Genomic DNA, 72089 nt, shown 5'->3' with positions numbered 1-72089 from the left:
TTCCCTGACAGTTTCCTTCGGCATTTCCCATTTTTCTGCAAGTGGCCATACTCTGAAGGCAATATGTTCTTGGATCAAATCCCTTGTCCCAATAAAAGAACAAACCACACCGAAGGCCCTCTGGCATTCTTCGGCTGCTTTGTCAATTTCCACCTTTGGCTTCCGGAGGCCGAAGCGCTGCCAGATAGGGCGCATAATGATATCTTTAATATCTTCTCGTGTTTTCAAATCATTTTTTACATAAAACCATTTCGTCATCCAGTCGCCGGGCCATCTCTTTCGAAAGGTTGGCACGTGGCAGCTTGACCCAGATCGAGCACCGAAGCTGTAGCAGCCAAAATTGTTGTGGTATTGCTCCTTACCCCAGGGTTTTGTCTCATATAATAGCTCATGCATGCTACAGAAACTTTTGGCATTTGGCTCCAAACCTTGACTCTTCACAGCCCATACGAAGATGCCCATCCTTATGATTGCCTCGGGAGTAATTTGATGAAGACAGATTTCAAATATCTTCAAAACTTCCACGACAAAATTGCTCAAGGGAACCCGAAGTCCAGCCTTTAAGAAGATTCGGAATATCATGACTTCATTCTCCTCGGGAGTCGGACAAGTTTTCTCTCCTTCATCAGCCCTCACAATAGACAAGTCCCGAAAATATCTACCCCTCATGTTGATAAGATGGCTTTGTTTGATGCTTGATTTCCCAAAAACTGCATGGCTTGGTCGCCAAGGTCGATCTTCGGAATCTTCACCACCACTTTCCACATCATAGCTGTCACTGTCACCAGTGTCTTCATAGAGGCCCTCTAGAATCTCTTTAGTAATTTTCTCTGTGTTTGTCTTCGCTATTGATTTAAGGAAGCCGAGATTCAACTCTTCGGAAAGGCTTAGTTTCGCCTCAGCGACAGCTTTCTTGTCTTCAGACATCTTCGAAAATGCCAAGAAAGTGCTCTCAAAGACGAAGCTTAAAACTTTAAAAAAGCCAGGCAAGCGTTGGTGTGCAAAGATCTAAAAATTAGGAAGGCAAGAGCAAATGGCAAGAAAGCATGCTAAGTGTGCTCGCGGTGCGTTCTTATTTATACGCCCAACTCGTTGCAAGTGGCAGGGTCCCGCTTGTCATTGACTGTTGCTATTCTAGCAAAGGAAAGGTGTTTTTTCGGACCTTCGGCTTAAGGCCTTCGTCCATATCGCAATATGAATTTATTATTCTAGCAAATTAATATTGCGAGGGGCTACTGTTGGGGACCTTCGGCTTCCGAAGGTCCTCGAAAACATGATTTGACAATGTTTTCCAAGTGAAGTATGTGAACAGGTATCTTCGGAATCGGGTCATGAATATACAAGAGCATGATCAGGACGAAGCCTGAGCGAGACGAAAGGTGATTATGACGAAGGACAAGGCGATCACGAAGCTGTGCGCAGAAAAGATTCGGCATGACAGCAGAGAAGGGGAACCGACCTAAAGATAAAAAGGCACATTAGACCTCGAAGAATTACTATAGAGTTATTAGCAAATGTAAAGGGCATGAATGTAATTCTACATGGGCTACGTCCCTTGCCTATAAATAGATGAACAGTACTCCTGTACTGTTCACGCTGACTTGGCATTCGTTTTTTGCTTCACGCCTGTACCCTTACTTTCCGTCAAATCGAAGGTACATTTACAATTTGTTATTGTGGATATGGTAATACAAATAAAAATAAGTTGATGATAATGTTTATATTGTTTTTTGTATTTTGTATATGAATCCTTCCTCATCATTTATTGTGCTTACGAAGGTTTTTTCCTTGACAACCATCGTCCGGAATTCATTATATCCGAAGGGAAATAATGTCTTGAAGGACGAAGGACTTTAACATTTAACAATCTTCATGTTGCCTTGTTCTTAACTCTTAGCATTTGAGAATAAGTCCCCAACAGAGGCCTTGAAGCTTTTCCGAGCTTGAACCGAGGACCCCCGCCACCGGAATAGCGCAATCGTGCTCGCCGGAGTTTGGAACCCCACCGGAGCACGTGGACCGGTGAGCCTCTGCACCATTTCTCAATTCGTTGCACGCATGGCCTCTACATCACCCCGTGGAGCTCCTCGTGCAATTTAATTGAACTATACTGCCATGGTTTGGCTGAAGCTGGAGCCGCCGACGACCTCCGCCGCCTACGCTTGTGGCCAGGGCAGCTCCGACCACCTCTGACGCCGACCCACACACCGACGTGACCGCCGTGACCTCCCCTACGTCACTGACCACCCCGCCGGAGCTCTACTGCCGCCGGTAAGCCTCGCCGCCGTAATCTATGCCGCGGGTACTGTTTAAGCTAGACAGGGAGCGCGGGTTAGGTTTCGGCTACATCTAGGGGGTTTTGTGCAATGTCAGTGACCCATGCAAACAGTAGACCGAGGACTGTTTTGTGAGAGAAGAGGGAGAGAAAATATAGGGGCCTCGGTGCAAACCTGTATTTCTTTTCCATTTTCGAATTTATTTTTCTTTAAATATTGGAGAGAACTTAATAAATGCATAACTTGAAGAATAATCATTCAAAAATTATCAAACCAATTTTGCTAGACTTTGTGAAATATGAGCTATCAGGCAAAAATAATAAACCCCATAGTTCCTGTATTATTTTCTGGAGTTTTGAATTAAATAAGCAATCTACCCAAAACTTAATATTAGAAGGAAAAATAGAAATATTGTTAGACCAGGGTTAAGAAAAATAGTGGAGACACTAACCTAGTAGTAACACTATTTAAAATTAATAAACACTCCAGTATACAAGGTTAAGGAGGGTTTGTTCACTAAAGCTTGTTTATGCTCAAACTTAGGAAAATTAAGAAAAGGGATTAAAAATGGAAAGCAGAGGGCAACCATATTTTTCCTAGCATGCCTAAGTCATGTAGTTCACAAGAAAAATCTGTTAAACCATAGTCCAGTGGAAAGAAATTACACTCTCAATTATTCATGAAAAAAGAGAAAACTTTAAAAAGTCCTAAGAAAATAATCCTAAGGAGAAAACACCCCTACCTTAGGAATGACTGTTCTTTTGCTAAGAACCTAGGAAAAATGAAAGTTCTGTTGTTTGACATTTTTCAATTAGTAAGTTAGTTATAAGTATCTTTGCGGCATTAAACTTTGGAAAATCATAACTAATTAACCACTGGGTGACCCTCTGTGATTTTTGACACAACAACATGTTATTACCCATAGATACTGGCAAAAATAACTCTTAGTACAGAACCCACACCTTGATCAGGCATGTTCTGTTTATTTTTGACCTCAAGATTTTAGGACAGACTTCAGAGCCCAATATTCACCCACTGTAATTTTACAAAATTTTTGAAAATTTTGAAATCACTTTTGTAGTTCAAACCACCTTAAAAGCATAAAAAGACAATAAAAAGAGGAATTAGTAGTGGAGATTAATGTTGCCTTAACCAAAACAACCAACCCTTGAATACCTGATAGAACCTTTAAAGGACAATCCAAATCTTAATCCACTATGTTTACCTCTAAGCAAAACCTCAAACCTAAATTGATAAGCATGAACCTCAAGAGCTTCTTATAACAAAGAAACCCTAAGTTATCAACTAACTTAGTTTTTTTTTCTTCACTAAGCATAATGATTACTAAATCCTGCATAATTATAGCATACATATTTCTTATTCGTTGCATTCGATAGATTGCAACCTCGCTGACGGAGAGTACATCCTCGTGCCGTAGCAAGGAGTTGCTCAGGAGGTAGCCTCGGATCCAGCACCAGAGCCTGCCATCGAGGATCTGCCTGCCCCAGCTTTGGAAGGCAAGCCCCGGTTTTATGCATAACCATTTATTATGCTATTTTACTACAGTTAATGTTTGTAGGTTTGTAATGTGCACTAAGTGTAGGAGTTGATTGAAACCCTAGTTGCATGAACTCAGGAATCCTTTTGAGATGGATACTAGTATGCTAGGTCGAGTAGCTGCTTTAATAATTAGGGATCTCGGTAGAAGTCGAGTGATTTTTCTAGCACTCGCGCGAGGTCAAGAATTGATTGTATCCACCTTGATAACAGAATGATGATGGTCTGTGGACACGGATCCATGGGGATGCGTGGTCTACGAGATGAAATTGGAATAAGGATTAACGTGCAGATACATGTGTCAAGCGTTTGAATGTACTAAGCACATGCCGAGAAATATGGTAAATCGGTAAGCCTAGTACCTGAGTGAACCTGCCCGCAGATAGCCCTCCTCACGCGACCTGAGAAATGGTCTCCCATTCCGGCTATGGTGGGTACAAGTACGGTCACTGCACGACGACAGTCTGGGTCAGTGAGGCATTGTACGCCAAGGTGGTGAGCCCCTTTCTGTTGCCAGGGAATCGATGGGGACGGTTGATGTGTGTGGGGATGGAGTGCCTCGCCACGTCGTGTGTTTAGGTTTACCTTGCAAGGATAAAAACTCGATTCGAATCGTCTGCTTCTCGCAGCTAATGATACTGCTTGATCCATTGTACTGCATTGAGTAACAAGTGAAAATGCAATGATTTGGCAAAAGATGTTGATTGCTAAATTGCTTGATACCATGAATGAGTAAATAGTACACATTTAGTCTTAAGAGAGTCACACTAAAACCTGAAAAAGCTAAAACTTGATTTTTAGACCCAACTAGTGCTTTTGGCAACCAAACCCCTCAGCCAAACAGCTGCATGTCTAGAGGTAGAGGAGTAGACTCCTCACACTGGGTAAGTCTAGCTGAGTATTAGTATACTCAGCCTTGCTTGTGGCATAATTTTACAGGTCCTCTAGAGGACATGGTTGCTGGAGTGACTTGGCCGTCCATCTTGCCACCGGGTTGGACAGTCGAGTGGGACCCTACCTCGGCTGAGGAGGAGCATGAGGAGTGATGGGACAGGCTTCCCCATCTCTTCGTTTACTTATCGTTAGTTTTATTTCTGCTGCATTCCGAGCAATGATCTCCACTTTTGCTAAAAACTCCGATGTTGATGTAATAATTTGATACTCCTTAATGTATGGTCTTATGCTTTATTGTATTTGCTCTGTGCCTCACCATCGAGTGAGTACGTGGTACTTGATCCTGTTAGTGGCCTCGTCGGACTAGATCCGAGGGACCGACGTGTTATTCCTATTTAAGTGTGATCTAGCCTCTAAGGCAGGACTTAGGCACTTAAGTTGGAATAATTCGGGCGGTTCCACCACAACTGGTATCGGAGCTCGTACCACCACAGAGGAATCAATAAACTATAGATACCATCCTTTTCAAAGTAAAAATTGATAGAAACAAATGTTGGATAGATCGTAGGACAGTCAGGATAGACCTAGGACGTGAAGCCTTAGGATGATAGAGGGGTAGCTAGGTGGCTATTTGAGTAAGCCCTACAGGCTACTATAAGGGATGGGAGTTCTTTCCTATCCCCCTAAGTTGAAATGAGGTCGTTTAGGATGAGCATGCATGCATCCTTACTTAAACTATTAATAATTAAGTAAGAATTTTAATACATGATGATAGATTAAGTACACTCTGTAACATTGTTGTAGCCAGAGAGAGGCCGAGTTTTGACCATTTTTTATTTTATACTTGTTTTTCTTTTTCACTTATGCTTAACCTTACACAGATGACTTCTCATGGATCCTCGGACGAAGGGAACGCACAGTCCCACACGGACAAACTTGCACGAGAGGGTTTTCCCCGTATCTTGTGGGAGGTGCTTTAGGGAGCCGGTTACGCGACGCCTCCCCAGTATGCGGTGCAGCTATTTGAGAAGCACCGAGTGCCCCGCTGTAGGGTGAGGATGACCCTGGAGCCTCATCCCTTACAGCTAGGCTGGCGTTCGTTGGACTCCGAGTCGTTCGGATACAGGGCTGAGGATACCATCGAGGCAATTGCTCTCCACGGGTTGACCACCTTCTGTGGTTTTCACCCCTTGGAGCTGTCTACTCATCCCATTGGCTTATTCCCTGCTAAAAAGGAGGACGACCCAATATGGAAAGACTGAGTGGAGCATGCCAAGGACATATGGGCTCTTTACCCAGGGCAGACTGCGCACTTGACGGTGCGATGCATGGATGCTCTGTATCGTCTCCAGGTGAGGCGGGGAGAAGCAATGTCTCATTTGATGGCATTATTGGAGGCTACCAAGATTACCTTGGATAATAGAGAGGAACTTGTGGTAGACCTGTCCACTGAGATGGTGGAAAAGGACCTACAAGTGGAACAGATGTCCAATGAGATCTAGGAGCTTGAGGAATTAGTGGGAACCAGGGAGAACACCATTGAGGTTCTCGAAGATCAGCTCATCAACACTCAGCAACAACTCGCAGAAGCTAACCAACATTTGGATATGCACCACCAGGAGATCCAGGATATGGAGGCCAACGAGGATGTCGACATCGAGGGAGGAGAGGAGCCGGAGCCTGCCTCTAGCTTCGACACTGCTGGCTCAGGGAGACCACCCTCCCCCGAGTCGAGCGTCGCCTCGTTCGCTTACTAGGTCGTCGAGATAGAGTTAGAAGTGTGTGGCGATAGAACTCCTCGGAGCTAGCTTAGCTTTTGCACCCTTGGGGTACTAGGCTAGATAGAGTTGAGTCTTTTGGGTCACTGATGTAATCTTAGCAAACTCTTTTGGGAGTATGGATGATGAATGATGTCAGTTTTAATTTATGAAGGAAAGTTTTATGCCATGTGGAATCTTTTATGATTTATGCAAAAGAATAGTGGTTTTACCCTTGCAAATCTTTCACCACGTATGAACCCTGACATCAGAAATGTGTTATTGAGAGCATTCTTGGTTTTTCAGATGGCAGGAAGAGCGCGTCGTGGACAGAATGAGTGCATTCCTCCGCCACCGCCTCCTACCCTGCAAGAATTAATGGCCCAGCAGAATGAGATTCTGCGATAGTTGGTGCAGCGTTAGCCGCCACCTCAGCATTATGGTGGTGGTGATCATCAGCGTCACCCGGCGGCAGCCACTTATCAGGAGTTCCTCAGTACCCAGCCACCGTTGTTCACCAGGGCAGAGGATCCACTTGATGCCGATGTATGGCTGAGGGTAGTGGAATCCAAATTCCCACTACTCAATGGAGTTTGTTCAGAGGTGACTAAGGTCAGGTTCGCCATCCAGCAGCTTCGCGGACCCGCACGAACATGGTGGGACCACTTCCTTGCTATGCAGCCAGTTGACCATGAGGTGGAATGGAGAGAGTTCAAGGTAGCTTTCAGGGGGCATCATATACCAGCCGGCATTATGGACCGCAAGCTAAATGAGTTTCTGGCACTCACTCTGGGGAGTCAGACAATGTTACAGTATGCTCAGGCCTTCAATGACCTGTGTCAGTATGCCAGATACCACGCAGACACGGATGAGAAGAAAAGGGACATGTTCAGGACGGGGCTCAGCACTAAGCTCCGCGACCGTCTCAACACCGTCAGGGCCAACAGTTACAATGAGTTAATCAACATGGCCATATCTCAGGAGGACTGCATCACAGCCCGTTAGGCAGAAAAGAAGAGGAAGACCCCTGTGGCAGGACCTTCAGCTCAACCATATCGCTTCAAGATTGTATCTGACACCCAGAACAGGGGACCTCAGCAACAGCAAGGACGTTGGGTGATCCGACCACAGCAGCAGCAGTAGGCACCCAACTGCTCTCAGCCCCCAGTTCAGAGAAACAACAATCAGCTATAGCATCATCAGTACCGTCAGGCCAATGACAACAGGTGTTTCACTTGTGGTAACACCGGACATTATGCTAAGAATTGCCCCAGAAACCAGCAGAGGCAGGGACAGAATGCCAACCAGAACCAAGGCAAGAGGCAAAAGGTGCAAGTGAGGCAAGGCAGGATGAACTTCACCACCATGGCTGACATTCTGGAGGGAGCACCCATCATGACTGGTATCTTTTCAGTTTTGAATTATCCTACAATTATTCTTTTTGATTCTGGTGCATCACACAGTTTTATCAGTATCAAATTTAGTGCCAAGTGCCAGTTGCCTTTTCACCACACCAATGGGGGAATTACGATTTCAACACCAGGAGGAAGGGTTGCCTCCTATCAAATCAACATGCAGGTGCCTATAAAATTTAGCAGTCTTGTGATAAGAACCACCCTTCTCTTCTTAGGGTTGGATAGTGTGGACATTATATTGGGAACTGATTGGTTATCCAGGCATCAGGCAGTACTTGATATTGCAGCAAGGGCCATTGAGATTCACTCCCCTACTTGTGGCGAGACTACTTTATATTTGCCCGATCAGGGTTGTACCCGCTCTTGTGCATTCACCATGATAGAGTCCCCGGTTGAAAGAATCCCTGTAGTATGTGACTACCCAGATGTTTTTCCTGACGAATTGCCAAGGATGCCACCCGATAGAGACATAGAGTTCGCGATTGAATTACAACCCGGAACTGCACCTATATCTAAGACACCCTATAGGATGCCTCCAGCAGAGTTGGCGGAATTGAAAAAGAAACTACAAGAGTTGTTGGACAAAGGGTTCATTCACCTGAGTACTTCACCATGGGGATGTCCAACCTTATTTGTGAAGAAGAAAGATGAGAGTTTGAGGTTGTGTGTTGACTACCGCCCTCTCAATGCGGTAACCATCAAGAATAAGTATCCATTGCCCCGCATTGATGTATTGTTTGATCAGTTGGTGGGAGCCAAAGTATTCTCCAAGATAGATCTTCGCTCTGGCTATCATCAGATAAAAATCAGGGCCAGTGATATTCCGAAGACGGCTTTCTCCACCAGATATGGGCTTTATGAGTACTTGGTGATGTCCTTCGGGCTAACCAATACCCTAGCTTATTTCATGTACTTGATGAACTCAGTTTTTATGCCAGAACTGGACAAGTTTGTGGTAGTCTTCATCGATGATATATTGGTCTATTCAAAAAATGAAGCCGAGCATACTAAGCATTTGCATACAGTGCTTCAGAGACTACGTGATCATTAGTTGTATGCTAAGATGTCCAAATGTGTGTTCTGGCTGAAGGAGATAAAATTTCTGGGTCATACCATTTCTCAGGATGGGGTATCTGTTGATCTTGAGAAAGTGCAAGAAGTAATGAATTGGAAACCTCCTACCACTGTACGGCAGATTCGGAGTTTTCTGGGATTGGCAGGGTATTATCGGTGATTTATTCCGGATTTCTCCAGGATTGCCAAGCCAATGACTGAATTGTTAAAGAAGGGAGTCAAGTATGAATGGAGCCAGAAATGTGAGGATGCCTTTAATGCACTAAGGCAACATTTGACAACGACACCCATGTTAGCTCAGCCGGACAACACCATACCCTTTGAGGTTTATTGCGATGCTTCAGGTACTGGTTTGGGATGTGTCTTGATGCAAGACAACAGGGTCATTGCTTATGCCTCCCGAGCACTCAGACCCCATGAGCAGAACTACCCCACACATGATCTGGAGTTAGCAGCTGTAGTTCATGCTCTCAAGATTTGGAGACATTACTTGATGGGAGCTCACTGTAATATTTACACTGATCATAAGAGTCTCAAATATATCTTCACCCAGGCTGATCTTAATATGAGGCAGAGAAGATGGTTAGAATTAATGAAGGACTATGAGTTGGAGGCGCATTACCATCCTGGCAAAGCCAATGTTGTGGCAGATGCCTTAAGCAGGAAAGCCCATTGCAATTGTGTGAATATGGATGCAAGAATCACCAACCTATGTGATGAGTTGTGCAAGCTGAACCTAGAAGTCGTTTCCTCTGGTGCTTTAAGTTATATTTCAGTGGAGCCCACCTTACATGAGCAAATAGTCATGGCACAGATTGGTGACAAGGGTGTTCAAGTTATTAAGGAAATGATCGAGCAAAAGGCAGAAACATACAAATGCTTCCGTCAGGACAACAAAGGGATTCTATGGTTTGGAGACCGATTGGTTGTTCCCAAGAACCCCGAGCTCAGAAAGAAAATATTGGATGAAGCTCACCTTTCAAAATTCTCCATGCTCCCCGGCAGTAACAAGATGTATCATGACCTCAGATCTTTGTACTGGTGGACCAGAATGAAGAGGGAAATTGCTAAGTATTTATCTGAATGCGACACTTGCCAGAGAGTCAAGGCCAGCCATCTGAAGGTAGCAGGCACCTTACAGCCCCTTCCCATACCATCTTGGAAATGGGAGGATATTTGCATGGATTTTAGCGTGGGATTGCCCAATACCTCCCGACACCATGATTCTATTTGGGTCATCGTGGATAGGTTGACCAAGACAGCTCATTCCTTGCCATTGCATACCACCCACAAGACAGAGAAGTATGCAGAAATCTATATTGATCAAATAGTGCGTTTGCATGGAATTCCGAAGACCATTGTGTCTGACAGGGGAGCACTGTTTGTGGCACGCTTTTGGGAGCAACTCCAAGAATCACTTGGGACCCGTGCAATGAGAAGCTCAGCATACCATCCACAGACAGATGGTCAGACAGAAAGAGTGAATCAAATCCTCGAAGACATGTTGCGAGCCTGTGTGCTACACTATGGTAAAAATTGGGACAAGTGCCTTTCCTTGGCTGAATTTTCCTATAACAACAGATCCCAAACTCAAAACCTTTTGGACCAATTGACAAAATGGCGCCCAAAGATCCCTAGAACACCCTGGAAAAGTTTGAACCCAACCCTAAGCCATTTGACATGACTTGGCATGGCTTTTGTCTCGGTGTGGACAAAATTGACAGAGCCGACTTCTCACCCCTATATCTCTCTACCCCGACCGTATCCTTGCTTGGAACTCACATCAAAAAGGTAGGATTTGGTGCAGGGAAGAGAACGTACACGGGGGTTTTGCCAAGATCTGCACGCTAAGGTGCTCAAATCGGCCGTTGAACCCTGCAGAAGCAAACCCCCACGTGTTTGACGAGGGCTGACACTCGAGGGCGCACTCAGAGCACGCCCGCACGTGAACCCCGCGCGCCCGCGTCCGCCCCGTGACCACGCCCATGCCGCGGCTATAAAGCCCACCCCAGTGCCCGCCCATCTTCCCCGTTGCCTCCTCTGTACCGCGCCAAACTTCCCCGAGCTCGCCCATAGCTCCGGCGACCTCCCCACAACCTGCCAGAGCCGCGCGAGGGCAACCACCATGGCCAACCCCTTTCCTGCCCTCCTCCGCTCGATCCAAGCCCTTAGATAGCTCCCCTAGGAGGCCGTGAAGCTTCCCCGAGCTTGAACCGAGGCCCCCCGCCACCGGAATAGCGCAATCATGCTCGCCGGAGTTCGGAACCCCGCCGGAGCACATGGACCGGGTGAGCCTCTGCACCATTTTCTCAATTTGTTGCACGCATGGCCTCTACATCACCCCGTGGAGCTCCTCGTGCAATTTAATTGAACTATACCGCCGTGGTTTGGCCGGAGCTGGAGCCGCCGACGACCTCCGCCGCCTGCGCTCTTGGCCAGGGCAGCTCCGACCACCTCTGACGCCGACCCGCACACCGAGGTGACCGCCGTGACCTCCCCTACGTCACTGACCACCCCGCCGGAGCTCTACTGTCGCCGGTAAGCCTCGCCGTCATAATCTATGCCGCGGGTACTGTTTAAGCCAGCCATGGAGCGAGGGTTAGGTTTCGGCTAGGTCCAGGGGGTTTTGTGCAATGTCAGTGACCCATGCAAACAGTAGACCGAGGAATGTTTTTTGAGAGAAGAGGGAGAGAAAATACAGGGGCCACGGCGCAAACCTGTATTTCTTTTCCATTTTCGAATTTATTTTTCTTTAAATATTGCAGAGAACTTAATAAATGCATAACTTGAAGAATAATCATCCAAAAATTGTCAAACCAATTTTTCTAGACTTTGTAAAATATGAACTATCAGGCAAAAATAATAAACCCCATAGTTCTTGTATTATTTTCTGGAGTTTTGAATTAAATAAGCAAACTGCCCAAAACTTAATATTAGAAGGAAAAATAGAAATATTGTTAGACCAGGGTTAAGAAAAATAGTGGAGACACTAACCTAGTAGTAACACTATTTAAAATTAATAAACACTCCAGTATACAAGGTTAAGGAGGGTTTGTTCACTAAAGCTTGTTTATGCTCAAAATTAGGAAAATTAAGAAAAGGATTTAAAAATGGAAACCAGAGGGCAACCATATTTTTCCTAGCATGCCTAAGTCATGTAGTTCACAAGAAAAATCTGTTAAACCATTGTCCAGTGGAAAGAAATTACACTCTCAATTATTCATGAAAAACAGAGAAAACTTTAAAAAGTCCTAAGAAAATAATCCTAAGGAGAAAACACTCCTACCTTAGGAATGACTGTTCTTTTGCTAAGAAAAACCTAGGAAAAATAAAAGTTCTGTTGTTTGACATTTTTCAATTAGTAAGTTAGTTATAAGTATCTTTGTGGCATTAAACTTTGGAAAATCATAACTAATTAACCATTGGGTGACCCTCTGTGATTTTTGACACAGAAGCATGTTATTACCCATAGATACTGCCAAAAATAACTCTTAGTACAGAACCCACACCTAGATCAGGGTTGTAGTGAAAAGTAACCCCTCTGCCCCAACTTTTGTTATTTTTGTCCAGGGCATGTTCTGTTTATTTTTGATCTCAAAATTTTAGGACAGACTTTAGAGCCAATATTCACCCACTGTAATTTTTACAAATTTTTTGAAAATTTTGAAATCGCTGTTATAGTTCAAACCACCTTAAAAGCATAAAAAGACAATAAAAAGAGGAATTAGTAGTGGAGATTAATGTTGCCTTAACCAAAACAACCAACCCTTGAATACCTGATAGAACCTTTAAAGGACAATCCAAATCTTAATCCACTTTGTTTACCTCTAAGCAAAACCTCAAACCTAAATTGATAAGCATGAACCTCAAGAGCTTCTTATAACAAAGAAACCCTAATTTATCAACTAACTTAGTTTTTTTTCTTCACTAAGCATAATGATTACTAAATCCTGCATAATCATAGCATACATATTTCTTATTCGTTGCATTCGATAGATTGCAACCTCGCTGACGGAGAGTACATCCTCGTGCCGGAGCAAGGAGTTGCTCAGAAGGTAGCCCCGGATCCAGCACCAGAGCCTACCATCGAGGATCTGCCTGCCCCAGCTTTGGAAGGCAAGCCCCGGTTTTATGCATAATCGTTTATTATGCTATTTTACTACACTTAATGTTTGTAGGTTTGTAATGTGCACTAAGTGTAGGAGTTGATTGAAACCCTAGTTGCATGAACTCAGGAATCCTTTTGAGATGGATATTAGTATGCTAGGTCGAGTAGCTGCTTTAATAATTAGGGATCTCTGTAGAAGTCGAGTGATTTTTCTAGCACTCGCGCGAGGTCAGGAATTGATTGTATCCACCTTGATAACAGAATGATGATGGTCTGTGGACACGGATCCATGGGGATAAGTGGTATACGAGATGAAATTGGAATAAGGATTAACGTGCGGATACCTGTGTCAAGCGTTTGAATGTACTAAGCACATGCCGAGAAATATGGTAAATCGGTAAGCCTAGTACCTGAGTGAACCTGCCCGCAGATTGCCCTCCTCACGCGACCTGAGACGTGGTCTCCCATTCCAGTTATGGTGGGTACAAGTGCTGTCACTGCACGATGGCAGTCGAGGTCAGTGAGGCATTGTACGCCAAGGCGGTGAGCCCCTTTCTGTTGCCAGGGAATCGATGGGGACGGTTGATGTGTGTGGGGACGGAGTGCCTCGCCATGTCGTGTGTTTAGGTTTACCTTGCAAGGATAAAAACTCGATTCGAATCGTCTGCTTCTCGCAGCTAATGAGTCTGCTTGATCCATTGTACTGCATTGAGTAACAAGTGAAAATGCGATGATTTGGCAAAAGATGTTGATTGTTAAATTTCTTGATACCATGAATGAGTAAATAGTACACATTTAGTCTTAAGAGAGTCACACTAAAACTTGAAAAAAGCTAAAACTTGATTTTTAGACCCAGCTAGTGCTTTTGGCAACCAAACCCCTCAGCCAAACAGCTGCATGTCTAGAGGTAAAGGAGTAGACTCCTCACACCGGGTAAGTCTAGCTGAGTATTAGTATACTCAGCCTTGCTTGTGGCATAATTTTACAGGTTCTCTGGAGGACATGGTTGCTGGAGTGACTTGGCCGTCCATCTTGCCACCGGGTTGGACAGTCGAGTGGGACCCTACCTCGGATGAGGAGGAGCATGAGGAGTGATGGGACAGGCTTCCCCATCTCTCCGTTTACTTATCGTTAGTTTTATTTCCGCTGCATTCCGAGCAATGATCTCCACTTTTGCTAAAAACTCTGATGTTGATGTAATAATTTGATACTCCTTAATGTATGGTTTTATGCTTTATTGTATTTGCTCTGTGCCTCACCATCGAGTGAGTACGTGGTACTTGATACTGTTAGTGGCCTCGTCGGACTAGATCTGAGGGACTGACGTGTTATTCCTATTTAAGTGTGGTCTAGCCTCTAAGGCGGGACTTAGGCACTTAAGTTGGAATAATTCGGGCGGTTCCGCCACACAAACTTGCGTGCCAGTAATAAATTTAGCTCAGATTCACTACATTGATTAACGAATACAAATCCGGGTTTTTCGTCGATTACACGTTAAATACCGTACTAATATTAAAGTACTCGAAACTAATAACCCAAGCAAACCACATACAACGTAATAACTACTATAAAGCAAGAGGTCAGCAACATGTACAACTACCGATCAAATCACCGCAAACGACTCAGGTAGTCTAATAAATATTATATCTAGTCGACTGGAATAACGAATCCACTTACCATCCATTAAATCCGACTTAACCCACGAAATCGATGACTTGTTCGAGCTTTTTGTCGAGCACTTGGTGAATATCATGCTGCCAGCTTCGTCTTCGCCCAATTCTTAGGATTTCTTGATGACACACGAAACGACAATGATCCTCGATTAAATTCTTTGACCGAGCACTTGATAAGCGATGCATACGGACCTCGCTTATTTTTGCCTAACGTCCGGGATTCAGGGTTTGATGAGGTTGAGCAGGGAAGTGATATAGCTGAGGTGCCCGATCTTTCGGCGAGTAGAGGTAATTCCGATTTGGTGGAAGATGACGCTTGCGATCCGACTACGACGAGCAAGCCCAAGGCGCCAATGCAATCGCTGAACCAACTCCCTGTGGTTACCGACCTTGCTGATGCGAGATCGGCCTGATCACGAAGATCGTTTCCTGTGCGCAATCGAAGAACGAACAAGAAAAAGATGCGAGCAACCTAATCTTTTACTCGAGGGTGGAGTTCTGAATACATGAAGACAGCGCAGATTTGCACTGTTCGAGAGTAGCTAAAGATAATGTAAAACAAAACTCCAAAACAAAGGAGGCGCAACTCCTGGATAAATAGAGAGGGGGCGCAACCCCTAGGGGCGGCCAACCCTAGGTCGTCCACTATTGGCCGCAGTTGGGCTGGTTGTCTATTCTTCTGGGCCCTCATTCTTCAGTAGCATGACGAAGTTAAGATCTCTAGCACGGGCCCGAGTGATTGGCTCAGCTAATGAAGGAAGTGGCGCTTGATGTGGAGGTGCTGCTGGTGTAGTCGTACTCATAGTGATGTCCTCATCATCCTCCCCTTCTTGAAGTGAAGTCGTCCTCGACGACAACTCCTCATCCTCGGCCATATATGGTTTCAAATCTGCAACATTAAAACTAGAGGAAACACCAAATTCCGCAGGCAGGTCAAGGATATAAGCATTATCATTAATCTTTGTTAGCACCTTAAAAGGACCAGCAGCACGAGGCATTAATTTAGAACGACGCAAAGTAGGAAACCGATCCTTTCTCAAGTGCAACCAAACCATATCACCTGGCTCAAAAGTAACATGTTTTCTTCCTTTACTACCAGCAACCTGATTTTTTGCATTAGTAGCAGCAATGTTCTGTTGCGTTTGTTCATGTATGGTAATCATTTGTTCAACATGTGCAGCAGCATCTACATGTGGGGTGTTCGCAGCATTAAGTGAAATCAAATCAATAGGTGTCCGAGGGATGTAACCATAAACAATCTGGAAAGGGCACATCTTTGTAGAAGAATGCGTGGCATGATTGTAAGCAAATTCAACATGAGGCAAGCAATTCTCCCAACGTATCAAATTCTTGTCTAAAACAACCCTAAGCATGGTAGATAAAGTTCTATTTACTACCTCAGTTTGTCCATCAGTCTGAGGGTGACAAGTAGTGCTAAACAATAATTTAGTTCCCAATTTATTCCAAAGAGATCTCCAAAAATGGCTTAGAAACTTAGCATCATGATCAGAGACTATTGTTTTTGGAATACCATGCAAACGAATAATTTCTCTAAAGAACAATTCAGCAACAATGCTAGCATCATCAGTTTTATGACAAGGTATAAAGTGAGCCATTTTAGAGAATCTATCAACAACCACAAAAATACTATCCCTCCCCTTCTTAGTTCTAGGCAAGCCCAAAACAAAGTCCATAGAGATATCAAGCCAAGGAGAAGAAGGGACAGGCAAAGGCATATACAAACCATGGTTGTTCAACCGTGACTTAGCTTTCTGACAAGTAGTGCAGCGTGCAACAAGGCGCTCAACATCAGCGCGCATCCGAGGCCAAAAGAAGTGGGCAGCCAACACCTCATGTGTTTTGTAGACGCCAAAATGCCCCATGAGACCACCTCCATGCGCTTCCTGTAACAACAAAAGACGAATCGAGCTAGCTGGAACACACAGCTTGTTAGCGCGAAACAGGAACCCATCCTGTATGTGAAATTTGCCCCATGGTATCCCATTAATACAATGGCCGAAAGCATCTTTAAAATCAACATCGTCAACATATTGATCCTTCATAGTGTCCAAACCAAAGATTTTAAAATCTAATTGTGACAGCATGGTATAGCGACGAGACAAAGCATCAGCAATAACATTGTCCTTCCTGTTCTTGTGTTTAATAATGTAAGGAAAGGACTCAATGAATTTGACCCATTTAGCATGACGACGGTTCAGATTTGTTTGGTTACGAATATGTTTTAAAGCCTCATGATCAGAATGAATTATGAACTCACGATGCCAAAGATAGTGCTGCCATGTATGCAAAGTGCGCACTAAAGCGTAAAGCTCCTTATCATAAGTAGAATATTTCAGACTAGCACCGCTTAATTTTTCACTAAAATAAGCAACTGGTTTCCCTTCTTGTAACAAAACAGCACCTAGCCCAATACCGCTAGCATCGCATTCAAGCTCAAAAACTTTATTAAAATCAGGCAATTGCAAGAGGGGAGCTTGGGTTAACTTATCTTTCAAAGTGCTGAACGCTACCTCCTGCGAATCACTCCAAGCAAACGGCACATCTTTCTTTGTAAGCTCATGTAGAGGCGCTGCAATGGAGCTAAAATCACGAACAAATCTGCGGTAGAAACCGGCAAGTCCAAGAAAGCTCCGAATTTGTGTGACTGTCGTCGGTGTAGGCCACTCCCGAATGGCAGCAATCTTGCTGCTATCCACCTCAATGCCCTGTGGAGTAACCACATAACCAAGAAATGAGACATGTTGCGTGCAAAATGTGCACTTTTCCATGTTACCAAACAAGCGAGCAGCACGCAAAGCATCAAAAACAGCACGCAAATGTTCTAAATGCTCCTCTATAGACTTGCTGTAAATAAGGATATCATCGAAATAAACAACAACAAACAAACCTATGAAGGCCCGTAGAACTTCGTTCATTAAACACATAAAGGTGCTGGGAGCATTAGTCAATCCAAATGGCATAACCAACCATTCATATAAACCAAATTTCGTTTTAAAAGCCGTTTTCCATTCATCACCGAGTTTCATTCTAATCTGATGGTAATCGCTACGCAAATCAACCTTAGAGAAAATAACGGCACCACTAAGCTCATCTAACATATCATCAAGGCGTGGAATAGGATATCGATAACGAACTGTGATGTTATTAATAGCACGACAATCTACGCACATACGCCATGACCCATCTTTCTTTGGAACGAGTAAAACAGGAACCGAGCAAGGGCTAAGAGACTCACGAATGTAACCTTTATCAAGCAGCGTCTGCACCTGGCGCTGGATCTCCTTCGTCTCATCTGGATTTGTACGGTACGGGGCGCGGTTCGGAAGAGAAGCGCCGGGGATGAGATCGATTTGATGCTCAATGCCACGGAGGGGAGGAAGACCCGGTGGTAAGTCCGTAGGATAAACATCAGCATACTCCTGCAAAAGGTTAACAACAGCAGGGGGTATATCCAAAGACAGTGCATCATCAAGCAGAACAAGCATGCGCGAGCATACAAGTGCATCACAGGGCATATGAGCTTCATGGAGATCATCAAAATCAGCACGTGTAGCAAGTAAAACAGGAGAGTGCAACTTGATTTCAGATTTAATAGGTGCGGCTGATGTCGATTTGACTTGTTGTGCAGTTTTAGCAGCCCTAGTAAGATCATCTTTCAAAATTTGGTCAGGGGTCATTGGATGTATAATTATTTTATGGCCTTTAAACATAAAAGTATAATGATTTGAACGACCATGATGTAAACTATCAGTATCATATTGCCAAGGTCGACCCAATAACAAAGAGCATGCTTCCATAGGAATAACATCGCAATCAGCATAATTAGAATAAGAACCCAGCGAAAAGGGGACACGTACCGAACGTGTTACCTTTATTTTACCACCATCATTAAGCCATTGAATGTGATACGGATGTGGGTGTGTGGGAGTGGGCAAGGATAACTTCTCTACCAACGCTGTACTTGCCAAATTGTTGCAGCTGCCACTATCGATGATGATGCGAATCGACCGTTCGTGCACAACGCCCTTGGTATGGAATAGAGTGTGTCGCTGATTTTTTTCGGCCTGGGCAACCTGTGTGCTGAGAACACGCTGCACCACAAGACTCTCATACCTATCGGCGTCGATGGGATCAACGTGGACTTCCTCATTTTCTGCATGGTTAGTGGCAATCATAGCATGACTAGTTTCCTCAGAATCACTGGCTGAAGAGTACTCACCATTGTCACGTATAAGCAATGTACGCTTGTTTGGGCAGTCCCGAATCATGTGCCCAAACCCTCTGCAACGATGGCACTGAATATCCCGTGTACGTCCTGTGGAAGAAGCGGTGCCTTTGGCAGGGGGCGTCACTGGCTTGGTCGTCCCTGTGCGCGATGTAGTGCTAGGCGTAGAAGGTGCAGGGCTGGAAGGAGTTGAGCTGTGTGTCGGACCCCGGCCTGCAAAAGAGTTAGTTTATGTCTTTGATCGTCGTCCCTGCACTTCACGTTCAGCTTTGCAAGCATATTCAAACAATGTGGTTATATCAAAATAATCCTTATAATCAAGTATATCCTGAATTTCCCTGTTCAAACCACCACGAAAACGCGCCATAGCAGCGTCATCCGACTCAACCAAACCACAACGAAGCATACCCTTTTGTAACTCCTGGTAATATTCCTCAACAGATTGTGAACCTTGTTGAAAATGCTGCATTTTGTTAAGCAAATCACGACATAATAGGAAGGAACAAATCTGTGGCGCATGGCAGTTTTTAATTGTGTCCAAGTAGTGACACTGTTAATGGGAAGTTTTTGTTTATACTCACGCCACCAAATTAAAACAAAATCAGTAAATTCACTAATGACAGCCTTCACTTGGCTATTAGCAGGAATATTATGGCATGAAAATTTTTGTTATACCTCCAATTCCCAATCAAGATATGCAGCAGGATCATATTTACCATTAAAAGATGGAATTTTAAATTTAATCTTAGAAAATAAGTCATTAGGGGGATGACGAACCACACGGCGTGCACGACCACGGCGATCTCCATCGTCCTGCTCAGTGTAACCGCCGTATTCCTGCTCCATCTTTGTGGTCAATGCATCAAGGCGTGCCAGGATGGTGTCGAGTGTGGTCCGAGTTGCCGTTTGAGCAAGGTCAAGTTGGTTGAAACGCTAAGTCGTCGAGGTGATCGTTGAATCAAGCCGTTCATGCATCGTCCTAATGTCAGCAGCAAGTCCATCAACTTGTCCCCTTACTTCCTGCAACTGGGCATCCACCATGTCGTGTGCTCCTGCCATAGTTAGCACAAACACCAAAACACCAAAAGGAGAAAAACCAACGACAACAGGGGAATGGTGGTGACAACTTGCTCGCTCAATGGAATGTTGTTATCAAGTTCTTATACGTTCTTACGAAGCCACAGTGGTGAACTACAATCAACAGGTGGAACCGGTGAAAGATTGGATGAGCGATTGCGTGGAGAAATAGAAACCTGCTCGTCGTAGAAATATGTGGAGTTCTGGGTAGGCTGCACTCAAGTCAAGGATTAGCACGATCAAACAATAATGCAAAGTTGAATTATAGTGCAAAACACGAAACTATATTGCTGGCCACAGGTGCAAAGAACGGATTGAACTAGCAGAATGGCAGTACCGTAAATATTGTACTAGCGATGCCAAAAAGGCACTAGTAGGAATCACAGGTGATTTTGTTTTTCTTTTTTGTATGATTTTTTGATATTTTTCTCAGCACAAGGAGCAACAAAATAGGAGCTACACGAAGTTTCACCTAAAACAGAGTTCAGTTATGGTCTACAGAAAATCAGGAAGTTCTCTGAAAAGCGTGCGAGAACTTTGACGAATTTTTTTCTTTATTTTCCTCAGAATGGTGTCAACAAGCTCCTGTAAAAATTTCAGATTTTTTGGACAACCGAGCGAAAAGTTATGCCCGGTTTAAGGAAGGTACCTCAAGTTATGTTTAAAACGACCGATGAGTCAACAAGTTCCTTACTTTTTTTTTGTTTGTTCTCTGGTTCTATCCTTTCTCTTTCGTTTTCTTTTTTTTCTTTTGTTTCTGTTTTTTTTGACGTAACCGAAGGAGAAAAACAAGGAAGCGGCGTTGACTCGATTTGTGGCGTTGACTCGGTTTGATGTAACCGAAGGAGAGAAACAAGGAAGATGGTTGCGGCGCGCTAGGGTTTGATGTAACCGAAGGAGAAAAACAAGGAAGATGGTTGCGGCGCGCTAGGGTTTGATGTAACCGAAGGAGAAAAACAAGGAAGAAAGAAGGATGGTGAGAAAAAAACACAATGCGACCAGCTACAAATGACGCGAAAGCACACAAATTCAACAATGCAGATTATTGAAAGAAGGTGCGAGGCTCAAAAGGGTGCTGGTATACGGTCTAACCTGAATTTTTATGTGGTTTTGTGGACTGTAGGAGAAAAAAACACACGATAAACTCACCGATCAACCTGGAAATCTGATACCAATTGATATAGCTGAGGTGCCCGATCTTTCGGCGAGTAGAGATAATTCCGATTTGGCAGAAGATGACCCTTGCAATCCGACTACGACGAGCAAGCCCGAGGCACCAATGCAATCGCTGAACCAACTCCCTGTGGTTACCGACCTTGCTGATGCGAGATCGGCCTGATCACGAAGATCGTTTCCTGTGCGCAATCGAAGAACGAACAAGAAAAAGATGCGAGCAATCTAATCTATTACTCGAGGGTGGAGTTGTGAATACATGAAGACAGCGCAGATTTGCACTGTTCGAGAGTAGCTAAAGCTAATGTAAAACAAAACTCCAAAACAAAAGAGGCGCAGCTCCTGGATAAATAGAGAGGGGGCGCAGCCCCTAGGGGCGGCCAACCCTAGGTCGTCCACTATAGGCCGCAGTTGGGCTGGTCGTATATTCTTCTGGGCCCTCATTCTTCAGTAGCATGACAAAGTTAAGATCTCTGGCACGGGCCCGAGTGATTGGCCCAGCTAATGAAGGAAGTGGCGCTTGATGTGGAGGTGCTGCTGGTGTAGTCATACTTATAGTGATGTCCTCATCAGGAAGAACGAGGTTCGACAGGCTCGACGGCACGCGAAGCTATCACCAGTGAGTAGCAGACGCAAGCGAGCAGAGCAGGCTGGACGCCAGGCGTCACGGGCGAGCTGAAAAAGGATTCGGCGTGGGAGCTCGACGCGTGAAGGGAAACTTCACGGCGTGAAGTCACAACAAAGGATGACGAAACGCGCGCGACGCAGGGAAAAGCTCCGGCCATGGGCGCGGCGAGCGCGAACCGATGGAGCAGCATTGGTCATCCACGGAGAAGCACCGGGTGTCGAACTAAGGAGCACGCGGCGAAATCCGAGCTGGGCGAGCGCATGGCAGGGAGCTGGGAGATAATCGTGGCGCGAGGAGGAACCGGCCATGGCGAGCATAGGACATGGCTGCGTGCGGCGTGCTGAGGGACACGCGGTTGGGGAATCCAGGGAGAAGAAGCCAAGGGGACTGCGCAGTGGCCAGGCAAGCTGGGGCAAACAGGGAGCGGGGCGCTGGAATCCGAGCCAGGGGCGAGCTCCATGGCCAGGCAGAGGGAACTAGAAGGGCGCAGGACCAGGCGCGGCCATGGGCGGGAGAGCACCGAGCAGAGGGGCTAGGGCGCTGGGGCGAGCTCCACGGAGCTCCACGCGGCATGGATCCGAGCGTGAGGAGCACCGAGCTGAAGAGCGAGCAGGGAGGGCGCGCCATCGGAGCTTGCCAGGAAGCTCAACGCGAACCGGAGAGGGAGGCCGCGACAAGAAGGAGATGGAGGGAGGAGAGAGGAGCACGCATGGGATGGGAGCTCGAACCCAAGCTCGACGTTGGGGGCGAGCAGGGAGATCCGGGCTGGGGCAGAGGACGCGCGCACAACACCAGCGAGCAAGGCGAGGTCGAGGCAGCCGAGGGAGAGCGCGCAGGGGCGAGCTGGAGCGCCGCGATGAGCGCAGGGACGCGGCACAGGCGAGGGCGAGCTGCCGCAGAGGAGAAGGAAGGAGCACGGGGGAGAAGAAGACCGCGCACAAATAAAAAGGAGCAGGGTGTGGCGGTGTGAAGAAATATCAGAGTAGGGGGCGGCTGGGCGGCGTGGGGATAGGCTAGAAGAAGATCTTTTCTCTTTTTTAAAAATTTCTTACTTCTCTTTTTTAGAAATTCGCAGATATTTTTAGAACCCAGAATTTTAGTGATGCAAATGAGTTGAATCAAATGAGATCGATAGAAATAAAGGGACATGATTTTATTTAGTGAATAATTCGGAATTAGATGAATTGGCATCCGTTATTTATATCCAAAGTTTTGGACTCGGGCGAGACGTCGTCGGAACAAATCAGAACGGCGTTAACAACAGTATTTCAAACTGTGTTCTATTTGATTTGAAATCAAATAATTTCATCCGCAGTCGACACCCGATTCCACGACAACAGATAATTTACATGGAGAATCGAATCTCAATTATAATTTCTCAGACGCGATTTTCTCGGTTGACGAGTGGGGACAGAATTATTTGCGCCGAAAACCTTAGTCGACGAGTTCTATTAATTGGCCCAGGATAAAATCGTCCGAGTGGGTCGAGCTTCCGAATTTCGTATTCGCGCGAGCGATGAATTTTAAATAATCACCGGACGCACCGATTTTCGGAACAACGATGTTCCGAACATCACGAAAATTTAGGAAGAGCCCGGATAAATAAAAACAAGGTTGAACTCGCGACAGACGAAACTTATGCGATATTAAAATCGCGATGGGCGAAGATGATTAAAAATTTAGCCTCTGTTTTATCCACTGATATTACGTGCTTAACTTCATACTCGTTGTCGAGCAGAATATAAACACCAGGAGTGTCACACATGAAGGAAAGTAATATTCAAGATATAACTTAATGTGTTCTAGCATAATTGCATAATCATAGCATCACATGGGCATTTATGTATGTATATTGTTATGTTTAGAAAACGAAGAAGAAATAGTCAAAGAAGAAGAAAGTGCACCACCAACTGAGCCTCCACCTACCAGGAATAGTTTTTATTTTGATATATGTGGAATAGTGTAACACCCCAGTAATTCCCAGAAGTTCTTCTCAGTGTTAACTCAAGAACCATTATTCCATGTGAATCAAACTGAGCAAAAGACACCAAAAACTTGAGAGCAAAAGTTCAACTAATTCTTTTGTCCTAAGACTCATGCCTAAATCATATCATGCATTCAAAGTGGGAAAAATGTTTAAACCCTAGAACAACCCTAATTAGGCCATTTGAGTAGAAAGGAAGCAATTGGTAAAAAGACCATGAAAAACATGGAATCATAGCTTAGGCCAATTATAAAAGTTGAAATACACTAATTAAGCTACAACAATTGTTATAAAAGTTTGGCCAAAATAATTGATCCAAATCTCCAAAAAGGCCATCCAAGTGGAAGCTCTCTAGGGAAAATCTGAAATTCAGATTGCTGAATTTCAGCCTTCACCTAGAACTTGAGCACGTTCACCTTGATCCCTAGCTCAAATCCTTAAGTCCCCATTGACAAAATTGTTCTAAACTAACCCCTCTGCAACATGTGTGAAGATGGCATCGAGATTCATGCCCTAGACACATCAAATCTAGGATTTCCTCTCGGAGTTCAATAGTGAGATAAACCAAACTTCATCCCTCCGTATCTTTTGATCCAGTCAGCAAAACCCATAAGCCTCCACACACAAACGATAAAGGAATGTCAAGGGAAGAGATCTCTCAACGGGACCATGGCCATAATCGCGAAGATTTGGAGCCAATCCGCGCTTGAACTTGACCTCACTCTGCGCTGCCTCGTGCTCGACGTCGTGCCCAGGCGCCAGAGCGCGCACTGGCGACCGCCCACGCACACCCCGAGCGTGTGTCAGAGCCACCCCTCGGCCGTGCTCGCCAGCACCTTTAAGACCACCCCTAGACGTGCCTTACCTCACTCCGCACTCACCTTCGCTGGCCAGACACCATCCTTAGCTCCGGCGAGCTCTGCGCCACCCGCCCGAGCCACCCGAGCGCCGGCCACCATGGCCAGCCATTTCCAGAGACCCTCAGCCTCAACCGAGCCCTTGGACAGCTTCCCCGAGGAGCCGTGAAGCTTCTCCAGGCTTGAGCTGAGGCATTGCCTCACCAGAGGAGCGGAATCACCCTCGCCGGACTTCGGCCGCCCGCCACCGCGCGTGGATCGATCTATTCGGTGAGCCATTCTTCCATTCCTCGCGCCTATGTCTTCCCTGACCTCTAGTCAAGCTCACTGACCAGTTCAATTGAACTTTACAGCCCTGGATAGGCCGAAGCCCTCGCCGCCGACGAGCTCCCCTGCCTGCGCACGTGGACCGGCCTACTCCGACTATCACCGGAGATGATCCGCACATCGGCGTGACCGTCACGACCACCCCTACTCCCTCGGCCACCTCACCGGAGCAATCTCGCCGCCGGTAAGCCCCTCCGCCCTTTCCTCTGCCGCGGGTACAGTTTAATTGGGAGAAGGACCTTGGGTTAGGTTTAGCAAAACCGTAGGGGGTTTTCTGAACTGTCAGTGGCACATTTGAATAGTGACCCGAGGACTAGTCTGTAAGGAAACCAAAAAACATTCGCCAGGGACCCTGATGCAAAACCTATTTCTTTTAACCATTTCTATTTATTCTTCTTTTTAATAAGAAGAGAACTTAGGAAATTCATAACTTGAGTATTATTCAACCAAATTTAGTTAAACCAATTTTGTTGGATTCCAAATAATATGAACCATTAAACAAAAATACTGAACCCCATGCTTTCTGTATTAATTTTCAGAGTTTTAAATTAAATAAGGAAACTGCCCAAACCTAAATAATATAAAGAAAAATAGATATGCTTCTGTACTTGGCTTAAGAAAATTTGTAGAGATACATTCCCAACTTAGGTACTGTTTAAAAATACTGAGCACCCCAGTATACAAGATTAACTCAAGTTTTGCTATTAAAAACTACATCTATCCAAAACTTAGGAAATTAAGAAAGGTAGGGGAAAATACTAAACAGAGAAGGAGCATATTTTCCTAGTATACTTAAGTGATGGGGAACCTAGGAAAATTACAGAGAACCCTAGTCCAGAGCTAATCCAAGGTTAAAAAATTATTAGACACTAAGAAATCCAGAAAAGCCATAATTAAAAATATAAGGATCAATGCAAAAATGACAAGAAAAATACAGTAGACTCCTAACTACTAGGAAATGACTACAAAAATAATAGACACCCCAACCCGTCATAATAAGTGGGTTGAACAATTAAAACTTGATATTGACCCATTTTCTAATTAAATCATAATGAAGCCTAAAATTGTGCAACAGTAGCCAAATAAAATTTTTCCCAACTATTGATGAAGTAGACCACGAGAGAAAAATATGAAACCTATCTAAAAATGTAAAGTAACACCCATTACCCCCTACCCCATGAAAAAGGTCATATGATCCAAGAAATTCTACCCCCTCTTCCCTTAAGCAAAAGGTTGCCAAATTGTAGAATGATTGCTCTTGCAAAAAAGAAGAAGATAGGAAACATTAAGAATATGTTGTTTGACATTTTTCAAGTATAGTGGTAGTAGAAAGCACCCCTTTGGCCAAAAACTTTAGAAAATCACAGTAAAAAAACAAATAAGTATTATTGGCTAAAATTTGGTACAAAGTCATGATTTTACACCTAAATGCCAACAAAAATAAGCCTTAGGGAGTAATTCACTGTTAGAGGAGAGTTGTAGTTTAAAGCACCCCCTCTGCCCTAAGATTTGATAATTTTGTGCAGAGAGAATCCTTAACTTTTTAAGCCCCAATTTTTGAGACAGAGAGTTATACAACAATGAGAAGCCACTGTAATTTGTGCAAATTTTTTGGAAATTTATAAAACTAGATTGTAGTTCAAACCCACCTTAAACAATAAGAGAAAAGATACAAAAGAGAAAATTTGGAAGAATAATGAATCTCACCTCAATGAACTCAGCTAGGAATTATAATAAACTTTCACTAAAACATAAAAAAGGAAATCAGTGGAACACTAAAATAATCTGACCATTTAACCTAACCAAACTTGACCCTAAATTGGCTAAGTGTACCACTAGAATCCCCGTAGTAAGATTGAAACTTTACTTCATCGATGTAATCACTCCTATTACTACCACATTACATATCATGCCATACTTGTATCTTACTCATTGCATTCATTAGATTGCAACCTCGCTGACCGAGAGTACGTGCTCATTCCCGAGCAAGGAGCTATCCACGAGGAAGACCAGGAGCCAGCTCCCGAGCCTACCACAGAAGATCTCCCCGCAACCCCAGCATTTGAAGGCAAGCCCCAATTTTATGCATAACCAGATTATATATGCTACTTTACTACACATAATGTTTGTAGGCTTGTAATGTGCACTTAAGTGTAGGAGTTGCTTGAAACCCTTAGCTGCATAAACTCAGGATTCCTTTTTGAGATGGATACTAGTATGCTAGGTCGAGTAACTGCTTTGCTGATTAGGATCTCGGTAGAAGTCGAGTGATTTTTCTAGCACTCGCGCGAGGTTAGGAATTGATTGTATTCATCTTGATAACAGGATCTATGATGGTCTATGTGACGGAACCTCCCAAGTAATTAGGCCCACCTACAGTTGTCCTTGTCCAACGGACCTCAGACAACCCTGCAGGTGCACCTGACCACTTGACAAGATCGGTATCAGAACTTCTTTACCTTTCCCAAGGGCGTTTCACCCGTCACGCAGACATTACAATTCATCGGAGATACGGAAATGCGGAAGCAGTTACAATAATTTACTTTTATTGAAAAGTAAGATAGTGTTAAATATTTATAGACCAGAACATACTATGAGTGCTGAGTATTATTATACATACCATGGGGCGCAAAAACTTCTCCCCAAATAGTCAGTAAAAAGTTTTAATGGAGGGCCTTCCCTCCCGCAGCTCTAGCCTTGGTTCTCCTCTTTGGGTACCACCTTTGAACAGAAGCAACAAAAGTTTGTCGTTTCTTCACCTAAAACAACATGGGACAAAGCCCTGAGTATGAATTGTACTTTCGCAAGACTTACCCAACAAAGTAAAAGACTCTCAAGGATATGCTGGATTTGGGAATCAAGGAGAGGCTTTAGCAAGAATCAACTTAGATACTTTTGCAAAAATAGCTTACTAAAGTGAGTCCTTACTTTCAACATTTTAATGCTAGATTAAGTATTAATAGACCTTGTTTGCATCTAGTCTAATTTCACCATCTCATCAATACAACATCATTTTTATTCATGAGGTTCACATCCTGACTTAGGTTGCAGGTCAGTGACCAAGTCTTCATGTCCGCGAAGTTACGGCGATCCGAATCGATTATACTCAGATGAGGATCTCCAATCACACGACATATGTAGCACTTAACCCTTGCATATGTCAACTCGCCACTGGGGTCCTTAAGACCAGACCAGGTTCACGCCAACCGAGAGCACAGATACACCACTGTCCAGCCTCTTGCCACGGAGGGTACACGCTACTCTCTCCATCTCTCCACTCCCATTGCGTGTTATCTTATTCTGGTATTAGTCTGCCCGAGGCAAACCTTACCCATGATGAGGCATGTGACCAGTTAAACGGTCCTCGGTCAGCAGGCCTACATACGCATCCAATCCTTAATCAACCTGGGTAGAACATCACCTGTTCCTAGCCCAAGTCCTGATTTAAGTACTTCCACCCTTAGGATTGTTTGTATTCCTTAGGATGAAAAGAGCATCAAAGGGAACTTTGCAGTAATATCCCACCACGCTCTCAATGAAAATATTCTTGTAGGTAGAAGCCATCTTTCCTCAGGATAACCCCTGAGCTAGGCCTTAATGCAAAAGACAACCTCTATCCACAAGATCTGAGCAGGGCTAAGCATTTTTGTAAATCATATTTTGATACTTCACCAGAAGTATCTATAAAGGTATGAATATCAAGGAAGGCAATGCATCAAAGGGTTTCCAAGCAACTCCTATAAACCTAATGCACATTTCACTAGACTTAAAGTGTGCAAAAATTATTTAAAAACACAAGGAAGGGGTTGCATGCACCAGGGCTTGCCTTGGTTTACAGGCGAATATATAGCCAAGTATAATAATGAATGCTCATGTAATGCTCATGAGAGTGCAAAGATAATAAAGGTTTATTATCTAAAGTCTTGAATACAATTTTCCTTCACGGATCTCTGAGAACTTAGGGTTTCCGGAGTCAATAGTGAAGTTCAAAAGGCAAGGGGTAGGGTTTTGGGTTCTAAGTATCAAACAAGGTCCAAATCATACCAAACTCTACCCAAAGCTTCTAAATGTATATTAGAGTTCATATAAAAAGTTTGGCGATTTTTGGAATTATTATCTATTTTCTAAAAATCTAGAAACAAGGTTTTAGGCTATTTTAAATGCTCCAAAATTCCCTATTTTATCTAAAAATCATGACACTATTTTTATTAAATTCTATGGAAAATTAGAAATCTAGCAAAATTGGTTTGACATTTTTACCATTTTTCTACAATTTTCTACATATTTCCAAAGTTTCATAGAAAAAGAAAAGAGAAGAACGTGAACAGTACTAGGCCGAAAGCAGCCCAAATGGCCCAGCTTGCACAGGAACAGGGACGCGCCCACGCCCTCGTCTGAGAGTTTTGCGAATAAGCCCCTGCTGTTTTGAATAACCTGAACTGGGTGCCCTGTACTATACTAATGAGTCACTGACGATTTCAACGAACCCCCCCCATGTTCTAACTCTTCGCAGACTGAGGTCCACGATGAGGAACAGCACTCGCCGAACTTTGGCGAGCCTATTCCGGCCGGATGCTGCCACGACTGGAGCTCCTGTGCGACAGAGACCAAATTAGACCCCTACCGCACACTTTGAATCAACCAGTCCACGATGACAGGGCGGATGATCGGAGGGATGAACACGTTCCGACCAACCAACAGCGTGGATGACCAAATTGAAGCTTGGGGAAGCATCATGGGTTTACCAGAGGTGATGCACACACCAGAATTTGGACTGGGCACGAACAGAAACGTGGGTCGACGGAGAGGGTGTCACGGCGGCGTTCTACAGAGCAGGTGCGTGTTCCGGTGAAAGGCTTTGGCCAAACTTCAATTGGTCGGTACTGAGAGCAATAGGAGGCTACAAACAAGCTAGAGCAGGGAGAAATTGGGAAGTTACTAACCCGAAGAGCGCTGACCACGGTGGAGTTCTTCACGGCGGAGTTAAGAACAGGGAGGAGGGAATTTGTGGGCTGCGTGAGTTCTCCGGTGAAATTGAGCCGATTGCTCAGTTACTGAGGTGCGGGATGTGGTGAAGAAGCAGAATCCTTGCTCAGTTTATAGGTCGTCGACCGGAATCGGAGGAGGAGCGCGGATTGCGATAGGTATGAACTGGGTGAGTCACTGGTGGCCGCGCAACGTGGCAATTACCGTGGCTGCTCCTCCGGCGATCATCGGACGTGCGTAGCATAGTTAGCTGCGATGTGGTAAAGTGTTTGGACACGCGGCGGACGGCAGTGAGGGATCAACGGCGGTGAGATCCTACCCGAGCGATCGGTGAACAAGGGGGAGGTACGGCGGCTAGCCGGATTGGTGTCCAGCTCAACGGCGGTGATGATCTTTCTACCCGAGACGTTATGCACTTACCCCGAGCACGAATCGAGACGCAGGCAACACGAATCATGGCGGAGATCGTCGGCGGTGAGCTGAGTGCTTGATCTGATCCATTTCAGGTTACTGTACCATGGGAAAGCCCATTCAGTCACCTGACAAAGCGATTTGCAGGGCTGTTTACTCCCGATTTTGTGCAGTAACATGATCATCACCCTTTAGCAAAGTTTTAGCTCTAAGATCCAGCTACAATATTGTTATAGCAATCCTAAGCAAATTCTTGCTCAATCCTGCTTGAATTCATGCCCAAAGTCACTGCAGTTGCACTGTCAGTCTGAAATTCAGACTTTAACAGCCTGACAGCCTGACTTTAGGTTTAATTATCTCCAAATTCTTCATAACAACCTTGCTTACACTCTTAAGCAAAATTGTTCTCCTTTGATAGGTTTACAAATTTGATGTGGTGACCTAGGGTAAATTCTCACTATTTTGGAAGATATAGAACTCCAAAGTGGAGTCAATATCACTGATTTTCAGACTTAGCCCTAGAACACCCATGGGGTCTTTTTGCAAATAGGTCCAAAATTCATGGTTTAGCTTGCAAATCTTCATGATTGTGAACCAAATGACTTTATATGCCTTAACATCATAGTTTTTACACTTTAGTCCAAAAGTGCACTAATTTTGCACTTAACCCCCTAGGGTTTAGGTTTAGGGTTTTCCAGGGTCCTTATTAGGGTTTTTGGTATTTCAGGGGTGTGAATGTAATTTAGGTCCATTCTTAGTAACATTTCATGACTATTTCACTTAAGCTTTAGGGTTTTCTCTATTTGGATTTTGTTTTACCCTTCTGACCCCTTTTAAGGTTAAGTACCCTACTCTAGGGTTTTATTTGCAAAATATCATCTCAATACAATTTGTTTGAAATTTTTGCCTAGTGAATGCACTCTAAGTGTTTCAAACATATGCAATGCCAATGCTTATGATGTTATGCTCAAGTTTTAGTGACAGTAACACTAGGGGTGTTACATCCTTCCCCCCATAAAAGAATCTCGTCCCGAGATTAAAAGTCCTAGGGCAAGTAATGGAAAAGGAAACACGATATGCCTTTATTTCCTTATTCATGGTACGAGGCAGGGGCGGTTTGAGGCTCACTCCTTTATTAAAACGATTATATACACTTTACAAATTACATGAGGCTAAAAAGCCTGGGAAATTCTTTTCTAAAAAGTCCTGAGTTTCCCATGTAGCCTCATCTTCTAAATGCTGGTTCCACTATATCTTGTAAAACTTGAGAGTTTTACTTTGGGTACTTCTATCCTTTTGATCCAAGACTCGAATAGGATACTCAGAATATGTCAAGTCTGGTTCTAGGGCAACATCCGTTACGTCAATGGTTCGATCGGGAACCCGAAGACACTTCTTCAACTGAGACACATGGAATACATTATGTACTGCAGACAAGGTTTTGGGTAACTGAAGTCGATATGCCACTGGTCCACATTGTTTAAGTATAGGAAAAGGACCAATATACCGGGGTGCAAGCTTCCCTTTTACCCCGAAACGTGATATACCCTTCATTGGTGAAACTTTTAGGTAGACATAGTCTCCAACTGGAAAGTACAAGGGTATCCGGTGTGTGTCTGCGTAACTCTTCTAACGAGCTTGAGCTTTCTTCAAATTATGAATTATTCATTGAACCTTCTATTCTGTCTCTTTTACCATATCAGGCCTGAAGAAATTTCTTTCACCTGGTTCAGACCAGTTTAACGGAGTACGACATTGTCGTCCATATAAAGCCCCGAAGGGTGCCACCTTAATGCTTTCTTGATAGCTATTATTATATGAGAACTCCGCTAATGGTAAACAATCATCCCATTTCTGTGGGAAGTCCAAAGCACAAGCCTGTAACAAATCTTCAAGTATTTGATTTACCCTCTCAGTTTGCCCACTGGTTTGCGGATGATAGGCCGAACTATGGAGCAACTTAGTACCCAAGGATTTGTGAAGTGCTTCCCAAAACTTGGCTACAAATTGAGGTCCACGATCCGACACTATAGTCTTTGGAAGACCGTGCAAACTAAAAATACGGGCAATGTATAATTCTGCATACGTGGCCATTGTATATTTTACCGTGACCGGAAGGAAGTGGGCGATCTTTGTAAGTCGATCAACGATAACCCAGATAGATCATACCCTTTAGCGGTCTGGGCAATCCCACAATAAAGTCCATACTAATATCCTCCCATTTCCATGTTGGAATAGGTAACGATTGCAATGGCGCAGCAGCTTTCATGTGTATGGCCTTGACACGTCTACAAGTGTCACATATCGCCACATAGCGTGCGATTTCAATCTTCATCTTTGCCCATCAATAGAGATGATGTCAGCCAGAAGAACACATAAGGTTCCATGTGTGCAATTTGCTTCTTCTGATGGCACTGTACTATCTGAGTCTGTTGGGCGAGCAGCAATTACTCAATTTTACCCAAACAGAATCAGATGCACCATCTTGGGTAAAACACTCAGAAAGAGGTTTACCAACAAGTGGTTACAGTTCATAGCACACGAGACGGGGGTGAATGTCGAATAACATCACGGTCAACTCATGTTAGCCAGGGAATCCAAGTCCATGAAAGGTGATATAGATTCAAGAAAATCACCAGCGGAGGGATCTGTAGATGCGGACTTTGCAACCAGTCCATTTTATCCAGCACTAGTCATGGATCGGCATGATCACACACGCAGGAAAAGCACACGTGAGGCGGTCGAGGTGTGACTAGAGCGATAATTAGGTGGTTGCTGGTCGACTTCATTTGATTTTGGTAAGTACTTTCTTTAGGGTGGGTTGAACCAAAGTGAGTTTAGACAACTCGAAAAAACTATCTCTAAACTCAGCCTTCGTTCATTGGGCAGTTACAAGTTAGTCAAAACCAACTTGTTGAACTACTTTTGACATTAAGCAAATCCTCTCAGTACCATTGGTAAGCCAAGGGTTGAGAGTTCACTCTTTGTTAATAAGAGATTATGTATGTGGTTAAAAATCTATTTGATCAAGTTGTTCATCCGTTTCCTCATGCGAGATGAATTATCCACTTGGTTAGGGAATACATGGGTTAAATAAGAGAGCGAATGTACAAACTCCTGCATCTCAGCAGCAGGGGAAGCAGATCTCTATTTTGAGAGCTAATCAGTTGTTTTCCAACACTAAAAAGCTCCAAGGCTTCACCTTTACACAAAGGATGTAAAGGGAACTTGTATGAGTAGTCACTACCAAGATCAAAAGAAATAAGACCACACATGAAAGTGGTATGCCGTTTTGATTCAACGGAAATGATAGATGTTGCTTGATCACTTCACAAACAACATAGAAATTGTTTCAAGGAAAGGTCAATGGAAGATAACATATCAGTGTAATTCCATAATGGATCATGACTAGAGACCTCGATACCGGCATGCGCCAAGCAGCAAAATCTTGTGTGCACATTCACAGGAGGCTCTCAGTTTCACCGCGGTACCATAAGTTCTTAACCATGACCATTACAAAACTGGCACCAATAATGAATCTCACGTGGTAAGAACAATTTGCGCAAAGATAACATATCGATATAGTCTAATAATGGATTATGACTATTAATGGTGATACCAGCGGGTGCCAAGTAGCGCAACCATGTGTGTGCATCCACAGGAGGCCCTCGGTTTCATCGCGGTGCCATCGGTTTTAGTCGTAACACCATTGCCGGACGTAACCAATAAGAAATCTCACGTGACACTAATGGATTGGGCAAGGGTGACAATATACAAAGAGATACTCCACTAGTAAAGATGGTTACAAGTAGAGAGCCAAATAGATCATGGCCCGATGAAATGAACAAGGCATGGCCATAACCTAAACTTGATGAAAGAAGTACGATGGGAGACTGTTAATTCAGCCCCAAGCATATTTCTATGCCCATCATAGAGATCACAAGGTCAAGGATTAGTATCTGATTAGATACGTAGGGAAAACAATCACAATGTTAAGTTGGTATGCCTTAGATAGGTATGGGGAATTCAAAGGCATCAAATAAAGAAGATGATCAGGCATAACTTTCTTCATGTCTTGGAGCAAGTTGATGGCGGGGTATGCCAATGGGTCCAGTAGATTTGTGCGCGGTCTTTCTGGTGCGCGACACATTTGTCTAAGGAGGAAACCTTATTAGTATAGTTTTTAGCATGATGCATGTGTAATTACAGAATCAACCTTAGTTGATTCACACCTTCTATACGTTGCACTCTTACTACCTGGTCTTTAAAATAAACTCTTCAGAGATACTTAGGTAAGAAGGGAAGAAATTTTCTAGATAAGTCTTGCAAACTTCTTTTTGAAGATGTCTCATAATATTTGCAGAGATGGGCTTTGCTCCGATACCAGCTGTGACGGAACCTCCCAAGTAATTAGGCCCACCTACAGTTGTCCTTGTCCAACGGACCTCAGACAACCCATGCAGGTGCACCTGACCACTTGACAAGTTCGGTATCTGAACTTCTTTACCTTTCCCAAGAGCGTTTCACCCGTCACGCAGACATTACAATTCATCGGAGATACGGAAATGCGGAAGCAGTTACAATAATTTACTTTTATTGAAAAGTAAGATAGTGTTAAATATTTACAGACCAGAACATACTATATGAGTGCTGAGTATTATTATACATACCATGGGGGGCAAAAACTTCTCCCCAAATATATAGTAAAAAGTTTTAACGGAGGGCCTTCCCTCCCGCAGCTCTAGTCTTGGTTCTCCTCTTTGGGTACCACCTTTGAACAGAAGCAACAAAAGTTTGTCGCTTCTTCACCTAAAACAACATGGGACAAAGCCCTGAGTACGAAGTGTACTTTCGCAAGACTTACCCGACAAAGTAAAAGACTCTCAAGGATATGCTGGATTTGGGAATCAAGGAGAGGCTTTAGCAAGAATCAACTTAGATACTTTTGCAGAAATAACTTACTAAAGTGAGTCCTTACTTTCAACATTTTAATGCTAGATTAAGTATTAATAGACCTTGTTTGCATCTAGTCTAATTTCACCATCTCATCAATACAACATCATTTTTATTCATGAGGTTCACATCCTGACTTAGGTTGCAGGTCAGTGACCAAGTCTTCATGTCCGCGAAGTTACGGCGATCCGAATCGATTATACTCAAATGAGGATCTCCAATCACACGACATATGTAGCACTTAACCCTTGCATATGTCAACTCGCTACCGGGGTGCTTAAGACTAGATCAGGTTCACGCCAACCGAGAGCACTGATACACCACCGTCTAGCCTCTTGCCACGGAGGGTACACGCTACTCTCGCCATCTCTCCACTCCCATTGTGTGTTATCTTATTCTGGTATTAGTCTGCCCGAGGCAAAGCTTACCCATGATGAGGCATGTGACCAGTTAAAGGGTCCTCGGTCATTAGGACTACATACGCATCCAATCCTTAATCAACCTGGGTAGAACATCACCTGTTCCTAGCCCAAGTCCCGATTTAAGTACTTCCACCCTTAGGATTGTTTGTATTCCTTAGGATGAAAAGAGCATCAAAGGGAACTTTGCAGTAAGATCCTACCACGCTCTCAATGAAAATATTCTTGCAGGTAGAAGCCATCTTTCCTCAGGATAACCCCTGAGCTAGGCCTTAATGCAAAAGACAACCTCTATCCACAAGATCTGAGCAGGGCTAAGCATTTTTGTAAATCATATTTTGATACTTCACCAGAAGTATCTATAAAGGTATGGATATCAAGGAAGGCAATGCACCAAAGGGTTTCCAAGCAACTCCTATAAACCTAATGGACATTTCACTAGACTTAAAGTGTACAAAAATTATTTAAAAACACAAGGAAGGGGTTGCATGCACCGGGGCTTGCCTTGGTTTACAGGTGAATCAGGCTCAGACCGGCAGATGTCAAAATAGAAAAAGCTGCCTGCCTGATGTTCCTCAAGTGGTGGTGGAGTCTTCTCTTCTTCTACTTCAACTTCTTCGTTTGCTATATATAGCCATGTATAATAATGAATCCTCATGTAATGCTCATGAGAGTGCAAAGATAATAAAGGTTTATTATCTTAAGTCTTGAATACAATTTTCCTTCACGGATCTCCGAGAACTTAGGGTTTCCGGAGTCAATAGTGAAGTTCGAAAGGCAGGGGGTAGGGTTTTGGGTTCTAAGTATCAAACATGGTCCAAATCATACCAAACTCTACCCAAAGCTTCTAAATGATGTTTAGAGTTCATATAAAAAGTTTGGCAATTTTTGGAATTATTATCTATTTTCTGAAAATCCAGAAACAAGGTTTTAGGCTATTTTAAATGCTCCAAAATTCCCTATTTTATCTAAAAATTATGACACTATTTTTATTAAATTCTACGAAAATTAGAAATCTAGCAAAATTGGTTTGACATTTTTACCATTTTTGTACAATTTTCTACAGATTTCCAAAGTTTCATAGAAAAAGAAAAGAGAAAAACGTGAACAGTACTAGGCCGAAAGCAGCCCAAACGACCCAGCTTGAACAGGAACAGGGACGCGCCCATGCCCGTGTCTGAGAGTTTTGCGAATAAGCCCCTGCTGTTTTGAATAACCTGAACTGGGTGCCCTGTACTATTCTAATGAGTCACTAACGATTTCCACGGAACCCCCCATGTTCTAACTCTTCGCAGACCGAGGTCCACGACGAGGAATAGCACTCGCCGAACTTCGGCGAGCGTATTCCGGCCGGATGCTGCCACGGTTGGAGCTCCCGTGCGACAGAGACCAAATTAGACCCCTACCGCACACTTCCCCTCAATCAATTTCATCATCGAGACTTTGAATCAACCAGTCCACGGTGACAGGGCGGATGATCGGAGGGATGAACACGTTTCGACCAACCAATGGCGTGGATGACCAAATTGAAGCTTGGGGAAGCATCATGGGTTTACCAGAGGTGATGCACACACTAGAATTTGGACTGGGCACAAACAGAAACGTGGGTCGACGGAGAGGGTGTCACGGCGGCGTTCTATAGAGCAGGTGTGTGTTCCGGTGAAAGGCTTCGGCCAAACTTCAATTGGTCGGTACTGAGAGCAACAGGAGGCTACAAACGAGCTAGAACAGGGAGCAATTGAGAAGTTACTAACCCGAAGAGCGCTGACCACGGTGGAGTTCTTCACGGTGGAGTTAAGTACAGGGAGGAGGGAATTTGTGGGCTGCGTGAGTTCTCCGGTGAAATTGAGCCGATTGCTCAGTTACTGAGGTGCGGGATGTGGTGAAGAAGCAGAATCTGGGCTCAATTTATAGGCCGTCGACCGGAATCGGAGGAGGAGCGAGGATTGCGATAGGTATGAACTGGGTGAGTCACTGGTGGCCGCACAACGTGGCTATTACCGTGGCTGCTCCTCCGGCGATCACCGGACGTGCGTAGCATAGTTAGCCGCGACGTGGTAAAGTGTTTGGACACGCGGCGGATGGCAGTGAGGGATCAACGGTGGTGAGATCCTACCCGAGCGATCGGTGAACAAGGGGGAGGTACGGCGGCTAGCCGGATTGGTGTCCAGCTCAACGGCGATGATGATCTTTCTACCCGAGACGTTATGCGCTTACCCCGAGCACGAATCGAGAAGCCAACAACACGAATCACGGCGGAGATCGTCGGCGGTGAGCTGAGCGCTTGATCTGATCCGTTTCAGGTTACTGTACCATGGGAAAGCCCATTCAGTCACTTGACAAAGCGATTTGCAGGGCTGTTTACTCCCGATTTTGTGCAGTAACATGATCATCACCCTTTAGCAAAGTTTTAGCTCTAAGATCTAGGTACAATATTGTTATAGCAATCCTAAGCAAATTCCTGCTCAATCCTGCTTAAATTCATGCCCAAAGTCACTACAGTTGCACTGTCAGTCTGAAATTCGGACTTTAACAGCCTGACAACCTGACTTTAGGTTTAATTATCTCCAAATTCTTCATAACAACCTTGCTTACACTCTTAAGCAAAATTGTTCTCCTTTGATAGGTTTACAAATTTGATGTGGTGACCTAGGGTAAATCCTCACTATTTTGGAAGATATAGAGCTCCAAAGTGGAGTCAATATCACTGATTTTCAGACTCAACCCTAGAACACACATGGGGTCTTTTTGCAAATAGGTCCAAAATTCATGGTTTAGCTTGCAAATCTTCATGATTGTGAACCAAATGACTTTATATGCCTTAACATTATAGTTTTTACACTTTAGTCCAAAAGTGCACTAATTTTGCGCTTAACCCCCTAGGGTTTAGGTTTAGGGTTTTCCAGGGTCCTTATTAGGGTTTTTGGTATTTCAGGGGTGTGAATGTAATATAGGTCCATTCTTAGTAACATTTCATGACTATTTCACTTAAGCTTTAGGGTTTTCTCTATTTGGATTTTGTTTTACCCTTCTAACCCCTTTTAAGGTTAAGTACCCTACTCTATGGTTTTATTTGCAAAATATCATCTCAATACAACTTGTTTGAAATTTTTGCCTAGTGAATGCACTCTAAGTGTGTCAAACATATGCAATGCCAATGCTTATGATGTTATGCTCAAGTTTTAGTGACAGTAACACCAAGGGTGTTACAGTCTATGGACTTGGATCCAGGGTGGATGCCTTGTCCATGAGACGGGAAAAAGGAACTTGTGGCAGAACCACCCGAATTATTCCAGCTTAAGTGCCTAAGTCACGCCTCAGGGGCTGGAACACACTTAAATCAGAATAACCCGTCAGTCCTTCAGATCTAGTCTGATAGAGCCACTTAACCAGGATCAAATTCCACAATCTCACTCGAAGGTGAGTCACAGAAGAAATACAATAAAACAGGAAACCTCAATTTAAGTACTGAGTTATTACATAAATCGGAGTTTTTGAGTAGCAAATAGAGTTCACAAAATAAAGTGCAGCGGATAATCGATGTCGTCGGTATCGAGGAATCGGGCAAGGCCTAGCCCACTACTCCTCGTGCTCCTCTCCTGCCGGAGCAACATCCCACTCGACCGTCCAACCCGGTGGCAGGGTGGTAGGCCAAGTCACACCATCAACCATTTCCTGCATGGTACCTGCAAAAATGGTGCCACAAGCAAGGCTGAGTATACTAATACTCAGCTAGACTTAACCGGTGTGAGGAGTCTACTCCTCTACCTCTAGACTATGCAGCTGTTTGGCTAAGGGGTTTGGTTTGCCAAAAGCACTAGCTGTTTCTAAAATCAATTTTTAGCTTTTCAAGTTCTATCGTCATTAACTTAGCTAGGTTTGCTCCTTCTAAGCATACATGGTAACAATCAATTAGTTCAATCAACAAGTTATCTCATATAACCACATTTCACTTCTTACTCGATGCAGTACAAGGAATCAAGCAGTCTCATTAGCTGCGAGAAGCAGACGATTCGAATCGAGTTTTAACCTTGCAAGGTAAACCTAAACACACGGCATGTCAGGGTACTCCGACCCCACACATGACAACCGTCCCCATCGATTCCCCGTTCGCATCCAGGCCTCACCGCTTTGGCATACAATGCTCCACTGACCCCGGCTGCCGCCGTGCAGTGACCGCACTTGTACCCACCATAGCTAGCATGGGAGACCCAGTCTCAGGTCGCATGAGGGATAAAGTCTGCGCCCGGCTTCACTCAGGTACTAGGTTTACCGGTTACCATTTTTCCCGGCATGTGCTTAGTGTGGGGGACAGATATCCCCCGGGTCCACTAAAGAAATAAAAGACCTCCCGAAAGGCCCAAAGGCCCAATAAATCGTAAGGTCGTTCTTTCGTGGGCCTGGGGAAAGACAATCAACAAAGCAGAAAAGACGTAAGACCGGATTGGAGCAAACCTGGACGGCCCACAACGTCGAACGAGTAAATCGCAACGGAGACCCGACTTTCCCGCGCTGGAGCCCTCATGCAACGGAGCCATGCGAGGATAAGTCGGCGAAGGTTACGTAGGGATAAACTCAAGAGGTTCACTACCTTTTAGCTACTTGTTGTTATCATATCCACATGTACTGCCCCACGGTCGAGTATATAAGGCCTAGGGGGCACCCCTTCAGAACGATCGACCCTATTTTTACTAAGCCACTCACGTAAACTCTCTGTGCCTTCAATCCAGAGAGCCCTCTTGTAACCACACTCGAATACTCACCAGGACGTAGGGTGTTACGCATCTCTAAGCAGCCCGAACCTGCAAATCTTGTCCACTGTCCCTCGTGCGATCGGCACGAACCATTTTGCTACAGTCATTGACACCGTCCTACTCCTAAAAACACCTTGAGGGGTAACCCCGGGTGTGCGGTCGGACCCAAAACACCGACAGCTGGCGCGCCAGGTAGGGGGTGTGTCGACGATCCAAGCTAGCTTAATAGCCGTCACCTTCCACAGCAAGATCACCGTGCGTCCCGGATCTGTATTCTGCTTCGGGACAATCTCATCTGTAGCGGATGAAGAGGGAATTCTACACCGCATCGCAGATCTGCCGGAAAAGAAGTCTCCCCCAACGAATTCCGAAAATGCTGGAAAGACGCTACCTCCGGCTCTTTGGAAAAAGATCGTCTCCGGAGAGGCTGGAGCTGGAAGCTCGCTGACCCGGAAGACTCCGCTGTCTACTTCCCCGACGAAAGAATGGACACTGATCGCGAGGAAGAAGGAGACCAGGGAAAGGCAAGTCGTTCTTTCCGTTCCTCTGGCCTCAAAGGAGAACGGAAAGAAAGTCGCCGCGACAGCAGCACCATTCTACCCCGACGTCCTCTTCATCGGGAGAATGGAGTCGCCCGCCGTCTCTGACGACGAACCAACCGCGCCCGGAGAAGAACCACCTCAACGAGAATCCCGCCGACGGAGGAACCGACGCAGGAACGTTCGACGACATCACGCGGCAGGAGAGCGGATCTGGAGCAGCCTGTCTCGCGAGACGAGGTCTCGGAGATAGGAGAAACTCCAGAGGAACGCGTCTTCAGAGAACGAAGGAACTCCCGACGACGTGATTGCCGACGGACTCAGGAGCAAGCCGAGCAAGATGCAAGGCAACGCCGGGAGAATCCGCTCTTCGGGCGCAACCTGAACCCCGACTTCGCCTGAGCTATGAACACGCCAAGCGAAGTCGGGGGCGTACTGGCTCGGATAGCTGATGGACTTCCTCGGACTCCCGACGCCGAAGGATACCGACGACTATTCACTCAGGCGGCCAACCATCTTCTACCGCTCGCTCACCCGACGAACGACCTACGACACGCCATCAACAGTCGCCGAGACGCGCGAAGCTCTATCAACGCTTCGCGCGAACGGCGGCATGAAAACGAAATTCGCCGTTGGGAGGAGTATGACCGAGATCATGGCTTCCCGACTCAAAGCCAGGCCACCAGGACTGAGTCAGCAACAGCTTCAACCGGCGGTACCACCCGGGGACGGTCGAGGAACCACAACCACCACTCCCCTCCCCGGGACAGACGTCGTCCCCGACGACAGGAGGACACATGCGGAGTATCCGCTCTTACCCCGCGCCTTAGGGCCATTCAATGGCCTCCCAACTTCAAGGTATCCAATGTCGACAAATATGAACCTAAGCAGGATCCAGGGGGTTGGCTAGCCGTCTACACCACCGCTGCTCGGGCCGCTGGGGCATCTGAAGACGTCATGACCGCGTATCTGCCCATTGTCCTTGGGCAAGATGCGCTGCAGTGGCTACGACATCTACCCCGACACTGCATCGACGACTGGGGAGACTTCAGTCGACGTTTCACCGCCAACTTCCAGTCCCTCTCCGACAAGCCAGCGCAACCATGGGACCTCAAATCCATCAAGCGCCGGGGGGACGAGACTCTCCGGTCGTACCTCAAAAGGTTCCAGACCATGAGAAACCGTATCCCCGAGGTCACGGAGGCGGCCGTGATCGAGGACTTCTACAGAGGATCCAATGACTTGGCTTTCGTCCGAGCCATACTACAAAAGGCGCCGACTACCTCCGAGGAGCTGTTCCGGGAAGCCGACCTCTACATCACCGCCGACGAGCGGGCCCAGGATCTCATCGGGGGAGCAAAGCCTACACCAGCAGCACCACGACGTGACGCGAACCAACCATCCGACAAACGCTGGGAGAAGAGGCCTCATGAGGAAGTACACGCCGCCGGACCACCCGCCTCTCGCGCCCGAGGAGGACCCCGTGGAGGCGAGCGCACGCTGGACGACATCCTCGACGCCCAATGCCCGTACCACAAGGACATGCGCCACACTCTTCGTAACTGCCGGGACTTCAAGCACTCCGTTGGGCACGGCCGACCCTTCCAACCTCTACCGCCTCCTCCGCTAAGGGGAGGACCAGATGAACCACGACAGCCCCATCAGCAGGAGGAGGGGGGAGGAGGAGCTTTCCCACGCGTTGACAGGGAGGTCAACATCATCTTTGGCGGACATGGGTCGCAGGAGAACAAAAGACAACAAAAGCTCAACGACCGCCAGATACTGGTGGCGACCACCGGTCCTCCCGCCCCATACCGGTGGTCGGAGCACCCGATCACTTTCACTCGGGAGGATCAATGGCTCAACTTCGACCATCCAGGCAAATACCCGCTCCTCGTCGATCCGGTGATCCGAGAGAGCCGGGTAAAGAAGGTACTAGTGGACAGGGGGAGCAGCATCAACGTCACCTTCCCCCGGACACTCCAAGGCTTGGGAGTTCACCTCAAAGAGCTCCACGAGTCGGACACTCCTTTCTTCGGCATCGTGCCAACGGAAGGGGAATACCCGCTGGGCCACATCTACATGCCAGTCACCTTCGGAACTCCGGAGAACTACAGAACCGAGTTCCTGAGGTTCGAGGTGGCGAACTTCGACTGCGGGTACAACGCCATCATCGGGAGGCCGGGACTGGCCAAATTCATGGCCATTCCGCACTATAAATACATGATACTGAAGATGCCAGGACCGCAAGGAATCATAACTGTGCGCGCCGACTTCCAAGGCGCCGCAGAATGTTTCCGAGTGGCCATCCAAGCAGCCCTCACCACCAAGCCGTCAACGGTTCCTTCTACACTGGCGAACTCTAAGCCTGAGGAGGACCTTGCAGTACCGGCAAACGAAGCTCAGGCCGTGACCTCTATGCGGCCGACTGAAGAAACCAAGCGAATCAACCTGGGGTTCGCTGATGAGCGCAAGACGACCATCATCAGCTCTAGTTTGAACGACAAATAGGAAAGCGCGCTCGTCCAGTTCCTGCAAGATAACCGAGACGTATTCGCATGGCAACCTGCGGATATGCCGGGAGTCCCAAGAGAACTGGCCGAGCACAAATTGAAGGTCTATCCTCAGGCGAGGCCGATCCGGCAAAAGCTACGTCGTTTCACGCCCGACAAGAGAGAGGCCATTCGTGCCAAGTTAGCTCGCTTGGTCGCGACTGGATTTATTAGAGAAGTATTACACCCCGAGTGGTTAGCCAACCCTGTTCTTGTACTCAAAAAGAATAAAGTGGATTGGCGCATGTGCGTCGACTATACTGATCTCAACAAACACTGTCCGAAGGATCCCTTCGGGCTCCCGAGGATAGATCAGGTGGTGGATTCCACCGCTGGGTGTTCTGTGCTGTCTTTCTTAGATTGCTATTCCGGGTATCATCAGATTAGTTTGGCAAAGGAAGACGAGGAGAAAACGGCGTTCATCACTCCGTTTGGGGCTTTCTGTTATACCTCCATGCCGTTCGGCCTCAAAAACGCTGGAGCGACTTATCAGAGAGCCATTCAAACATGCTTAGCCGATCACTGGGGCAAGCGTGTGGAGGCTTACGTAGATGATGTGGTGATCAAAACAGAGAATTCAGAAAACTTCATCGAGGATTTACAGCTGGTTTTCAACAGCCTGAGAAGATATAGGTGGAAGCTCAATCCTGAAAAATGTGTTTTCGGGGTACCAGCAGGAAAGTTGCTCGGGTTTATCGTCAGCCACCGAGGAATTGAGGCTAATCCAGATAAGATTGAAGCTATCATGAAGATGGAAGCTCCTCGGTCACAAAAGAAGGTTCAGCGACTCACCGGATGTATGGCAGCTCTGAGCAGATTTATATCCAGGCTGGGAGAAAAAGGTTTGCCATTTTATAAGCTACTCAAGAAGGTGGATAAGTTTCAATGGACTTCAGAAGCACAAGAAGCTCTAGACGCACTGAAGAAATTCTTGACAACACCACCAGTATTGAAACCACCCCGGCGAGCTACGCCGATCCAACCGGCTGAAGATTTGTTGCTGTATATCTCTTGCACGACTCACGTGGTAAGCACCGCGTTGGTAGTCGAGCGAGTAGAAGAAGGGCATGCCTATCCGGTACAACATCCTGTTTACTTCATCAGTGAAGTTCTAGGCCCCTCGAAGAAAAAGTATCCTCAGGTTCAGAAGCTATTATATGCAGTACTTCTAACTGCCCGCAAGCTGCGTCACTACTTTGACGACCACAAAGTCATAGTAGTTACTGGTTTTCCAATAGGGGACATTCTTCACAACAAGGAAGCCATTGGCCGAATAGCCAAGTGGGCTTGCGAGTTGGGATCCCACGATATCGAGTTCCGACCTCGCACTGCCATCAAAACTCAAGCACTGGTTGATTTCGTATCAGAGTGGACAGAACAGCAAGTACCAGACAATCCAGAAACGACAGAAGTATGGCGAATGTATTTTGATGGCTCGCTGAAGCTGCAGGGAGCAGGAGCAGGAATTCTCTTCACTGCACCTGGAGGCGAACACCTCAAATATGCTCTCCAGTTGCTATTCCCGGCCTCTAACAATGCAGCCGAGTATGAAGCTTTGATACACGGATTAAACATCGCCATGTCACTGGGCGTCAAGAGATTGATGGTATATGGAGATTCTCTGGTGGTCATCAGCCAGATAAACAAAGAATGGGATTGTTCAAGTGATTCAATGGGAAAATACTGTGCTGCCGTCCGAAAGCTGGAAGATAAATTCGAGGGCCTGGAGTTTCATCATATAGAAAGAGATCGGAACACGGCGGCCGACATGCTGTCCAAGCTCGGATCCGGTCGAACTCAGGTCCCACCCGGAGTCTTCGTGCAAGAAATCCTGCAGCCGAGTATCTCAATGGATCAAACAGAAGAGTGCAACATCATAAATCAACTCGAGTCAGATTCTGATGACTGGAGAAGACCGATTATTAAGTATATAAAGAACGAAGAAGAACCGGACGATAAGGACTCGGCAGAACGCATCGCCAGGCAGTCGGCCCACTATACACTCATTAGGGAGGAACTGTACAGAAGGGGCGCGTCAGGCATCCTCATGAAGTGCGTTCTCCCGTCCACCGGGAAACGGCTTCTGGAGGAAGTCCATGCAGGGCAATGTGGGATACATGCAGCATCCAGAACACTAGTCGGGAAGGTTTTCCGGTCAGGATTCTATTGGCCAACGGCGAAGAACGATGCGGCCGAATTAGTTCAGAGATGCGAAGCTTGCCAATACTTGTCAAAGCAACAGCACATGCCAGCACAGCAGCTGCAGACCATACCAGTAACCTGGCCTTTCGCATGCTGGGGACTGGATATGATTGGACCTTTCAAGAAAGCTCAAGGGGGATATACCCATGTATTGGTGGCAATTGACAAATTTACTAAATGGATAGAGTTCAAGCCCATTGCTTCTTTAACTTCTGCTAAAGCCGTGGAATTCATACAAGGCATAATATTCAGATTCGGGATACCAAACAGTATCATCACTGACTTGGGATCCAACTTCACCAGTTCAGAATTCTTTGACTTCTGCGAGCAAAAGAGCATTCAGATCAAGTACGCATCTGTAGCACATCCAAGAGCCAACGGGCAGGTTGAGCGAGCCAACGGAATGATATTGGAGGCACTCAGGAAAAGGGTCTTCGATAAGAATGAAAAATTTGCAGGAAAATGGATAAGAGAACTGCCTTATGTCGTTTGGAGCTTAAGAACCCAACCTAGCCGAGCCCTGCATGGAAACACTCCTTTCTTCATGGTCTATGGATCGGAGGCAGTACTACCTGCTGACCTCAAGTTTGGGGCGCCAAGATTGATCTTCGAAAGCATAGCAGAAGCCGAGGCCACCAGGCTGGAGGACGTTGATGTACTTGAGGAAAAGCGACTGAATGCAGTAATCCAATCAGCACGGTACCAGCAGACTCTAAGGCGCTATCACGACAAAGCTGTGCGGCAGCGGTTCTTTTCAATAGGAGACCTCGTCCTCCGCCGAATTCTAACGGGGGAGGGACGGCACAAGTTATCACCCTTATGGGAAGGGCCTTTCATAGTAGCAGAAGTCACTCGGCCCGGATCGTACCGCCTCACCCAGATGGATGGCACAGAAGTTGGGAACTCCTGGAACATAGAGCACCTCAGAAAGTTTTACCCCTAGCTGTATTTCAAAACAGCTGGGGCGACCATGTATTCTGTAAAATGGAAATACGTCATCAATAAAGAGAGATTTCAAAGACACTCGACTCGTTTACGATTGACTTGCATTCTTACTTAACTCGGGGTGACCACTATGCCCTACAAACGGAGCAATCGACTTAAGTCGGCAACGACTTAAGGCGGTGCAACATGCTCACGCTTACTTAACTCGGGGTGACCACTATGCCCTACAAACGGAGCAATCGACTTAAGTCGGCAACGACTTAAGGCGGTGCAACATGCTCACGCTTACTTAACTCGGGGTGACCACTATGCCCTACAAACGGAGCAATCGACTTAAGTCGGCAACGACTTAAGGCGGTGCAACATGCTCACGCTTACTTAACTCGGGGTGACCACTATGCCCTACAAACGGAGCAATCGACTTAAGTCGGCAACGACTTAAGGCGGTGCAACATGCTCACGCTTACTTAACTCGGGGTGACCACTATGCCCTACAAACGGAGCAATCGACTTAAGTCGGTAACGACTTAAGGCGATGCAACATGCTCACGCTTACTTAACTCGGGGTGACCACTATGCCCTACCAACGGAGCTATCGGCTAAAAGTCAGCGATGGCTTAAGCCGGTGCAACATACTCGCGCTTATGCAATTCAGGGGATGACTTCCATATCCCGAAAACAAACTTCATAATCATCATGCAGCGTTACCACAAACTTGCGAACCAATAAATTCTGATACAATAAGAGAGTAATCATGTCATTCGAATGATAAGCTGATATCTTCTAACGAATACTCGATCGTGCTAACCGCATGCTCATAACACGCAAAATGTCTCTCTATTTTCCAATGTCTTTCTCAGGAACGACCGACGAAGAAGGGCGATTCGAAGAATCGGGGGCAGCATTCACATCGGCTTTTATGTCTTCAGGAATAACTACGCCGGGTCTTCTCATCAAGATTCGTCCCGCCCGAATAGCCTTGTCCATGGCTTTATCACGCTGAGCTTTGAGAGTGACAGCAGTTTCTTCGGCAACTCTAGCAGCCAGCTGAGCAGCTTCTAACTCCTGAGCAATGGATTTCTTAGAAGCTCGGAGTCCCTTGATGGTGGCATCCTTTGCTGATATCAATTGCGTGAGGCGGGTCACTTCGTCTGCAGACTCTTGCAGCCTGCAACGCTGATTGTCCAGTTCTTCCATTGTAAAACGGTGACTCCTCTCCAAGATGGTCAGCGAGTTGCTAGAATCTCGATACAATCTATCCAGATTGTCGCGAGAAGCAGCAAGGCTACGTTTTTCTTCCTACAAACAAAAGTCAACTCCTTCAGAATCCAAGCAAGTAATAAGAGCATAGCAAGGCGAAGCACGGTTTTGTAAGTTACCTTTTCAGAGTCAAGCCGAGCATGAAGAGAAGAACTCAGAGCGTTGGCGTCATCCAAAGCAGCGGAGACCTGATTCAGTTCAGTCTGGCTCTAAGAATACTTCTCCTCGAAGTCAGCGCACCGTTGAGCCATTTCAGCTTGATCTCGGGAATGTTTTTCCTCAAGAACTGCAATCTGCCGAGTCATTCCTATCAAGAGGTAATCAAACAAAATGAGGTCAGAAGGTAAAACAATCCACGAACAAAGGCAAAGAAGAAGAAGAAGGGCACTAACCAGCATTAGTTGCCTCCAACTCGGATACACGACGATGAAGCGACACCGGATTCCAACGCTCAAGAGATGAAGCCACTTCTGGGATGGAAGCACCCTGCGATCTCAGCTGGCTGGCCATCCCATCCACCAAAGCCTGATGAGAAGAGTAGATGAACATAATGACAAAAATTCATGCAACGTAAAGATCAAGCTAAAGTACAGCACAGTACCTGGAGGTTGGAAAAGAACGAAGGGATCCCCAAATCAGGAGAAATCAGCTGATAACCAGGTGCCAGACCACCACCCGAAGCAGCTTGCAACAAACCAGTAGGAACGAGCTCAGTACATTCAACAGAGCCTAACGCCAGACCAGCGGGGACGCTGCCCTCTAAAGCGACTCCCTGATCCAGAGTTTGGGCCACCACCATACCGCCAGAGTGTGGAGGTGAACCCGCATGAACATCCATGGAAGTGCAGGAAGGAGACCTTGCTCGGACACCCTCGGGGGCTGGGTCACAGTTGGCACTGCCCACTTGAGCCGGATCATCCCCGGCAACACCCTCGGGGGCTGGGCAGTGGCTTATACTCTTCCCCCGAGCTAAGTCTTCCCCAGCGACATCCTTGGGGGCTGGGCACGTGTCAGCACTATTCAAGGGGTCCAAGCTCTCTGCCGTAACCACCTCTAAGGTTGACGGGCCTTCAGCTACTTCCATGGGACCAGAACAATCCAAGTCAGCATCCCGACCCTCGAGATCATGCTCTAAGGTCGACGAGGCACGGGATGACCTCAACCCAGCATCGGGCACGGCAGCACAAGCCTCTGTTGCATCATCATCCACAGGCTCTGACAACAAGTCCTCCGGGACCATATCCTCTAGAGTTTGATCAAAGTTGGCTAGGGACAGTTCTTGCAGACCAATAAGGGCATACAACGCAGGAGAAGGAACTCCGCTACTTCCACCGCTGGCGATGAACTGCCGACGGTTTTTCCGAGTTAATGGAGCTTCATTTTCTTCCTCCTCATCTTCCACAGTAACAACGCAAACAGCACCCCTATCGGGGTCAGCAGCAGATGGAGCACACCCATTGGGTTCAACAGCAGTTTGGGCACACCCATTGGGATCAGTGTCAGTAAGGCCAGTTGCAGGCACTTCTTCAGCAGCAGGAGCTAGGGTACCGGCGTCCTCATCAAAGCTGGATACTCGCCGGAGGCGTCTTCTCTTCTTCTTTTGCTCATCAGCAGAAGGCTCGGGCTGACTGGTTCGGCTAGGGCGCCTCAGGCGAGTACTGATAGGTTTCGGGACATCCAAAGTTGTATCAACCTCTGGAAGGGGCACCACCGCCAACGTACCATCAGGAGCAGCATCGGATGAATCCTCAGCTAACAGATCAAGCATGTCATTTATGTCGGCATCACTAGGGTTCAGAGGCACTTCAAAATAAACCTGTCGTTCATCATCAGGAATCGCCCCGAGCGAAGCAACCAAAGTACTGACTTCTTCAGCAGAGGGTCGCACTCTAAGGCCCAAATTGCTATCAGTCACAGGCGGATTTGACACAAAAAGGGTGAAAGCTTTGGGAGGAGGTAGGTTCCAAGCCGAGTATGCCACTGGAGCACCAACATTTGAAACTTTACCCCTAAGAATCATTTCAAGTCGGCTTACCAAGTCAACAGAAGGAATTCTCCTATTGGTAACCCGAGTTGAGTCGGCCAGCCCTCGATACAGATATGCCGGATAGGCCCTGTCTTTCAGTGGCTGAACGTTCTTGAAAACAAAATCAGTGACCACAGCTTCGGCAGTCAGACCTCTCTCTTTCAGTAATCCGACTTCAGTAAGCAACACACCTGCCTCGGCCACTTCCTGATCTGTGGGAGACTCAGTCCAACTCGGAGTGCGAACGTCTGGCTGTCTTCCCGACCGGGAGGGGAGAGAATTTCCATAATTATCAACTATAAACCACTCCAGACGCCACCCCTTAATGCTATCTTTGAGGGGAATCTCAAGATACTCGGTCTTCCACCCACGGCGCATCTCCAAACTGGCACCTCCGACCAGCTGGTGTTGTCCCCCGGCCATCCCAGGGCGACAATGATACAGATACTTCCATAAACCGAAATGCGGCAGCACACCGAGATAAGCTTCGCATAGGTGAACGAAAATGGAGATTTGCAGAATGGAATTAGGGTTCAGATGAGTCAAGTTGATATGATAGAAATCAAGGAGGCCGCGGAAAAAAGGAGAGATGGGAAGGCCGAGGCCGCGGAGAAGAAAATGAGCGTAAACTACAGACTCGTGGGTATCCTCTGTTGGGACAGTAGTCCCGTGGCAAATCCGCCAAGAACAGAGTTCCCGTGGAGGAAGGACCCCGATGGAGACGAGGCGGAGAAGCTCAGCTTCGGAAATAACGGACATATGGTTACCTGCGAATGGTAACTGACTGTTGGGGTCGATTGCGGGGATCACCGCAGCAGACGAGTTCGCAGTCTTCCTCTTGGGCGCCATCTTGCTTCTCACTGGCAAACAGAGTAGGAGGCGGGTGGCGGAGAAGATTCAGATGCGGAAATGCAAGAACTAGGGCACGGAAAGCAAAGGCGGCTAAAAGCGCAACTCTTATGGGATATTCTTGAGCCAGATACCGCTTCAAAAAGTGCCCAGTCATCACCCGGCGGTTATTTCCGAAACCTCAGCATGCCACGTGGACATCTGGCAGTTATTTCCGAAAAAGCCGACGTGCCACTTCATCACTCGGTCATTATCCTCAAAATAACTCGCGCGGCCGGCTATTACTCAGCGTTGCCTCTAAAACGCTAACCTCGTATTCAATCGCTCGGCATTACTTCTAAAATACCGATGCCGACCTTCTATCACTCGACGTTGCCTCTAAAACGCTGAACTCATATTCTATCGCTCGGCATTACTTCTAAAATGCCGACGCCGACCTTCTATTACTCAGCGTTGCCTCTAAAACGCTAACCTCGTATTCAATCGCTCGGCATTACTTCTAAAATACCGATGCCGACCTTCTATCACTCGGCGTTGCCTCTAAAACGCTGAACTCGTATTCTATCGCTCGGCATTACTTCTAAAATGCCGACGCCGACCTTCAATCACTCAGCGTTGCCTCTAAAACGCTGACCTCGTATTCAATCGCTCGGCATTACTTCTAAAATGCCGACGTCGACCTTCAATCGCTCGGCGTGGCCTCTAACACGCCGACCTCGTGTTCAATCGCTCGACGTTACTTCTAAAACGCCGACGCCGACCTTCAATCACTCGGCGTTGCCTCCAAAACGCTGAACCCGTATTCTATCGCTCGGCATTACTTCTAAAATGCCGACGCCGACCTTCAGTCACTCGGCGTGGCCTCTAAAACGCCGATCGTGTGTTCAATCGCTCGGCGTCGCTTCTAAAATGCCGATGTCGACCTTCACTGACTTGGCGTTGCCTCTAAAACGCTGATCTCGTGTTCGATTGCTCGGTGTTACTTCTAAAACGCTGATGTCAACCTTCAATCGCTCGGCGTTGCTTCTAAAACGCCGATACCGACTACAATATTACTCGGCAGCTACTTCTGGAAGCGTCAATGTGATGCGCAAGTTCTTCATCTACTATATCAAAAAAAAATCAGTTCAACAATCAGAGAAAGCGAGTCATCGAGAAGGGGCCAACGACAGTTCTTCATTAAGGGGAAGTTAATAAGTTTACAAACCAACTCTTCGCGAGTTGGTGCTTCCCTACTTCTACTCTACATTACTACTACTACTAAACTACACTATACTACTCTACATTACTACTACATTATTCTAACTACACTATACTAATATCTAAAGACCAGTGGCGTTTAGCCACTGGCCTTGCTGCTGCTGCCCTTGCCGCCGCCGCCCCTGGTGCTGCCCTTGCTGCTGCCGCCTCTGGTGCTGCCCGTACTGCTGCCGCCTCTGGTGCTGCCCTTGCCGCCGCTGCCCCCGCCGCCGTTGCTACCGTCACCGTCGCCATCGCCACCATCGTCGTCGCCGCCGTCGTCGTCGTCGTCATCTTCGTCCTCGCCGCCGTCCGAGTCCTCCTCGTCCGAGGAGAACTCAGACTCATCCGAGCCCTCGAGCCCGGAGCGCTCGACGGCCTGGATGTACGTCCAGACCTCCGCGGCAATCCCCTGGGAGTCGTCTGAATCATCAGACGACGCCGGGGGAGAGACGGGAGCCGGAGATCCCTCGGACTCGGAGGAGAACTCCTCCTCCGAGTATTCCGAGTCACCGAAATCCTCCGACGGAGGAGTCGGCTCGCGCTTGCGCTTGTTACCCTTGCCCATGGTGGAAGCAGACAGAGGGGAGGAGAAGGTCGCAGTAAAGAACAGCGAAGAGATGTGAAAAAACCAGAGGAGCAAGGGCGTTATTTATAGAAAGGAAAGGCAACCGCTCACTTCCAACCGCGGTCACTGAACAGTCGCAAAGCATTCAATAAGCACTCCCACCCATCTGAAGACACGTCAGACGGCTGACGCCGTTTCATGCAACACTACACCCATTGGGACTCCAGTCAACAGCGCAAAGGATATGATTACACTAGCCGTCCCATCACATTACTACTCAGAAGCAGCCGGCTAAAACACTCAGCGTACCAAGCCGTCCCTTGCCCACACCCATTGGGGGGGGACGCCCAGGAATTATCAGTATATTTTTCAAAACGGTCACATCCGTGCAGGGCACGCAGTAAATACCTCAAGACAAAAATGAGATATCAGTAAGGATCAGAGGAAAGCCAAATATAGCCAGCAAAGTACAAGATATGGCCGACAGAAGCGATGTGAGGACTAGACAGAGAACGTCCATCAAACGTCCAATCAAGTCGCAGAAGCAAATAAATTGCATTACCTAGCAAGATATGGATGGATTGCAAACTCGGCTGCTAAAGACAAAATATATGCTGACCTCTGCAGCAAAATTTTGATGACATAATGCTGACCTCCAAAGCATAATGCGAATAGCTTCATGCCAATTTTTACAAGCAAAAGGAAGACCTTCGAATGGATTATCCTTAAAAAATCCATTTGAAGGTCGGGGGCTACACCCATTAGGTGCACCTCCGGTGCACCCAACGAAGTTCAGAATCCTACAAATCAAAATGCCGACCTCTAAGGCCCATGGATTATCATTCTAAACCGATATAGTGCCGACTTCTAAGGCGTGGGACAAGATTGAAAAGACCAATCCTCAACCAAGATACGGGAGCGCACATGGAGATAATTTCTGGGGAAGACCTTCGAGTAGATTATCTTCTAAAATCTACTCAAAGGTCGGGGGCTACACCCATTGGGTGCACCTCCGGTGCACCCAACGAAGTTCAGAATCCTACAAATCAAAATGCCGACCTCTAAGGCACAAGCACAGAACTAAACTTCGGTCGAACGAGTGATTGGAGCAAGAGAAGACAGCAGGAAGTCATTTTTTGGACCTTGGATCTTTGGGTTGATTACCTCTAAATCGACCCAAAGATCGGGGGCTTGTGGGGGACAGATATCCCCCGGGTCCACTAAAGAAATAAAAGACCTCCCGAAAGGCCCAAAGGCCCAATAAATCGTAAGGTCGTTCTTTCGTGGGCCTGGGGAAAGACAATCAACAAAGCAGAAAAGACGTAAGACCGGATTGGAGCAAACCTGGACGGCCCACAACGTCGAACGAGTAAATCGCAACGGAGACCCGACTTTCCCGCTCTAGAGCCCTCATGCAACGGAGCCATGCGAGGATAAGTCGGCGAAGGTTACGTAGGGATAAACTCAAGAGGTTCACTACCTTTTAGCTACTTGTTGTTATCATATCCACATGTACTGCCCCACGGTCGAGTATATAAGGCCTAGGGGGCACCCCTTCAGAACGATCGACCCTATTTTTACTAAGCCACTCACGTAAACTCTCTGTGCCTTCAATCCAGAGAGCCCTCTTGTAACCACACTCGAATACTCACCAGGACGTAGGGTGTTACGCATCTCTAAGCGGCCCGAACCTGCAAATCTTGTCCACTGTCCCTCGTGCGATCGGCACGAACCATTTTGCTACAGTCGTTGACACCGTCCTACTCCTAAAAACACCTTGAGGGGTAACCCCGGGTGTGCGGTCGGACCCAAAACACCGACACTTAGTTTGTTCAAAAGCTTGACTAAGGTATCCACACATTAATCCTTAATTCATTTTTCCCGTCTCATGGACAAGGCATCCTCCCTGGATCCAAATCCATAGACCAACATAGATCCCGTTATCAAGATGAATACAATCAATTCCTGACCTCGCGCGAGTGCTAGAAAAATCACTCGACTTCTACCGAGATCCTAATTAGCAAGCAGCTACTTGACCTAGCATACTAGTATTCATCTCAAAAAGGAATCCTAAGTTCATGCAACTAGAGGTTTCAAGCAACTCCTACACTTAAGTGCACATTGCAATCCTACAAGCATTAAGTGTAGTAAAGTAGCATATAATAATACGATTATGCATATAAATCGGGGCTTGCCTTCAATTGCTGGGGCTGCGGGGTGATCCTCAATAGCAGCCTCTGAAGCCTGCTCCTGGTCCTCCTCTTGGACAGGTCCTTGCTCGGGGATGAGCACGTACTCTCCGTCGGCAAGATTACAATCTAATGAATGCAATGCGTAAGATATATACATGATATGACATGTGCTTTTAGAAATCACAACTTTAAAGGTGTATGATCTTTCTTGAGTTAAACAAGGTTAATTTTTACTTATGTAAGACCCTTGGGTGGTATACTTGGTATATGGGTTTAAACTTAGCTAAGGTAAGTGGTAGGTTTATTTTTGGGGTTCCACTGAATTCTTTTTAAGTCTTAGTGAGAGTTGAGTAAGTTCTCAAGTTAGACTTATTGGGGTGAGGTTTATTTCTTCTTCCTTTTTCTTTTATTCTCTTAAGGTTTTGGAGTAGGTTTGAACTACAAGTTGCTTTTATAAAATTCTAAAAATTCTGCAAAAATTACAGTGGCTTGTTACTGGTGTGTGTTTCTCTGTCTCAAAATTTGGGGATCAGAAAGTGAATAGTTTTCTCTGGATAAAATTATTAAATTCTAGGGCAGAAGGGGTGCTTTGAACTACAACTATTATTTAACAGTGGGTAATTCTCTAAAACTCATTTTTGCTGGCTTAGGTGTTATAACATGACTTGATACAAATTTCTAGTCATTAATACCTTTTAATTATTTTACTATGGTTTTCTCAAGTTCTAGCCAAATGGGTGCTTTCTACTACCACTATATTTGAAAAACATCAAACAACAGAGTTCTTATTTTTCTTGGTTATTATTTTGTGCAAGAGCAATCATTCTGAAGTTTGGCCTCTTTTTGCTTAAGGGAAGTGGTGGTATGCATTATTTGAATTAAGTGGCCTTTCTCTTAAATCACTAGCAATTGGTATGAGTTTGCTTCCTTTTCATGGGTTTGCATTTTTCTCTGGTAGTTTATCTCATCATGGACTTAGCTAATTTTTGGTTGCCCATTATCATATTAATAGGGGTTATTCAAGAATTATTTGAAAAATGCCTTATCATCACTTTATATTTATTTTTCTTACTTAAAAGTTGGGCTGGGGTGCTCTGTATTTTTGTATTGGGGCTCCGGTGGTTGTAAGTCCACTGGATTTTTATTATTCATTTTGGTTATAGTTTTGCTGCTCTAATAATTGATTTTCAGTCTATATAAGGCTAAATAAATCATTTTAATTAAAAACTGGTCCAAATTAATGGTCTCTGTATTTTTCCTAGGTTCTCTGTTACATAAGTAAACTAGGAAAAATAATCTTAATCACTGTTCATTAATTTCTAATGTCTTTCTGATTTTCTCTAAGTTTTGGACAAAATAGCTTTAAATGAAAAACTACATCATATTTTTCAATGCTGGGGTTCCCATTATTTTTAAACAGTGTCTAAATGAGGTTTAAACATCTACAAATTTTCTTAAGTTCAGCACAGAAGAAAAACTAATTTTCCTTAATTAAACAAGGTTTAGTGGGTTTCTGTTTTTAATTTTAAACTCTAAAATTTTGAACAGAAAGTATAGGGTCTACTATTTTTAAATGATAGATTATAATATTCAGGAGCTAGCAAAATTGGTTTGACAACTTTTTATTAAGATTTCATCAAGTTATGGATTTTCTAAGTTCTCTGGTCATTTTAAAAGAATAACAGAATTGGTTTAAAAGGAAATCCACTTTGCACTGGGGTCCCTGGCGGGTTTTCTAAGTTTTCTTCGTGAATCAGTCCTTAGGCTACTATTCACATGAGTCACTGACGTTACAGAAAAACCCCTCCGGTTCTACAAATCCTAACCCGAGGTCCTTCTTCTACCTTAAACAGTAACTACGGCGGAAGAAAGGGCGGAGGGGCTTACCGGCGGCGAGATTGCTCCGGTGAAGTGGTCGAGGACGAAGGGGAGGTCTCGGGGATCACAACGGTGTGCGGGACGCCGTCGGAGATGGCCGGAGTCGGTCGGTCCACGCGCGCAGGCGGGGATGCTCGTCGGCGGCGAGGAGACCGGCCTGGTCACGGCGAGATAGTTCAATCAAATGGGTCAGGGAGGTCCACGGGATGCCAGAGAAGACATGAGCGCAAGGAATTGGGCGGAGACTCACTGGATAGCTCGGTCCACGCGCGGCGGCGGAAGACCGAAGTCCGGTGAGGTCGATCTTGGGCCTCCGGTGAAGTCTGGCCGGGTCTGAGGGCTTGGCGAGCTTCACGGGCTACTGGCGGAGCTAGCCGAAGCACTGGCTTGGCTTGAGGGTGGCTGGAGTGGGCTAGCCACGGTGGCCGAAGCTCTGGCGGCAATGGCGGGTGAAATTGAGCTCGCCGGAGCTAAGGAAAGGTGGCTGGCCGGTGTGGGTGAGTGCGGGGCAAAGAGAGGTGCGCCCAGGGAGGCTTTATTGGCGCGGGCGGGCACGGCTGAGGGCGTGGGCGCGTGGCGGACTTGACCGGACGCCGGGGTGAGCGCGCGAGCGGGTTGGGCGAGCTCTGGCGTGCCGACCAGGGTCGAACACGTGTGCCCGTGCGTTCTGCCCAAGTTCTGGCGCGTGTGGTCGCTCATCCGAGAGCCTGCTCTCGCCTTGGTCAGTGCACAAAACCTCTTCTCCTCCCTACAAGCTACCATTCTTGTGTGGGGGTCGTAGGATTTTGCCTACTGGTTGCAGAGATATGGAGCCAGGAAATCTGGTCTGTCTCCCTGCCCAAACCCGAGGCAAATCCAAGTTTTTGTCGTGTCTAGGGCTCGCGTCCCAATGCCATCTTCTGGCACACGACAGAGGGGTTAGTTAGACACAATTTTGTCAATGGGGTCATTAGGATTCGAGTTAGGGATCAAGGTGAACATCCCTGATCTTTGGCTCAAGGTCTGAATTTCAGAATTCTGAAATTCAGAAATCCCATTAAGTCCCCACATGAGAAGCTTGATTTGGGGTTTTATTTGAGTTATTTTGGCCAAGCTTTCTGAACATTTCTTGTTGCTCATTAAATATACTTCACTTTTTATAATTGGCCCAATTCATAATTTTAAACTTCTCATACCCTTTTTCTTATTTTCTTGAATTTTGTTCATGGGGCTCACTTAGGGTTTTTAATTAGGGTTGCTCATTCTTATCTTTTAAAAGACTCAATTGTTTGGTCATGATACTTTTAAGTATATGTTTGGTGAATTCTTTATTACTTAAGTTATTTTGATGCTCATGCTTACTTTTGTTCACATAAAATAATGTTCTTGGTTTGGCATTTGAGATAAACCCTAGGTGACACTGGGGTGTCACAGCCTTCCCCCCTTAAAGGAATCTCGTCCCGAGATTCGGACCAGAGTCCTCCCAGGGTGAAGCGAAGGGTGAGACTGATAGGAAAAGGGTGATTATTGTTATTATTAGGGTAGAACTGCTCTTCGAATGTCATTCTCTTTGCAACTTCAGAAGGAAGTCCTTTTAATTTTTACTTCATAGTTACTTCATTCTGAATTAAGATCATATTTTTGGAAATTAGATTCGGAGGGCAGGAGGAGGGGTTGGGGGTGATTACATACCAGCTTCCTTAGGTAGGCAATCGGGGAAGTTGGATCTCTGGAATTCCTCGGTTTCCCAAGTAGCTTCCTCCTCTGAGTGATTACTCCACTGGACCTTGAACATCTTGATCGATTTAGCCTGAGTTGATCTTTCTTTGCAATCCAGAATCTTGGAGGGGTACTCTTGGTACGATAGATCTGGCTCTAAATCCAATTCAGGCTCTGCTACGATCTCAGTCGGCAATCGAACACACTTTTTCAGCTGAGATACATGGAATACACTGTGAATGGCAGACATCTTTGAAGGTAACTTCAGCTTGTACGCCACGGGTCCACATGCTTCTATGATCTCATAAGGTCCAATGTAACGAGGGGCTAGCTTGCCTTTGATCCCAAACCTCTGCACTCCCTTGGTGGGTGATACCTTGAGGTATACAAAACTTCCCACCTCGAACTGGAGAGGTTTCCTTCTTTTATCATGATAGCTCTTCTGCCTGGCCTGAGCAGCTTCTAGATTCTTCCTGATTAGCTTGACCTTCCTTTCGGCTTCAGTCACTAAATCAGGTCCAAAAACTTCTCTTTCACCAGGTTGAGACCAATTGAGTGGTGTTCTGCACCTTCTTCCATAGAGAGCTTCAAAAGGTGCCATCTTTAGGCTGGATTGATAACTATTGTTATAAGCAAACTCTGCCAAGGAGAGGTGCTTATCCCAGTTCTTGCCACAATCGATCGCACAAGCTCTCAGCATATCCTCTAGGATTTGGTTTACCCTTTCCGTCTGACCATCAGTTTGTGGGTGGTAAGCTGAACTCCTGATTAGCTTGGTTCCCAAAGACTCTTGCAATTGTTCCCAAAATATGTCAACAAATTGGGCTCCTCGGTCAGAAACAATGGTCCGAGGTAATTCGTGCAAACACACGATCCAGTCAATATACAATTCTGTATATTTCTGAGCCTTATCAGTGGTGTGCACAGGAAGAAAATGTGCCACTTTCGTCAATCGATCTACAATAACCCAAATCGAATCATGATGACGAGAGGTGTTGGGTAGACCCACAATGAAATCCATGCTGATGTCATCCCACTTCCACGAAGGTACGGACAGTGGTTGCAAAGCTCCAGCTGACTTCAAGTGGCTTGCCTTTATCCTCTGACAGGTGTCACACTCTGATACATACTGGGCTATCTCCCTCTTCATTCTGGTCCACCAGTACAAAAGCTTCAAATCATGGTACATCTTGGTGCTTCCCGGATGCATAGAGAATTTGGAGAGATGAGCCTCATCTAAAATTTTCCTCTTGAGCTCCTGGTCTTTAGGAATTACCAATCTGCTTTTGAACCATAACACACCTTTCTCATCCTGGCGGAAACAATTATACTTCTCAACCTTCTGATGGAGATTCTTCTTGATAATCTGCACTCCCTTGTCACTGAGCTGGGCCATGATAATCTGGTCTTGCAAAGCTGGCTCAACAGAAATGTGAGACAAAGAACCAGAAGAAATCACTTCAATTTGCATCTTGCTCAACTCATCACACAAGGTGTTAATGCGAGAATCCATCAGAATACAGTTGCATTGCAACTTCCGACTCAAGGCATCTGCTACCACATTAGCTTTTCCTGGGTGATAATGTACCTCCAGGTCATAATCCTTGATCAGCTCTAGCCATCTTCTCTGCCTCATGTTGAGATCAGCCTGAGTAAAAATGTACTTAAGGCTCTTATGATCAGTGAAGATGGTTGCAGTGGGTTCCCATTAGATAGTGCCTCCACATCTTCAATGCATGAACCACTGCTGCTAACTCAAGGTCATGAGTAGGATAGTTTTGCTCATGAGGCCTGAGTGCTCTTGAGGCATAAGCAATGACTCGGTTGTCTTGCATCAAGACACAACCTAGCCCGGTGCCAGAGGCATCGCAATACACATCAAAAGGCTTGCTGCTGTCGGGTTGCGCCAATACTGGTGCTGTGGTCAGATGCTGCCTTAAAGCATGGAAGGCATCTTCGCACTTCTGACTCCACACAAACTTGACTTCTTTCTTCAGCAACTCAGTAATAGGCTTCGCAATTCGAGAGAAGTCTGGAATAAATCTTCGGTAATAACCAGCTAATCCCAGAAAACTCTGAATCTGGCGATCAGTTGTTGGTGGCCTCCAGTTCATCACTTCTTGCACTTTATCAGGATCAACAGCTATTCTAGCCTGAGAGATAGTGTGACCCAAGAATTTGATTTCCTTTAGCCAAAAATCACACTTGGATAACTTGGCATAAAGGTGGTGCTCTCGCAGACGTTGAAGCACTACATGCAAATGCCCGACATGTTCTTCTTCGTTCTTGGAGTACACCAGAATATCATCGATGAAAACCACCACGAACTTGTCCAATTTCGGCATAAAAACAGAATTCATCAGATACATGAAATATGCTGGTGCATTTGTCAGCCCGAATGACATTACCAAGAATTCATATAGCCCATATCTGGTTGAGAATGTCGTCTTCGGAATATCACTTCTTCGTATTTTGATCTGATGGTAGCCAGAGCGAAGGTCTATCTTGGAAAACACCTTGGCCCCGACCAACTGGTCAAAGAGAACATCAATACGAGGCAAAGGATACTTGTTCTTGATAGTTACCGCATTAAGAGGGCGGTAATCTATACACAGCCTCAAGCTTTCATCCTTCTTCTTCACAAACAGTGCTGGACATCCCCAAGGAGAAGTGCTTGGGCGAATGAAACCCTTATCCAACAATTCTTGCAACTGCTTCTTCAACTCTGCCAACTCAGCGGGTGGCATTCGGTAGGGCCTCTTGGAAATTGGGGTCGTTCCCGGTTGTAACTCGATGGCGAATTCAATATCCCGGTCCGGTGGCATTCCTGGCAATTCATCAGGAAAGACATCTGCATACTCATAGACCACTGGGATCTTCTTCAGGGGTAACTTTGTCATAGAGAAAGCACATGACTGAGAAGAACCCTGACTAGGCAGAATTAAAGTGAAATTCCCGCAGAATGGAGAATTAACTTCCACGGTACGACTGGCTACATCAAGCACAACTTGGTGCAAGGTCATCCAATTTTCCCCTAGAATAATGTCCACATTTTCCAATCCCAACACAAGAAGAGTGGTTTTGACAATGTGGCTTCCCAGTTGAATAGGCACACTTTGATTTAATTGATTAGTTGCAATTTTACCCCCAGGTGTGACTATCATGAATGACCCTTTTGAGTGAGCGAATGGCAGTTTTCATTTAGCACTGAACTTTTGGCTAATGAAACTATGAGATGCACCAGAATCAAACAGAATTAAAGCAGGTTGATTATAAACTGAAAAGGTACCGGTCATGATAGGAGCTCCTTCTGGTACTTCCTCCAGAGCAGTGAAGTTGAGCTTCCCTTGCCTGACTTGCACCTTCTGCTTTCTTCCCTTATCTTGATTTGGCGCTGGCATCTGCCTCTGCTGGTTCCTGGGACAATTCTTGGCATAGTGGCCCACATTGCCACAAGTGAAACACTTGTTCCCATTGCCCTGGCGGAACTGCTGCTGCTGCGGAGGCTGATTGTTCCTTGGGGCGGGAGCTGGGTAGCGGTTGGGTGCTGACTGCTGCTGCTGCTGAGGTGGCCTGATCACCCATCTGCCTGCCTGCTGCTGAAAACCCCTGCTCTGATTGTGAGAAACAATCCAGAACCTCTGAGCCTGAGCGGATGGCGCTGCCATTGGTGCCTTTCTCTTCTTCTCTGCCCGGTGAGCAACAATGCAATCTTCCTGGGAGATGGCCATGTTGACCAACTCATTGAAGCTATCAGCCCGGACAGTGTTAAGTCGTTCCCGCAGCTTGGTATTGAGACCCCTGCGGAAGCGATCCCTCTTCTTTTCATCAGAATCAGCATGATACCCTGCATACTGGCATAAGTCGTTGAAGGCTTGTGCATACTGCAGTACCGTGCGGGTTCCTTGATTAAGGGCCAGAAATTCATTCAACTTCCGATCAAGAATGCCAGCTGGGATGTGGTGTCCTCTGAAGGCAGTCTTGAATTCCTCCCAAGATACTTCACGATCATCGGGGAGCATAGCACGGAAGTGGTCCCACCAAGTCCGAACAGGGCCGCGAAGCTGCTGCGCGGCGAAGCTAGCCTTGGCGTCATCAGGGCAGTCTCCCGTGAGGAGGGGAAACTTGGACTCGACGACGCGAAGCCACACGTCGGCGTCCAACGGATCCTCTGCCTTGGTGAACAAGGGCGGCTGCATGCTCAGAAACTCCTGGTAAGTTGCCATAGCCGGAGGTCGCTGATGCTGGCCTCCACCATGCTGCTGTTGGTGGGGCTGGCGCTGCAAGAGCTGTCGCAGAATCTCATTCTGCTGGGCCATCAGCTCCTGCACTGTGGGAGCTGGGGGAGGTGGCGGGGGAGCTTGCTCGTTATGCCCGCGACGCTGCCTAGCTGCCATCTGAAAACAGAGATTGTCGCCATTGTTATCCCAACTCACAGTTTTGAACGGCAAGATATCATCTCATATGGAAGGAAAATGCCATAATCATAATATTAGGTTCGAAATGAAGGTATCATGGTGACAAATATCCCACAGATTTCAAAAGTTTACAGGGTTACATCAATCAGGGGAAAGTACCCATAAGCCTAGTCCAAAATGTGATACTACTAAGCTCGCATAGGTTTCTATCCGCCTAAAAATGTCAAAGCGACTGCTTAACCCTGAGCGGTGGAAGCGACACTGGATACGGGTGAAGGAGGCATCGCGGAGGTAGACCCATTGGCACCAAGGGCTGGTCCTAGCTCCTCGGGAGCCTCTTCTCCCTCGCTTCCTGCTTCATTGGCCTCCATCTCCAGGTGGTGCATGTCCAAGTGGTCATTTGCTTCCTCGAGTTCCCTCTGCACATCGTGAAGCTGGTTCTCCAAGACATCAATAGTGTTGTCTCAGATCTCCACTTGCTGCTCCAGGGTGGTGATGCGCTGGCTCAGCCTCTCCACCTGCAGATCCTTCTCCACCAACTCTGTGGATAGGTCGACCACAAAATCTTCCCGACTGTCGAGAGTGAGCTTGGCAGTCTGAGCGGTGTTAGCAAGAAGTGTCATAGCATCGCTCTTGAAGGGCCTGAAAGCGGTACAGCGCGCTCATGCACTGAACAGTGACCCTCCCAACCAAGTCAGGATACATTGCCCACACATCCTTCACATGGCTCACGCGGTTACACCACATGGGATCATCCTTCTTCTCAGCAGGGAAGAGTCCCAAAGGGTGCATCACCATCTCCAGGGGATGGTAGCCACAAAAAGTCGTCAGAGTCTTCATGGCTGCTGCCTCAATGGTGTCGTCCGTCCTGAGTCCAATCGTCTCAGAGTCAAGAGAACGCCAACCCGGCTGAAGGGGATGAGCCTCCAAAGCCAGCCAGACCCGACAACGAGGTACCCGATGCTCCTCATACAACTGCACCGTGTACAAAGGGGGCATAGGGTAACCGGCGGAGTTAAGCACTTCCCACAAGATGGAAGGAAAGCCATCGCGAGAAAGGAAGTCAGAACTGAAACGAGAGTCTCCTCCACTGGCGGGGGTGGGTGAATTCATCTGCGGAAGGGAATCAAAGGTAAAGATTATGGTGGAAGGAAAAAGAAAAAGAGAGCCCGGATGGTTTTAAAGAAAGGGGGGTTAGCTCAAATTTTAATTTCTCTTGGTGTTTTATAATGCATGCATGCTGGAAGAAACGTTGCCTCTCAAAAGAAAATAGGGTGCCTTTTTAGGGCATCCTTAAAATATAAGTATTGGCCCACGGGGCCTAATTAAGTAGCCACCTATATTCCCCTCTATGCCTAAGGCCTTTCGTCCTAGGTCTAGCGGTCTAGTCCTGACGATCCATAGCAGTTTCTAGGCAAGTTTTAGGTTTTGAAAATAGGTATTCATGGTTTATTGTCCTTCTCTGTGGTGGAATTTGCTCCGATACCAGCTGTGGCAGAACCACCCGAATTATTCCAGCTTAAGTGCCTAAGTCACGCCTCAGGGGCTGTAACACACTTAAATCGGAATAACCCGTCAGTCCTTCAGATCTAGTCTAATAGAGCCACTTAACCAGGATCAAATTCCACAATCTCACTCGAAGGTGAGTCACAGAAGAAATACAATAAAACAGGAAACCTCAATTTAAGTACTGAGTTATTACATAAATCGGAGTTTTTGAGTAGCAAATAGAGTTCACAAAATAAAGTGCAGCGGATAATCGATGTCGTCGGTATCGAGGAATCGGGCAAGGCCTAGCCCACTACTCCTCGTGCTCCTCTCCTGCCGGAGCAACATCCCACTCGACCGTCCAACCCGGTGGCAGGGTGGTAGGCCAAGTCACACCATCAACCATTTCCTGCATGGTACCTGCAAAAATGGTGCCACAAGCAAGGCTGAGTATACTAATACTCAGCTAGACTTAACCGGTGTGAGGAGTCTACTCCTCTACCTCTAGACTATGCAGCTGTTTGACTGAGGGGTTTGGTTTGCCAAAAGCACTAGCTGTTTCTAAAATCAATTTTTAGCTTTTCAAGTTCTATCATCATTAACTTAGCTAGGTTTGCTCCTTCTAAGCATACATGGTAACAATCAATTAGTTCAATCAACAAGTTATCTCATATAACCACATTTCACTTCTTACTCGATGCAGTACAAGGAATCAAGCAGTCTCATTAGCTGCGAGAAGCAGACGATTCGAATCGAGTTTTAACCTTGCAAGGTAAACCTAAACACACGGCATGTCAGGGTACTCCGACCCCACACATGACAACCGTCCCCATCGATTCCCCGTTCGCGTCCAGGCCTCACCGCCTTGGCATACAATGCTCCACTGACCCCGGCTGCCGCCGTGCAGTGACCGCACTTGTACCCACCATAGCTAGCATGGGAGACCCAGTCTCATGTCGCATGAGGGATAAAGTCCGCGCCCGGCTTCACTCAGGTACTAGGTTTACCGGTTACCATTTTTCCCAGCATGTGCTTAGTACGTTCAAAATCTTGACTCAGGTATCCACACATTAATCCTTAATTCATTTTTCCCGTCTCATGGACAAGGCATCCTCCCTGGATCCAAATCCATAGACCAACATAGATCCCGTTATCAAGATGAATACAATCAATTCCTGACCTCGCGCGAGTGCTAGAAAAATCACTCGACTTCTACCGAGATCCTGATTAGCAAGCAGCTACTCGACCTAGCATACTAGTATTCATCTCAAAAAGGAATCCTAAGTTCATGCAACTAGAGGTTTCAAGCAACTCCTACACTTAAGTGCACATTGCAATCCTACAAGCATTAAGTGTAGTAAAGTAGCATATAATAATACGGTTATGCATATAAACCGGGGCTTGCCTTCAATTGCTGGGGCTGCGGGGAGATCCTCAATAGCAGCCTCTGAAGCCTGCTCCTGGTCCTCCTCTTGGACAGGTCCTTGCTCGGGGATGAGCACGTACTCTCCGTCGGCAAGATTACAATCTAATGAATGCAATGTGTTAGATATATGCATGATATGACATGTGCTTTTAGAAATCACAACTTTAAAGGTGTATGATCTTTCTTGAGTTAAACAAGGTTAATTTTTACTTATGTAAGACCCTTGGGTGGTATACTTGGTATATGGGTTTAAACTTAGCTAAGGTAAGTGGTAGGTTTATTTTTGGGGTTCCACTGAATTCTTTTTAAGTCTTAGTGAGAGTTGAGTAAGTTCTCAAGTTAGACTTATTGGGGTGAGGTTTATTTCTTCTTCCTTTTTCTTTTATTCTCTTAAGGTTTTGGAGTAGGTTTGAACTACAAGTTGCTTTTATAAAATTCTAAAAATTCTGCAAAAATTACAGTGGCTTGTTACTGGTGTGTGTTTTCTGTATCAAAATTTGGGGATCAGAAAGTGAATAGTTTTCTCTGGATAAAATTATTAAATTCTAGGGCAGAAGGGGTGCTTTGAACTACAACTATTATTTAACAGTGGGTAATTCTCTAAAACTCTTTTTTGCTGGCTTTTAGGTGTTATAACATGACTTGATACAAATTTCTAGTCATTAATACCTTTTAATTATTTTCCTATGGTTTTCTCAATTTCTAGCCAAATGGGTGCTTTCTACTACCACTATATTTGAAAAACATCAAACAACAGAGTTCTTATTTTTCTTGGTTATTATTTTGTGCAAGAGCAATCATTCTGAAGTTTGGCCTCTTTTTGCTTAAGGGAAGTGGTGGTATGCATTATTTGAATTAAGTGGCTTTTCTCTTAAATCACTAGCAATTGGTATGAGTTTGCTTCCTTTTCATGGGTTTGCATTTTTCTCTGGTAGTTTATCTCATCATGGACTTAGCTAATTTTTGGTTGCCCATTATCACATTAATAGGGGTTATTCAAGAATTATTTGAAAATGCCTTATCATCACTTTATATTTATTTTTCTTACTTAAAAGTTGGGCTGGGGTGCTCTGTATTTTTGTAGTGGGGCTCTGGTGGTTGTAAGTCCACTGGATTTTTATTATTCATTTTGGTTATAGTTTTGCTGCTCTAATAATTGATTTTCAGTCTATATAAGGCTAAATAAATCATTTTAATTAAAAACTGGTCCAAATTAATGGTCTCTGTATTTTTCCTAGGTTCTCTGTTACATAAGTAAACTAGGAAAAATAATCTTAATCACTGTTCATTAATTTCTAATGTCTTTCTGATTTTCTCTAAGTTTTGGACAAAATAGCTTTAAATGAAAAACTACATCATATTTTTCAATGCTGGGGTTCCCATTATTTTTAAACACTGTCTAAATGAGGTTTAAACATCTACAAATTTTCTTAAGTTCAGCACAGAAGAAAAACTAATTTTCCTTAATTAAACAAGGTTTAGTGGGTTTCTGTTTTTAATTTTAAACTCTAAAATTTTGAACAGAAAGTATAGGGTCTACTATTTTTAAATGATAGATTATAATATTCAGGAGCTAGCAAAATTGGTTTGACAACTTTTTATTAAGATTTCATCAAGTTATGGATTTTCTAAGTTCTCTGGTCATTTTAAAAGAATAACAGAATTGGTTTAAAAGGAAATCCACTTTGCACTGGGGTCCCTGGCGGGTTTTCTAAGTTTTCTTCGCGAATCAGTCCTTAGGCTACTATTCACATGAGTCACTGACGTTACAGAAAAACCCCTCGGGTTCTACAAATCCGAGGTCCTTCTTCTACCTTAAACAGTAACCGCGGCGGAAGAAAGGGCGGAGGGGCTTACCGGCGGCGAGATTGCTCCAGTGAAGTGGTCGAGGACGAAGGGGAGGTCTCGGGGATCACAACGGTGTGCGGGACGCCGTCGGAGATGGTCGGAGTCGGTCGGTCCACGCGCGCAGGCGGGGATGCTCGTCGGCGGCGAGGAGACCGGCCTGGTCACGACGAGATAGTTCAATCAAATGGGTCAGGGAGGTCCACGGGATGCCAGAGAAGACATGAGCGCAAGGAATTGGGCGGAGACTCACTGGATAGCTCGGTCCACGCGCGGCGGCGGAAGACCGAAGTCCGGTGAGGTCGATCTCGGGCCTCCGGTGAAGTCTGGCCGGGTCCGAGGGCTTGGCGAGCTTCACGGGCTACTGGCGGAGCTAGCCGAAGCACTGGCTTGGCTTGAGGGTGGCTGGAGTGGGCTGGCCACGGTGGCCGAAGCTGTGGCGGCAATGGCGGGCAAAATTGAGCTCGCCGGAGCTAAGGAAAGGTGGCTGGCCGGTGAGGGTGAGTGCGGGGCGAAGAGAGGTGCGCCCGGGGAGGCTTTATAGGCGCGGGCGAGCACGGCCGAGGGCGTGGGCGCGCGGCGGACTTGACCGGACGCCGGGGTGAGCGCGCGCGCGGGTTGGGCGAGCTCTGGCGTGCCGACCAGGGTCGAACACGTGTGCCCGTGCGTTCTGCCCAAGTTCTGGCGCGTGTGGTCGCTCATCCGAGCCTGCTCTCGCCTTGGTCAGTGCATAAAACCTCTTCTCCTCCCTACAAGCTACCATTCTTGTGTGGGGGTCGTAGGATTTTGCCGACTGGTTGCAGAGATATGGAGCCAGGAAATCTGGTCTGTCTCCCTGCCCAAACCCGAGGCAAATCCAAGGTTTTGTCGTGTCTAGGGCTCGCGTCCCAATGCTATCTTCTGGCACACGACAGAGGGGTTAGTTAGACACAATTTTGTCAATGGGGTCATTAGGATTCGAGTTAGGGATCAAGGTGAACATCCCTGATCTTTGGCTCAAGGTCTGAATTTCAGAATTCTGAAATTCAGAAATCCCATTAAGTCCCCACATGAGAAGCTTGATTTGGGGTTTTATTTGAGTTATTTTGGCCAAGCTTTCTCAACATTTCTTGTTGCTCATTAAATATACTTCACTTTTTATAATTGGCCCAATTCATAATTTTAAACTTCTCATACCCTTTTTCTTATTTTCTTGAATTTTGCTCATGGGGCTCACTTGGGGTTTTTTATTAGGGTTGCTCATTCTTATCTTTTAAAAGACTCAATTGTTTGGTCATGATACTTTTAAGTATATGCTTGGTGAATTCTTTATTACTTAAGTTATTTTGATGCTCATGCTTATTTTGGTTCACATAAAATAATGGTTCTTGGTTTGGCATTTGAGATAAACCCTAGGTGACACTGGGGTGTCACAGAACTAAGGATTAATGTGTGGATACCTAAGTCAAGCGTTTGAACGTACAAAACACATGTCGAGAAATATGGTAACCGGTAAACCTAGTACCTGAGTGAAGCTGGGCACGGACTTTTCTCCTCACTTGTCCTGAGACTGGGTCTCCCATGCTAGCTATGGTGGGTACAAGTGCGGTCACTGCATGGTGGCAGCCAGGGTCAGTGGAGCATTGTATGGCAAGGTGGTGAGCCCTGGACACGAACGGGGAATCGATGGGGACGGTTGATATGTGTGGGGACGGAGTGCCCCTACATGTCGTGTGTTTAGGTTTACCTTGTAAGGTTTAAAAACTCGATTCGAATCGTCTGCTTCTCGAAGCTAATGAGACTGCTTGACCCCTTGTACTACATTGAGTAAGAAGTGAAATGAGGCTTTACTTGAGATAACATGTTGATTGTACTAAATGATTGTTACCATGTATGCTTAGATGGAGCAAACTTAGCTAAAATTAATGATACTAGAACTAGAAAAGATAAAATTGATTTTAGACTCAGCTAGTGCTTTTGGCAAACCAAACCCCTCAACCAAACATCTGCATGGTTTAGAGGTAGAGGAGTAGATTCCTCACACCGGGTATGTCTAGCTGAGTATTAGTATACTCAGCCTTGCTTGTGGCAAAATTTCTGCAAGTACGCTTAAAGACATGGTTGATGGTGTGACTTGGCCTACCACCCTGCCACCGGGTTGGACGGTCGAGTGCGATGCTGCTCCAGCAGGAGAGGAGCAGGAGTAGTGGGCTAGGCCTTGCTCGATTCCTCATCATTCGACGTTATCGACTATCCGCTGCAATTTAAATTATGAACTTATTCCAGTTTACTTGAAAAACTCCGATTAATGTAATAACTCCAGTACTTTAATTTGAGGTTTCCTATTTTATTGTATTCTCTTTGCGACTCACCATCGAGTGAGTTAGTGGTATTTGATCCTGGATAAGTGGCTTTATCAGACTAGATCTGAGGGACTGACGGGTTATTCCAATTTAAGTGTGTTGCGACCTCTAAGACGTGACTTGGGCACTTAAGCTGGAATAATTCGGGTGGTTCTGCCACAGCTGGTATCGGAGCAAATACCACCACAGAGAAAGCAATAAATCGTGAATACCAACTTTTCAAAAATCTAAAACTTGCTTAGAAACCAATATTGGAAATCGTCAGGACTAGAACACTAGACCTAGGACGAAAGGCCTTAGGAATAGTGGGGAAAACATGTGGCTAAATAAGTAGGCCCTATGGGCCAGTCTTAGGATTTCAAGGATGCCCTAAAAAGCACCCTTCTGATTCGGTGAGGAGACACTTTTTTCAGCATGCATGCATTTTTAAAACACGAAAAGATTAGAAATAAAAGGGGTAAAATTTTGATCTAACCCACTTCCTTTTAACAACTCGGGCTCACATATTTTTCCTTCTTCTACCATAAGCTTTACATCTGATCCTCTTCTACAGATGACTTCACCCACCCCCGCCAATGGAGGAGACACGCATTTCAGTTCCAATTTCTTTTCTCACAAGGGTTTTCCTTCCATCTTGTGGGAGGTGCTCAACTCTGCCGGCTACCCTACGCCCCCCTGATTGCCACTAACCATGCAGAAAATGAGGAAGTCCACGTTGATCCCATCGACGCCGATAGGTATGAGAGTCTTGTTGTGCAGCGTGTTCTCAGCACACGGGTTGCCCAGGCCGAAAAAAATCAGTGACACACTCTATTCCATACCAAGGGCGTTGTCCATGAACGGTCGATTCGCATCATCATCGATAGTGGCAGCTGCAACAATTTGGCAAGTACAGCTTTGGTAGAGAAATTATCCTTGCCCTCGCGCACACCCACATCCGTGTCACATTCAATGGCTTAATGATGGTGGTAAAATAATGGTAACACGTTCGGTATGTGTCCCCTTTTCGCTGGGTTCTTATTCTGATTATGCTGATTGCGATGTTATTCCTATGGAAGCATGCTCTTTGTTATTGGGTCGACCTTGGCAATATGATATTGATAGTTTACATCATGGTCATTCAAATAATTATTCTTTCATGTTTAAAGGCTAGAAAATAATTATACATCCAATGACCCCTGACCAAATTTTGAAAGATGATCTTAATAGGGCTGCTAAAACTGCATAACAAGTCAAATCGACATGAGCCGCACCTATTAAATCTGAAATCAAGTTGCACTCTCCTGTTTTACTTGCTACACGTGCTGATTTTGATGATCTCCATGAAGCTCATATGCCCTGTTATGCACTTGTATGCTCGCGCATGCTTGTTCCGCTTGATGATGCACCGTCTTTGGATATACCCCTGCTGTTGTTAACCTTTTGCAGGAGTATGCTGATGTTTTTCCTACGGACTTACAACCGGGTCTTCCTCCACTCCGTGGCATTGAGCATCAGATCGATCTCATCCCCAGCGCTTCTCTTCCGAACCGCGCCCCATACCGTACAAATCTAGATGAGACGAAGGAGATCCAGCACTAGGTGCAGACGCTGCTTGATAAAGGTTACATTCGTGAGTCTCTTAGCCCTTGCTCGGTCCTGTTTTACTCGTTCCAAAGAAAGATGGGTCATGGCATATGTGCGTAGATTGTCGTGCTATTAATAACATCACAGTTCGTTATCGATATCCTATTCCACGCCTTGATGATATGTTAGATGAGCTTAGTGGTGCCGTTATTTTCTCTAAGGTTGATTTGCGTAGCGGTTACCATCATATTAGAATGAAACTCGGTGATGAATGGAAAACGACTTTTAAAACGAAATTTGGTTTATATGAATGGTTGGTTATGCCATTTGGATTGACTAACGCTCCCAGCACCTTTATGCGTTTAATGAACGAAGTTCTACGGGCCTTCATAGGTTTGTTTGTTGTTGTTTATTTTGATGATATCCTTATTTACAACAAGTCTATAGAGGAGCATTTAGAGCATTCAGGACTGGCCTACCCCAACGA

This window comes from Zea mays, chromosome 4, assembly GCF_902167145.1.
Source record: "Zea mays cultivar B73 chromosome 4, Zm-B73-REFERENCE-NAM-5.0, whole genome shotgun sequence".
Taxonomy (NCBI): Eukaryota; Viridiplantae; Streptophyta; class Magnoliopsida; order Poales; family Poaceae; genus Zea; species Zea mays.
The sequence above is the reverse complement of the archived record's forward strand: the minus strand, read 5'-3'. Positions refer to the sequence as shown.